The sequence below is a fragment of the Mirounga angustirostris genome, unplaced genomic scaffold, assembly GCF_029215605.1.
Source record: "Mirounga angustirostris isolate CCGP_5_RB_7025 unplaced genomic scaffold, mMirAng1.0.hap1 SCAF_13, whole genome shotgun sequence".
In the NCBI taxonomy this organism is placed as follows: Eukaryota; Metazoa; Chordata; class Mammalia; order Carnivora; family Phocidae; genus Mirounga; species Mirounga angustirostris.
Window position 1 is genome coordinate 27773821 of NW_026991721.1, and position 72089 is coordinate 27845909.

The window sequence follows — 72089 nt, forward strand, 5'->3', positions numbered from 1 at the left end:
AAGCTCAAGGGCTGAGATCACACAGAAATAAACATGAAGCTTTGTAAAAACAGTCTTATAGAATTCAAACTACGTTTGTAGTTCCAATGAACAAAACCTAAAACAATGCAGATTTTTAACTGCCCTAGCACCTTGTCTATTATACTCCCAAGGAGAATAGTAATCATTATTTTTAATTCAAAGGACCTGGTTAGGCAGGATGAGAAGTATTAACTTTAATGAGATGAAAAATGTGTCATTGTTTTCAGCCTTTCTGATGCGTAAGGGTAAAAATCTGGTCAACACAGAGGTGAGGAAAACAATGCAGAGCTGATGAAGTCAGAGATATGGCTATTTATCTCCAGTTACAACAAAGCTTAAATCTTAGGTGTTCTGTAAATATAGTTGCTGGTCAAAGAAAATCTTTCACCCAGACAAGAGTTTATAGCCAATAGGTGAGGAAACTGAGATATATGACAAGATCGTGACTTTGTCTTCTTTCCTCTGAGCTTCGGCATTTAGCTTCTCAATATGTCTTCAATGGGAATTAATAGAAGGAGCAAAAAAAGCATCCTGTACAGCAGCTGGACAAGAAAAGGCCACAAATGTACCCGCATCCCTGCCGAGATTACAGAGTAACAAGAAATTGAGAGACACAAGAACTGACAAGGGAGAGAGGACAGAAGCCTGGGGGGGGGGGTGCGGGGGGGAGAACAGAGTGATGGATAGTGTGGGGTGCCGAGCAGGAAAGAGCAGAGGCCTAAACATTCAAACAAAGTTGATGGATAAGGAAAAATGTCCTCTAAAATTCCATATGCAACACAGTTCAGGGGGATTTACTTTCATTTAAAATGTGCGTGAAATTAGGAAGATCTTGATGGTTTAGCAGGCCTAAATGTACGATAGAAGCAAACACTGACAATGCTAGTATTTAAAATATCAAATGAGAGCACTTCATACTTCACATTTCAATGATGGCTAACTCACAACGTGAAAACATTGATTATTGAAGCAGCTCACAAGCTTTTGCAAGGCTCTTAATTGAACTACATTTGAAAAGAGTTATTCTAAGTGAACCAACATCGGCTGAAAATCATGTTTATTTTTGCAGTCCTGTAAGTGGTGAGTTGTTCTATCATTGGTTATCTGCGGTTAGTTGGGGACGGGGAGTTTGCCGATTCTAAAATTTGAACGTGCTCCGGAAGGATCCTAACAAAATGTGTGGCTCGGACAAGAAAAGCATAACCTTTATCAAAGAGGACTGTTACCGTGTGTAGAAGCTAAATGCTCTTTCTGTAAGGCTGTCACATCTGCTTTCAGTCCCCGTGCCAAAGGGTCAGAGCTCAATCACAAGCCTGTGGCACCCCCTGCTGGTTAAAAGCCCATGCTCATTTTGTTACTTTACACTGAGCTAAACATTGCCATCATTTCACACTTCTTTTAACATTCTATATGAATTTAATTATCATTTGTTTGGATTCATTTGTTACAGAGTAGAGACAGTTTGTTATAGATGTTCACATTTTACATTATTATTTCTTTTTCTCCTTCTTCTTCTTCTTCTTCTTCTTCTTCTTCTTCTTCTTCTTCTTCTTCTTCTTCTTCTTCTCCTTCTTCTTCTTCTTCCCCATCACAAGTTACTTCTCAGGATTCATCAAAGGCTTCAAGGATCTCCCATCAACCCACCAGGCCTCAATTTTTCTTCAATACGGCTTTTTGATGAGCACGGTCAAGAAATTAGGAATCCACTTTTGCTGAAGAATGAGCAAAAAATTTGGGTCTCTTATGGTAAAGCATACAGGTAGGAGCAAGGTGTTTATTCTCTGTCTGTCCTCAATCTTTCCAGGGGCAAGCTAATTTAAAAGGAGAGTTGAGAAGCCAAGTAGCACCCTTTATGAATTTTTTTTTAAATTTTGAATTCCAATAAAATTTCAGGGGCGTTTTTTTGTGAGGCAGTATTGTTTGTGAGATATGACATCTCTCTCTCTCTCTCTCTGACTTTCTGTCTTAATGCCTTGTCATAGTTCTTGAAGTCCGCCTGTCAGCACAGCAAGTGGGATTTGTTCATGTCTGAGTAGTCACCTTAATGATAGCAGATGGAAACGCCACAGGGGGCCCAAACCCATCACACTGTCATTGCCGCGCACTGCCCTGACCTGCTTCCACTCCTCTATTTTTTTGTCCCTTTTTAAAGGAGAAATGGATGGTAATTGAAAAGGATCTTAAGCAAGATTTATGAAGCTGTAGACAACATGATTCCCCACTATCTCTCTATGTTTTCACAAATAAAGTCTTAACCTCTTAAGCACCGATGACAGGACAGCTAAAGATAAATTGGTAAAGCTTGTAAGCCCTATCCTATCAAAGTTATATTCCTCAAAAGCGCCTTACATTATCCCACAATAATTACTGGTTATTGCTGAGCATTGTGTAAATTTTTGTAGATTGGTAAATTCCTGCATAAAATTATCTGTGTTTCTGGGAAAAGAGAAAGGCTGCAGTCTACAGGCACTGATGAGCTGGGCTGTTGTGTGGAATATCTTAGAAATGTATGCATATTTTGACAGGACACATCCAGATGAACTCTGAAACTGCTTGTCAGGAAACTTAAACACGCTTTTCTGCCGACTTCAAAATTTTTTAAGCCTTTATTTATCTGAATAAGGGAAATAGGGGAAAATAACTTGGCTTATCGAGTATAATTGATCATATATTAATTATAACGAAAATAGCATAGACAGACAAGGAGCTGATTGGATTTGCTATGTAATCTAAGAGTCAAAATTTCAAATACTGAAATAAATCTACTCACAAAGTCATGAAGGTTTTGGAAGAAGTTGGTAGGAATAGTTGTGGGTAGTATATGATAAAATTCTATTTTTTCTCTCCCAGGAGAGGGAAATTAAAATGTTTAATAATTTCTTATGCTGTGTAATTTATAGAATTAAAAATATATGCAAGGAATGATGTTTTCTTCCATAGATAGATTCCAAAATATAAATTAGTTACATTGTGAGAATTGTTTTTATAATGGTAGAACAGTGGTGAATTTTACAGTGGCAAGGATTCTTGAATAATTTAGCAAGCTCTTCCAATTACAAGGAAAGGCTTTAATAAAATGTGTGTCTAATAATTTCTTCTTAAATATCATTATTAAATTGAAAGCAATGACTAATTTTGATGTTTTTAAGGATGTTTGTGATAATACAGTATTTTTAATAAGATGAAACACTTGTTCCTGGTTTATTGGATCATATTTGTGGAATAACTTAGTAAAATGCTAAGTATCTGGAATACTCTAAAATCAACTGAGGATTGTAGCCAGAAGAACTCATAAGTGTATATTTGTTTATATGTCATTGTTATTTTAATAGAATTTTTTTTTTCTGGTTTTGAACCCAGTAATCCAAAGCACTAGGAAACCATTATAGTATTTTCCTACTATTGGAATTTCTGAAATTTATGTCTAAAAGTTATTTTCTAGATCTAGTTTAAAACATATTGGGAGAATGTGCAATATGTACTAAGTAAATGATACTCATTTTTAGACAGTAATTTTAATGTGTTGGTTGATATGGGGAGTTAGGTTACTCATTTATAAAAGTTGATTTTGCCAATATCTGCTTTTATTTTGAGTCCTGTAATTATTTGTCTCCCAATTTTTATTTTGGAAAATATCCAATCTACAGAAAACTTGAAAGAATAGTATAATGAACACCTATGTATCCTTCACCTAGGTTCACCCGTTTAGAGTCTGGCTCGTTAGTTTTACCTCTTATATCTCCCTTTCTCTCTTTTGAGAGGTTTTAGATTATTTCCAGACAATCATTAAAGTTTCACTCATAAATGCTTCAGGTCATGTAACTGAAGAATAGGATGTTCTTCTGTGTCACCACATTGTAAGATCTAGCACAGTTAACAATAATGTAGCATCATCTAATATACAATCTATGTTTAAACTATCCAAAATGTGCTTTAGAATTTTTTGTAGTGTAGGATCCAAGTAAGATTCATGTATTGCATTTAGTTATCTTCTTTAGTTCTCTTTAATTTAGAATATTCTCTCACCTTTTGTTTTGCTTTTCATGACATTGAATTTTTTTTAAGAGTTCAGGCACTTTTCTTATAGAACGTCCCACAGTCTGGATTTGTCTGCATGTTTTCTTATGATTAGAATCAGTTTAAAAATTTTTGACAATCCTACACAGGTGATGTGATTGAGTCCTATAATTATGAAGTTAAATAGCAAGGCTTTGTCACCAATTTAGAAAAAAAAAATGGCTCATAGTTGAGATAGTACCAATTGCTATTATTTTTATTTAAGATCTGTTTCCTATTTGATTTTAATTCTCAAATAATTAAATATAAAACAAAGTACCTAACAGTATGTAATATGAAAAGTCAAATCAGCATAACATTTAGTGAGCTCAAAAAAAAGTAATTTATAGCCAAATATTAAGAATTCATTTAATTATCAGCTCCAGAGAATATTAATGGTGTATTGCATTGTAGTTATACATTTAAAAATGAAAATTGCATGGATGACAATTGGTTGTTTTTCTCAACTAAATACTTTGCTTTTATTATTGAAATTATTTTAAAAATTTACATGTGTTACAACTATCTTTGACATTATAAATCAGCCAAATAAACTAAAATGTGCATTTCAGGTGCCAGTACAAGATATCAACAATAGTGCTATATAATAAGAAATTCACTTATTGCTGGACTTTGTTACTCACTGATATTACAGGTTTTATTGTTTATTTGTGCTCAAGTTTCAGTGCTTGTATGATTTTGCATATAGCTTTGATGTTTTTTTCATTTTTCAGATCTCCACTTACCCCTGTTTTGAGTCTCACCTTTGACCAGGTGACTGCATTTGACAGAGGTGGCATTACAGTTGCACATAAAACCTTCTTGGATCCTAATGCTGTTCTGCTACCTGGATGTGACAAGTAAATTAACATGTGCTCGATTAAAGTAATCTGAATTACCCAATTCAGATTGTAACACTAAAAGATGTTCTAAAGCAATTATTTATTTTATTGACTTATTTCATGATATAATGAGCTAGTGTCTAAAAGACTTATCAGTAACTTTTCTTGAATTAAAAAAAAAACACATTAAGCAATGAGCAGACTCTAGTTTCTGCTTTGCAGATGTAACAATTTTATTTGAAATGTAAAAACTGTTTTTAGTGGATGTTTCTAAATTAAGAGTTTTGAGTGGAATCATTAAAATATTAAATATGTTTTTCGTATGAATGTTCATATGTAAGCATCTCCTTTGATGATGATAAATTGAAAACAAAAGCAATATGCTAGAGAATTGGTGGAGTGGTGGGAAGAAGAAGTCAGAAGATTTGAGCATCTAGACCCATCTCTGCTGCTCATGATTGCCCATGAGCAGATGGGTGTCTGCTTCTTATCTGTAAATAATAAAACCCAGTATTTACTAAGTGTTGACCACAGTTCTAAATGAATTGGGTAAGGATTTATTTAATCCTCAAAACAATGATCTTAATGCCATCATTACATTGTCTTATTATTACTCCATTTTATAGAGCCAGAACTGAGGCACAGAGGGGCAGAATAATTTGCCCAGTCACACAACTAGTATATGACAGAGCCAGGGTTCTAACCCAGATTGCCTTTCTTAAGAACTGAGGGCTTAACCACTATCTAGCACTCTCTAATAGAACTTTCTGTGATGATGGAAGCATATGTTTTGACTATAGAGAACTTAAAATATGACTAATGTGACTGAGGAACTGAATTTTTAATTTTGTTTAAATTACGTTAATTTTAATTTAAATAGGTATATGTGACTTAGTGGCTATTGTATTTCTGATAGTATGTTGGTGATAGGTGAACTATCTATAAGGTCCCATCTATCTTTAATATTTTGTAATTTAACAAATTATAGCTTTCCTTAATATACAGGTGAAAAGGCTAGATGTAGAGGGAAAAACCAGAGAACCAGAAGTGGTGGTGTCTGATGAGGTCACTCAGTCTAGCTAGACATTGCTAAACATGTCTACAAAGATGAATTCTTTGGTCTTCCTTGGTTGTTTAAACAACTCTACCCCCAATGACTGCCTTTACTATACGGGCAAGATTTGAATGTTTTGTCTTGTTCTTTATAGATAGAAAATAACTTAGCATTCTTTTTTTTTTTTTTTTTAAGATTTTATTTATTTGAGAGAGAGCACACATGAATGGGGAGGAGAGGGGCAAAGGGAGAGGGAGAAGCAGACACCCCACTGAGCAGGGAGTCCAACACCAGGTTTGATCCCAGAGATCATGGGGAGATCATGACCTGAGCCAGAGGCAGAAGTTTTAACTGGCTGCACCACCCAGGCCCCTCCTCAGCACTTTTTTTTTTATAGACATATCCATTTATAAGAAGATTCATTTCATGTGCCACAATCTTTCCCCAAACTGCTAAATTTGCCCAGACCCTTTCCCTTCAAGTTTTAGCTAGGAGTTTAATTTTTAATTCATGTATTCCTTCTTAATTTCCCTCCCCTGGGTGCAATGAAGACTGTTTTATTGAGTGGTTTTAAGTTAGATCTAGGTCACTAAGCATAACAATATGAGACTACCCTTACTGAAAACAAACTTATTTGAAGATAATTTATATAATTTTTGGATTCCATTTGAAATTCTTTCTATACTCTAGTGTGCATTATTTGAAATCTTAATAATCATACTCTAATTTATATCTCTCAGGGTATTGAAAAAAATACTATTACCAGTAGTCCCAGAACTAGTTTTTGTTGAATAACATGCCATATGATATATCTTAATATGTCAATGTTGAGATACATAAATTATTATACTAGTGGATTAAAGAGAGTTATAATGAAATGCATTTTATTTTATTTTGACAAAAATAATGAAATATTTTACTTTTCTTAGTTGGGAAGTTTGTGAGAGATTTCCAATTAATTTCAATGGTACCAGTCAACAGATACCTGATCAATTTGAAAAGGTGGACTTGGAGAACCATTTCCTACAGAACAAGGTCAGAATTATTTCTTGTACTTAATGAAGATATTTTATATATTGGACAGTCATTCAATACTTGGTGACTGAGTGGATTTTTTGAAGGTTTTTGAAAAGTATAAGTTATTTTACAAATGTTGGGACAACTATTATTCTTTACTTCCTGTTAATTAAGCACTTTAAAACAGAACCAATATATAGTATTCCTACTAGAAAAAATTTTCACTCGAATTCTGTTATTTAAGTGCTATTGCTTAGCATATTTTCTTTATATCTACTGTATTAATAAGTTGGAGTTGTTTTAAAAAGTCTTTAAGATAGCTGTTAAATAAGCATTTGATCTATTTGCTCTATGGGTCAATGTATTTAAGGAATAGGAGTTCTTTAGAAAACCCAACTCATTACAACCCAATCCAGAAAGTTTGTTTATTAATTTACACTTAGAAATTTATCATGCCAGTGAAGAATTTTAAACATGTCTCCAAAGAAAGAATAATTTTTTTTCCTTAGTGGCAGGGTTGTTGTCTATTTCAGCGGCCTAAGCTTTAGTGTTTAAACTCATGAAATCAAAACCAAAAGGCACCCACAAAGATGGAGATGCCCAAAGAAAGTAGGACTTCCTGTTAAATGATCTGGGCCCTTTATTTCCAAGACACAATGCAAAAGACACATTGTCCCAACCTGCTCTTTTGTAATTTCTCCATGCCTGCTCAGTTTATTATGTCAAAATGTATACTGAAAATGTTAGTTATTTTAAGGCACATGTGAATCTAAATAACATAATTATAAAAATATAATAAAGTAAAAAATTATAGTTGACCCACGAACAAGGGAGTTAGGGGTACTGATATCTCACAGTTGGAAATCCACATACAGTTTTTTCCCACGTATAACTTTTCACTGCCCCCAAATTTAACTGCTAATAGCCTACTGTTAACCAGAAACCTCACCAATAGCATAAATAGTTGATTAACACCTATTTTGTATTTGTATGTATTATGTACGGTGTTATCGCAATAAAGTAAGCTAGAGAAAAGAAAATGTTATTGAGAAAATTATAAGAAAGAGAAAATACATTTATAGCATTGTACTGTATCAAAGAAAATCCACATGTAAGTGGACCTGTGCAGTTCCAACCTGTGTTATTCCAGGGTCAGCTGTATTTTTAACCCTGTCATATTCTGAGCAAATTTAGAAAATAAATGCAAGTTGAATGGTACGCTAAGAATTAATGTTTATATTTATATTTTATATTCATCTCACATTAAGATTTATTTCCCATAATTCTGATCCTGTTGGCATTCCTTTTTAGGCTTTTGCTGTGACATTGTTTCCTGTTCAAAAAAACTTGTAAGCTTGTCTGTTACCTACTGAAATTCCAAATCTTCATCAGGCCTTCATTGATCTCCATTGTTCTCCTCTAGTATGCCCCTACTCTCAACTTTCCTTTCCAATCTTCTTTTCTTGATCTTCTTTGTACCCTACACTACAGTTAGAGCTAAAAACTTCCGCATAACATGTTCTTCACCTGATACGCTTGTACCATGGTGTGTGTTGTTCTTGGCCTAGGATATACCCCCCTCCATTACCATTCCTTGCCTTTTAAGGCTTTATTCAACTTCTCCTTCCATGGAGCCGTCTCAGACCCTCCAGAAAGAATGAACCTTATATTATTGAACCTCCTTTTCATCCTTTGAAAATGTTCTTAGAGTTTGTGTTTTGGTATAGTCATTTGTTTTTGGGTCTTTCTCTTCCATTAAATTGAGAATTCTTTGGACACAGACATTATGTCTTACTCATCTTTGTATTTTTTAATTCCAGCACAGATCTTGAATGTAGGGCAGGTGCACAATACATTCTTGATGAATGATTTTTTAAAATTTGGCTACAACCTATCTTTCAAGGCTCAATATTCTCTAATATGTTCTTCATGTGTTAGCCAAGCCTGATTGTTCATTTGTTGTTTTCTGACAGTACTTCATGATTTCTGTTATTATGCTCATGTGGATCCCTTTGCCTGGAATTCAACCTCTTTGTCTTTGTTACCACCCACCAGCGTTCTTCGTCACTTTTATGCCATATTCTAACACTATCTGGCATATGGCTAGCATTCATTAAATGCTCACTGAAATTCTGCCCATCATTCTAGCTTTATCTGATTTGTGCCTGTTTCATGAAAGCTTCCTTTACCAACCTTCATCCCCAAACTGGATATGATGTTTCTGGACTCATATCTTCATTGCATCCATTCTATGTCCCTTATGACATTGAACTTGACGTTTCTCTTAAACATTTTTTGCATAATTCAAAGTCAACCAGTGTTCCAAGTGAACACATTTCAGGTCACATTGGGGAAGAAAAGGGAAAACGGTAGATTCCACTGAGAATATTGGGATCAGATCATAAAGGATCTTAACTCAATGTTAGGGATTCTGGATGTTGTTCTGTAGAAAACAAGGAGCCATTGGAAATATTCAAGCAGAGGCAGGATCTGATTTGATGTTTGTACTAGGAAGACAACTCAGGAGTCCTTTTTTTTAAATCCTTCCTGCTGGATTCGACATTGCTCAGGGCCAGAGGGCATCCTGATCATCCTTGTCATTGCTGTAATATCTACATGTTCAGAGTTAGCTAGATAGAATTGAATTCACTAGTTAATTAACTCATTCAATAGAAACCAGCTCAAAACTGAGAACAACAACAAAAAAAAGGATATCAAAGAGTTATCAGAGAAAAAGAATTCAAAGGAGGCTTCTTTTTTGATTTTATGCCAATGTAGGACTTTAAAAGATAACTATATTTTCTAAGGTTGAAAAATAAGAGAATAACAATCCAGTTATTTCACCATTATTAACTGGTTTTAATGATTCAGTGAAAATGAGAAAGCTCTCAACTTAAATAAAGTTTGTACACTATTATATTTTTAGAAAAAAATGGTTTTGAACAAAATTTCAGTCCAACAAAAATAGTAGTATAAGAAAGCAATGATTTGATAAGCTGGCTAGTAAAAAGAAGCTTTCAAAGAAAAATGGCCATCCCTTAGCTATGAAACCTTTACAATCCTTTCAGAAAAGCATCTCCAATTATATACAGAGAGGTGATCAGTGCATTGGAAATAGTAATTTAATAACCTGAAATGGAGCACTTTTCAAGAGAGATTCTAGCAGAGGTGATAGATATCTATAGGGCCTTTTATTGTAGAATCTTGATGCTCATTGTGGTAAAGAAGACACTAAGAGGATTACAACAGGGGTAGAGAGAGGGAGGCAAAAGCCGATATTCTTGATGCATACGTTTTAAAATTGGCTTGAGATAGAGATATCAGTGCCCAACCCCTGACTGTTCTTTTAAATCTCTTATTGACAAGTAAAACCTTTCCTACAGAGAAAAATTTGGAACATATAATCCCTATTAGTAATGTGGGAGATAGATATAACCCTGACAATTACAACCTGTTGGCTCTTTTATCCATTTCAAAAAAAGATTTGGAATCTACTACAAAATGACAAATTGGAAAATACATCTTTCAATAGTTCTTTCTTGTTACTTAAACTGGCAACATTTTTAGATTGCTTCAGTTTACGGGCAATAAAATTAAATATTTCCATGCACTGGATGAGATTTAAACTTCATAGTAGTTAATATAAAAGAAAAAAAACATTTCATGAGAAGAATAGTCTGAGTAATGCCTGGTTATGGGAAAAAAATAGCAGGAAAATGGACTCCAGTGTTTAGCAGGTAATACATTCTGCCAAAATGGAAAGGAAACATTTTGATCCTAGCCTTTTGGTATAATCAGACTTTAGCAGGATATTAGTGACAACTTTTGGTATAGAAACGGTGAGAACAATACCAAATGATGACTTTAGAATTATGGCATACTTGTTTAGAGTTATAAACTTACAACTTGTAAAGTCGGCAGTCATGGATACTCACAGAATAAATTATTCTATATATCACAAAGGAGCCTGGAAAAAAATGAACAATTTTTTACTGTCCTATTTCTTTGGAGGGCAAGTCATTGAAAAATAATGTTTTCTACAAATAATTTATGCTAGGGAAAATATAAAATTTTGATTTTAATTTTGAACCAGTTACCACCAGAATAGGATACAGAACTTTAAATAAAATCCTGAGTCCCTTCCTTATTTTTAGACCAATAGTTGGAAGCTATTTGAGGACTGCATATTTACGTCTTAGATGTTTTGCCTTGTTTGGTTGCATAATTATGTACTCACTGGTATTTTCTGCTTTAGACTTTTCCAGTTCTTGGTCTTTGAGGTGGGTGTATTGATTAGCTATAGATTTAGGGAATGAAAACAATAAGAATGAACATTAGGGACACGAGGAAAGAGATTTTATAATATTTATTATAGTAGCAATTTTATTTTTTTAAAGATTTCATTAGTCATTAGAGAGAGAGAGAGTGAGTGAGAGAGAACGAGCAGGGGAGAGAGTCAGAGGGAGAAGCAGACTACCTGCTGAGCAGGGAGCTGTACATGGGGCTTGACCCGAGGACCTGGAGATCATGACCTGAGCTGAAAGCAGACCATTAACCATCTGAACCACCCAGGTGCCCCTTATAGTTGTGATTTTAATTTGTGTATCAAATTTCTTAACTTGACCTTAAATTCACTATCAGAAGTGAAAAATCTTATAAAATTTCTATGTAGTAAATAAAGTAAATGATTTGTTTAGAATAAAGGGTGTGATCTGTGAGCTTCTCCTTTCAAGAAAAATTTCATTGTCTTGTGTTTTATTCCTCAGATCTGTAAGTAAAGACCATAAGTGGTTCTCTCATTATTTTGAATTTGCACAGGAATAGCGACGGCTTTCATTAGTGATTTGGAAAAAGAAAATTAAACAAGAAGTGCTAAGAGGCCCAGAGTATGCATGCATCATTTTTTGATCACTGGCAGCTTCTGTATTAATACAGTTTATTCAGACAACCAAAATCATAACTGTCATTTAAAGGGATACATATCTATCTATCTATCTATCTATCTATCTATCTATCTATCTATCTATCCATCTATCTATCATCTATCTCCTGTATATATACATATATATATATACATATATATGTATATATATATGTATGTATTCAAAAGAATAAAAGAGGTTTCCTTTTTCCTAATGACCTAATGATATATGTGATGGTATGTATTTAGAGGATAGTCTCAGCATAAATGCTATCATACACATACCTGTGTGTGCATACACACATGCATGGCAGACCATGCTGCAGGTTGTCAAAGAACTTTTCTTTTATGAATTGTAATTTTCACAGTTTTTATCTTACCCACCTTCATAACTGTTTGGTCTAAAGCTAAACTATCTGATTAAACTAAAAAGGGAAAAGAAGGTGAAGTCATGAATTGAAATTTAATGGCCATTGTCAATTTTAAGTGTATCAGAACCCCAGATTTGGCAAGATTTTTTCTTTTAATGACAGGCAATGAAGCTGAGTTGGTGGGCCTGGCTGAGTCTGGTCTATGTAGAGTCACTTGGGAACTGTCCAGCAAAATATCTCTCGAAGAACAGCATGGTGTTAATACTGGGTGCCAACCCAAGACAGACACAAAGGACCCCTTCGCTCTTCACCAATAAGCCAACTGTTAAAAGATTAAACCATGTTGTGGAGATAACAAGAATTTAGGCCCTAGCAGCAGGTGCTGTACAAAGAAGCAGTTGTCAGTGTGGTTCTTCTGTCTGACTAATTCCAGTCAAAACAATCTTCTTCCCTGTTACAGAGGAGAGTTTTGAGTGTGATGGCAACTTGCAGTTAGGAGGTTGAGTAAGAGTGCTACTTTAAATGCTGAGTCCTGTGGCGGGTGGATTAGTAGAATATAGTTTATCATTGTTCAGAAACTGTGGGGGATTCCCCTCCAGAATCCAGCCACTACTGGCTAACTGGGGAATACACAAAAAACTGTAAGTCAAATCTGTTTCCGTCGTGGGGTTGCTCTGTTTTTGAAATTTTATTTTCACATACAGGAGTCATAAGATAGTTTCTTCTCTTGAGAAGTAACTATCTTCCATTGTAGAATAATTACCGAATATACTAGTGATGCCCTTTTGTTATTGCCTGATCACATTTGTAAATATTGCCTTTTAAATTATCATTTAATTTTTGTATTTTTAAGAATCAGTGGCTACTCAGCAAATATCTAGTATTAGCACAGATTTAGAATATACTTTTTAGTATTAAAAATAATTTAAATTGTTATGATGTCATTTATTGGGTTTAAAGTATAAACTGACATATTCCCATAATCCTATGTAAGTAAATATTGATACTTAAAAATTTTCTCAGGAAAAGTGATCATATAAGTTAGTGGAATAGTTTATTAAATATGAAGTAGAATTTCTACAGGTGATGTGAATGCCTATTATTTTTACAATCACAGCTAAGTGAGAAATGCTAGAAGGTGTACAATATCTTTGATGTATGTGTGTAGTCTGATAACAAATATGGGAGGCACAGATACTGTGTCTTACCAGTTAGTCCCCTCCTGTCCATTCCCACAACTATCACTAAATTCTCAACTCATATCCCTTTATTCTTAGAAGATTGTGGGGACCCTTAACTGCTCTCCTTTGATGTCCCTATTCTACAATCCATGGTGTCTGCCCGTGTGTGTGTGTGTGTGTGTATTATTGCCTCTTCTGTTGCAAGTTTCTCTAGGGCAGGAAAAAATATATATTTTTTAAGATATTATTTATTTATTTATTTATTTGAGAGGCGGGGAGAAAGCATAGAGGGAGAGGGAGAGGGAGAAGCAGACTCCCTGCTGAGCAGACAACCTGATGTGGGACTCTATCCCAGGACCCCGGGATCATGACCCGAGCCAAAGGCAGATGCTTAACCGACTAAGCCACCCAAGCACCCCAGGCAGGAAAAATATTTTATAATATCCCATACCACACAGTCTAGGACCTTGCGTATCAGAGCTGATGCTCAACAAATATTAACTGAATTGAATGAAATGGGACTGAGGACTACTACTTCAAAAGAAACCTTTTCAATCAGAAATATAATGTTCTAGGATAACCTGTTTTGGGTAAGTGTGTTGAAGAGGGTGGGTTTTCAGACTGTAAGTTTAAAAATGCATACTTCTTCTCATGGTATAGGTGGATCCAAATATTGTCCTTCATGCCTCTGTTTCCATCAGAAAGTGGAGCTCCTCAAGAGGGGAAGTAAGCAATGGAAGTCAGACTGCGCCGTCGATCCTGTGGCCTGCGGCCAGTGTGTGGCTGATCACGAAGGTACACAGCAGTGTCCGCTGTCCCGGAGGACTGCCCATGCTCCCTGCTCACAGTGCAGCGCCAGCTCCTGGTGTCCTCATGAGTACAAGCCTGCAGATGGAGGCATGAGCGAGTGTTGGCTGTCAGGCATGCTCTTCTCTGGTCCGGGTTTGTCTAGTGCAGAGGGCTTCTGTAGATCCCCATGGGAGCATTCAATTCATTTTCACATGTGCTGGTTAGTTAATACTCAGTATTTAAACCCAGCACAGAACTTCCAAACAGTCCACACACTCACTATTTTCATGAAATTTGTCTGAATGTCATTTGCTTCCACTCCTTAGTCTTCAGTGCTGAGCCTCATTGAGCCTGGTGGGTGCGCACCATATGACAGTGTCCGGTCTTCGTGAGGACAGTTTTAAGAGAAATCCCTGAGTATAAAATGTGAACAATGACTAACACATTTTATACCCATGTATTGACACTATTTAATTTTTTAACTTTACTACTATACTAGTGGATCTGATTTAAATTGAGAACACGTAATTGCCCTCCCCTTCCCTTTTACTATTGAAATTTGTTTTGTAATTGCCACCAAATATTTATGTCTGGAAAGAGATGGTGTAGCTTGTATCTATCCTTCTTTTGTCTTCCTTTGCCCCCTCACTATAGATTATTTTTGCCTCTTCTTAGCACTTCTGTGGGTGCAGAGTCACTCAGGCAAGTTTGCTGCTACTTTGTTGGGGTGGGGGTGTTGCAACTATTTTCTCAAATGAAATTTGGGATTGTCCTTAACTGTTATTTTTTGATTCTCTGAGAGCTAAAAACAAACATAGAGTAATTAAGATACAAAGGCACCGAGAAATATTCATTTCATATATTAAGGCAGAATGAGTTTAGATATTTCTTCAATCTACTTCCAACTTGGAGACTCTATGAACTACAAACCCTTTTTAAGTCATATTTTGTTTCAGGCTTAATAACAATATTTGCCATTTTGTTAAACATCTGTTATATGTTAGGCATCTTCTACATATTTATTATCTCATTTAATCTTATACATTATACAGCTGAAAAAAACTGAGGCTGGTACGTAGCGGAGGAAAGATTCTTGGTCTATCTGACTTCGAAACTTACAGCTTTTCACTGTAATATAAAACGTTGCTCTCTATTTGGCCAATGTCTGAGCATAATCGAAATATTTAGCGTTACCATTGCCACTGAACGCTTGTGTAACCTCAGGTAAGTCACACTCCGTATCTGGGCTTTAGTCTTGTTGGACCAGTTGATATGGAAAGTTCTTTTCTAGATCTCATATTCTGTAGTTCTATGGTATCTGTTTCTAGAATTCCATGATAGCAAAAAACCTGTACTTCTAAGATTTCCTCAAAAATAACTGAAATGCTTACTGAAAAGAAGATGGGTTTTGGAGTTAGATGCATAGGAATTAAAATGCCTTGTGTGACCTTGAGAAATTTACTTAGCTGCACTAAACCAGTGTTTCCTCCTCTCTAAAATGAAGTTAGCCATACCTATCTTGCACAGTTGCTGTGGTGACTAATAAGAAAGCATGTGTGAAGTTCAAGCGTAGTATCTCGTATACAGAAAGTGCTTAATAAATGTTCTTTTATCCTCACCCCAAGCAATTTTCTTCCTATATAGACAAGCATGTTCAAATGAGGATTCCATCCACTACTTATTAGAACCAAAATTAAAAAAAAAAAAACTTTTCCTAAGTTATCGTATATTTCTTTAGCACACAGCAAAAGCATGAGGAATAAAAGTTACATGCTAAAAAGAAGACAATTTTTTTAAATTTTATTTTATTATGTTATGTTAGTCATCAGACATTACATCATTAGTTTTTGATGTAGTGTTCCATGATTCATTGTTTGTATATAACACCCAGTGCTCCATTCAATACATGCCCTCCTTAATACCCACCACCAGGCTAACCCATCCCCCCCCCCAAAACTCTCAGTTTGTTTCTCAGAGTCCATAGTCTCTCATGGTTCGTCTCCCCCTCCAATTTTTCCCCCTTCATTTTTCCCTTTCTACTATCTTCTTCTTTTTTTTAACATATAATGTATTATTTGTTTCAGAGGTACAGGTCTGTCATTCAACAGTCTTACACAATTCGCAGTGCTCACCATAGCACATACCCTCCCCAATGTCCATCATCCAGCCACCCCATCCCTCCCACCCCCCACCACTCCAACAACCCTCAGTTTGTTTCCTGAGATTAAGAATTCCTCGTATCAGTGAGATCATATGATACTTGTCTTTCTCTGATTGACTTATTTCGCTTAGCATAATATCCTCTAGTTCCATCCATGTTGCAAATGGCAAGATTTCATTTTTTGATGGCTGCATAATATTCCATTGTATATATATACACCACATCTTCTTTATCCATTCATCTGTTGATGGACATCTTGGCTCTTTCCATACTTTGGCTATTGTGGACATTGCTGCTATAAACATTAGGGTGCACATACCCGTTCGGATCCGTACATTTGTATCTTTGGGGTAAATACCTAGTAGTGCAATTGCTGGATTGTATGGTAGCTCTATTTTCAACTTTTTGAGGAACCTCCATACTGTTTTCCAGAGTGGCTTCACCAGCTTGCATTCCCACCAACAGTGTAGGAGGGTCCCCATTTCTCTGCATCCTCGCCAATCTCTGTCATTTCCTGACTTGTTAATTTATTCATTCTGGTTGGTGTGAGGTGGTATCTCACTGAAGTTTTGATTTGGATTTCCCTGATGCCAAGTGATGTTGAGCACTTTTTCATGTGTCTGTTGGCCATTTGGATGTCTTCTTTGGAAAAATGTCTGTTCATGTCTTCTGCCCATTTCTTGATTGGATCATTTGTTCTTTGGGTGTTGAGTTTAATAAGTTCTTTATAGATTTTGGATACTAGCCCTTTATCTGATATGTCATTTGCAAATATCTTCTCCCATTAAAAAGAAGACAATTTTGAAAATCTTTTTAGATTGAATGCTCTCTCCCTTTTTTCAAAATAAATATTTTTACCTGTTAGGATAGGCAATTTTGCATGCCATAAATCTTCAGTGTGTGTAAATAACCTCTTCAGTGGTTGTCACTTATTTAAAATATGTTGTTGATTCCCTAAGTAAGAAAATTGTTAATTGGCCATTTACACAATATTCCCAATCAATTTCCTTATCAGAGTATCCTAACATTTAAAACAAAAGCAGTTCACAGACCACCTTAAAATGTTTAACCCATGGTATTTAGACCCAGAGTAAAACTTTAAATTGGTATGAAGGTTAAGGATTTGTTTCAATTGTTTCAGTCCACTGCACTTTTTTTTCCCTGTGCATACATGTTTCAAGTAAGCTCTGTAGTTATAACTATAACAAGTGACACATGACGGACCCCAAATCACTGCACTGTGAAATATGCACAGAAAAAAAGGACAAATGAAGATATCAAGGTCTGTTTTATTTTGCGCTGAACTGTAAAATGCCACCCTTGTTGGACAGAAGATCACTGATTCTGAGCAGGGCTCACTGACTGCTAAGTTGTGGGTAGTGTTTCACTTTCAGCAACTGTTAATATCTGGGGTTATCCAGGCATAATGACCTCACTATTTGTGACACATTGTTGAATTTTCTGGTTCTTTTAACTTATTTAGACCTTTCTCCCCCCTCTCTATTCATTGGAAGACTGGAATGATCCTGAGCCGGGCGATAACACAGGGCTGCCTAGCTATTGGTCATCCAATCAGAGTCAAGGCTGCTGAGGGAACATCACTAGAAGGATATAAATTAATCCTACAGAAAAGGTAATGCTTATGAGCTATTTAGCTCAAAATAGTAAATGTTAATTTCAAGATTTCTGAGCAGTCAGCTTAGATGGAATATTCATTAGGTGTTTAAATTTGTGTTCATAATATCAATATTAATTTTCTAATCTCAAATAAGCTTGAAAATGTAGGTCAGTTTGGTAGTATTTCTTAGGTATTTTTAAAAGTGAAATGTTGGCATTCAACATGTACCTATGTTGTAGACAAGCTGCTGCTTTACTCTATAATTATTGGAACTCATATCTTTATATGCATTTTGATTGTTAATTTAATTATTTAATATTCTGTGTGTATTCTTAACCTTTTCTAAATCTTCTGAATATGAAATGCTGAACTGGGAAAGAAAAACTAAGGAGACAAAAAATTGCTGAAGTGTAGGGCATCAAAAGTCTCCTTCCTATTTGTTTTTGCCTACTTGGTAACTAATCTAGAAAGCAGATTAGTGTTTGCCTGGAGATAGGAGGATGGGGGGGATAGGAGAGCAAGATTACAAAGAGACACAAGGAAACTTTTTTGGGGAGAGATGGATATGGGTATGTTCACTATCTTGATTGTTGTGATGTTTTAACAGGTATATACATGTTTCAAAACTTGTCAAATTTTACACTTTAAATATGTGCCTGTCAGTTGTGCAATATTTTACAGTATTGTATGTCAGTTGTTTCTCCAAAAAGCTGTTTTTAAAAAGTACAAAAAGACAAACTAGGGGAACAAACAAAAAAATCACAACGGGTAAGGAATGACTGAGTGCTTATTTTGGAGGGAAGTGGTGGGGGAAGGGCACTCTCAGTGGAAGTGCTAACCAGTGGTCTAGACAGTCAAAATGGCAAGTGTCTGGAAAGGTTAGACATAGTTTGATGAACACACTCTTCATGCCCAGGGCTGTCCCTGGACTTACTGGATCCTGAAATTAGTGCTGATCTGGCCTTAGCCCACTGAGGTTTGCTTCCTACTCTGGCCAGGATTGTCATGGAACCGAGTGGGACTGAAACCAATAACTTGATGTCCTGGCTGCCTAGAGAGAACAGAGCTTGGGCTAGAAAAGAGATGATAATTAAAAAAAAAAAACTGTAGTAAGTTTAACTTGAAAAAATCTCCATTTACAAGAAAGATTTTGTTTAAATTCAGGAAAGATGGGAAGAAGAGAGAGGGAGAGGAGAGAGGTACGATGGGTGGGTGGGGGGAAAGGGAGGATCCTTATGCAAATTAAGATTATTTGCCTTTATATTAATGCAACTTGATTTTTATCTGAGAAATAAAATCTATTGCAAGGTGGAAGCAAATAGTAGAAAATTTGGAAAACTAGGAGTTCTCACTAACTGTGAAGCTACATTTTGTTTTTTAGAAAGCAGTAGGGACCAAGATTTTTAGAGTTTACCTCATCTCTGGTACTTTTCAAGTATATTTATCTTTTCTAAGAGTTTCTTAAGTGCCTCTTTGTCTTATTTTTTTTATAAGTGCAACCATATTTTATTATAAATAACATAAATATCCTCATGCAACTTCTAGAGACAAAATTTTTTCCTTTTCTCCTAAGTAGTATAATATGATCTTAACAAAAGCTATGAATCAAGACATAGTCTTTTAAATACAAAAAATAATAGAACTAGCACTTAAAGTAGCAACCTGACAACTTACAGAGAATATTGTAAACATATCATGCCTCATTAGTTTGGTTATGTCTCATTTGGTGTCACTCATCTTATTCTTATTCAATAGAGCAAGTGCTTGTACATATTTGTGTATTTAATATTTTTTTCTGTGATGTGCATCGGGCTATGAGTGGATGAAAGGCAAACCAATGATATCATTACCAAGTGATCTGAAAATCATAGAAAATTCTAAAAATTATAAACCTTACAGAACCTTTAGAAAGATGCTTCTTTCTAAAAGATATTTTGGACATCTTAAAGACAAACCAGTTGCATCAAAGTCCTTTAACAAGGCTACCAATTAATCTTGATTTTGCTTCATTTTTAAAGAATGTGGATATGTAGGATTTGGCTTTTAGTGGTAAATTCACAATCAGGGCAGCACATACACATCCCCATTCATCCACACACAGAGATTAGATTATGGAGACTACAAACTTGGGGCCCATGGATTTTGTTCGGCCTGTACATTATTATAATATTTTTAATTGGTTGTGAGCCTATAGATATAGGGAGATTTTACACAAAAAATACATATTTCTATCTTTTCTTGCAAAAAATCAGAAGAATGGGCGGTACTGGACTCTCACCATCTGATTTTACCAGTGAGGCAGGAACAGATTCAGATAAACATATATCCTCCGGTTTGCTATATTCTCCACTGTTCCCAATAATAGCCCTCTCTCTAGCTCTAGACTTCTTCATTCATTTCTATTACCTGTCTGATCATCTTTACTGTCTTCCTTATTTCAGTGTTAATCTTTCAGTTATGGTGTTTTGCATCTCCTTTTTTTTCTCCCCACTTAGGTCTTGCTGGAAATAGTGATAACCGGCCAACATTAATCTAGAGTAGGTTAAACAAACACTGCTCTAAGGACACCACTAACTACAACCAGCAAGTGTAGCTGTGTAGTGCTAGGTGCAGAGACAAAAAGACAGATAGACAGGATAACGGACAGCCCATCACCAGGTAATCAGAGAGATTGAAAATCATCTCTTTAGTCAAGTCTTGAAGTTTAGGAGGCTAAGAGTTAGAATAAAGCGGAATGACAGACTGCACCATTGTAGAAAGGACCGTTTGCCATGCATTGGGAGTTTAAGTAATATTCAAACATATAGATAACACTATTAAAAATATCAACATCAAATAGAAAATTGTCTATGTGTAACTTCACAGTTGGACTGATGGATCAAATTTCTTATCTCTACTCCTACTGTGTTAAGAATCATGGAGGGGAAATCCCTCTCCTCTGTTCTCTATGGATCCTACTTTTGGTCCGTGCAGCATTGGAAGATGCCAGAGCTATCTGAAGCTGTCTGGGAAAATAGATTTGTAACCGTGAAGCATGATGACAGTGGTCCTCCTTATAGTCAACTGGGAAATAATGAGCTTTAACCTATGAAATTTCCCCTAACTGGACTGTGGTTATGGGCTGCCTTCTTGCCTCTACTCTCTGTTAAATGGTATATTTCAAAGAAAAATGTATGTGTCTGTGTGTGTATGTGTGTGTGTGTATACATACATTTTATAGATTCCCAATAGAAATAGTAAAATACATATGCATACTCAATGAGCAAACTTCCCAGGGCAGATAGTTCTCTCCTCACATGTAAAAGGAGAGTATGTGACTAGTCTTGGGAAGTCCTATGCTTTCAGAGAAGGAAGGATTCTAAAGAGCATCTATTCTAAACCCTTCTTTACAAGTAGAAGTAGTAACAGTGGTGATGGTGGTGGTTGTGATAATGATAATATCATTATCTTTATAAAAAATTCCAAGTCCACTAGAGACTAAATGTTCTAGAAAGATCATATATCTGATCTAGTTAATGTCAGATCCAGGACCAGAATTTAGTCCATCACATGTCATGATATTTAACTTTGTTTCTTGGATGGAATACTGCTTCTTCATTTTCCTCTCCTTCTCTCATTATTGATATTGTTATTGCTATTTTTAAATTTTGTTTTTGTTTATCTATAAAAAATCTTTTTAGCTTGCTACTTGTTTACCAAAAAGAGGAACTTTTATGGTATTTTCTAATTCAGTCCCATATGAGCATCATTACATATTGGATCTAAGTTTGATTTCTTTACACATAAAATGTCTTGAAAAATAAACAGATGCACTTGTGTTTGTAGGAATTTTATTTTTTAAAGAAGTTATTATATATTAGAATTATATCTTCTCATCCCACTTAGTGTAGATGCCACATGAGAGACTTGTTTTTTATAGCTTTGGTAATAAAATTTAAAGGCAACATTTATAGATATATACTTAGAGAAACTCCTGATAGGGAAATTACTAGCAAGCTCACAAGGCTTAAATATGATTTGAAACTACATGTTTGCAAAATTTCCTAGGCAATTCCTGAACAGAATTTGAGCTGTGGTAAAATTTGAGAAATGCTAGGAAATTTATATTTCTTTCAGAAGTATTTATTTTCTTAACCAAAATATAGTTTATGTTCTTTAGCTACCCACTAAGAAGATCCCCTAAACCACTGTATGTTAAATTCAAAACATTTTTCATAATGGCCTTATTAATTTTTAGGGTGATAACATTTTGACATTTTATTCACATATCTATTTATGCAAAGATATCTTTAATCTCCTATCATATGCTGGGCCCTGGGATCAGCTCTTAGGACACATGTGGTCTCTGCCCTCACACTGTTGACAATCTGGTGAACATCTCTCCTATTTTATTATCATTTGGGGAAAAGATGCAACAAATTCAGAAAATCAAAACTGAAATTGATGTAGTTTATGTTTTTATAATTACATTCATCCTCAAGTCAACACTATAATTCAATTAAAAGACAAAATTCTGGATTTTACAGCTTTTGACAGTTAGCATCAGTATATTAATTACCAATTGCAGATGTCTTACACTTTGAAAAATTATCATTTCCACTTTATTTATCTTGAAGAAATATGCTCACAATAATTTATGCAACAGGAGGAATTGCCTATAAGCAATAATGTTGTACTGAGTTATAGCTGTTCTGCATTAAAATGATCTAAGTTTTATCAAAACCCAGCACATCTCCATCAAAGCATTACAGCAGTCACTCTATTATTATTTTTAAAAAGAGTGTAGTTATAAGCTTAGGATTGACAACCTTAAAGACCAGCAATAATGTTGTTTTTATTATTTCTTCATTTAGTTGTTGAAACATGAGTTTTTTTAGTACCTCAGGAGAATTTGTATAGTATGAGAATACTTAGTGATTATATGAACACAATTGTATAAAAATATGTATGTTCATACCAAAGTGTTTTAAGTCACTAAGATTATGCCTCAAATTCTAATCAGTGAGCCTAAACTGTTGATTCCATTTTTAATCTTCAAATAACACAAAGTAATTTGTGTTGTACTTTTCCAATCTAATTGAGAAGATGTCAAGCTGAAATTCAGATGCGCTGGGTTCTAGTATCTATTTAATATTATCTAGCTCTGTGATTTTTGACCAGCTCACTTCATCTCTCTGTATCTTACTTTATTCATCTCAGTTCCCTTCAAATTCTCAGTCTATGTGTCATTGTTTTGGATAATGACTATCATTATTAAAATACATTTTAGTTCAGGACCCTAAGTCAAAAAATTTTTTAAAGCTTCTCTTTTCTTTTATTAATTACAACATAAAAAGGTCTCCAGAAGGACTAATTCCCCTAATACTTCTCCCATCCTACCCAGTGCTGAAATAGAACAACAATTATATTTGTCTAAAGCCTGATAACGAGATTCTTAGCTTAGGGATCAGTTAGACCTTGAAAGATGTTTCATAAAAAAAGTTCATCTAAGTATTCATGTTTTCTCACATCCCTGCTTCCTCTTCTCCATTCTAACTTCACTTTCTTTTCATAGTGTCATGTTCTTTTCTTCTTTACCCAAATTTGACATTTGGGACTTATCCTTGCCTTCTGTCTCTAATTCCCACCCCATTTATTCAATCACCAAACCAATTCTCCTTTCATAATAAGTATGTGGTCTTTCCTTCTCCCAGTGCTCTCATCACTGTAGTTCAATGTTTTTAAAAGTCTGATCCATAGACCACAAACATCCAAATTCCCTAGAGTTCTTATGATTGGAATCACTTGCAATACCTGTTAATATAGATTTGGGGGGGTCCAGACCTTCAGGATCAAAATTCTGAGGATAGGGGCTTGGAAACCTACAGTATTATCAAGCATCTATCTCAACATGCCCAAGAATTCTTCACATTTTCTAATATAAATTGGATGTGGGTAAAAGGCTAATGCACACTCAGCCAGTTTTGGACTGCTGCCTTGACATGTTCTACCCAGATCATAAAGCGCCTTGCTTTAGAATAGAGCATTACCTGACACCTCTTATTCCCAACCATTGAAGTTTCTGTCAAAACTCAGAGGCAGTAGGAAAAGTCTTGTTTAACATCCCATTACACTTAATTTAATTCATTTGTCCTATCTTTGTAAGGTTTCTAAATATTAATGAATACATGATTAGTTAATTTAGGCATGATTAAGTTAATCATATTCTAGTTTTTCTTTTTTTTTACTCAGGGTTGTTTAAAAAATCTGATATTCCTTAATAAAATTTTCTGGTCATTTCAGAAACAGGTGCCTGTGGTTCCTAATTTTCCATAGTATCTTTTTCCATCCTATCCTCTTAATCCTTATGCTTAATTAAGCCTCTTTCTGTCTCATAGAAAGAGGATCTTTTGGGGGGATAGAAATTTCTATAATATTTTTATTGATTCCATTTATTCTCTAAAACTCCTAACCAGTGTTGCCATGGGTAATACACACACACCACCACCACTTTGGGTACAAAGGAAATTGATTGTCTTAGGGAAGGAAGGCTTCAGTTGCTGAGGTAGCAGCGATGATGGTAGAATGGTAGAATCCTTGGGAGAACCTGGGCAGTCCTTCTCCTGCCGGGATATGGAAAATGATCCTTTCATTTGAAACCTATAAAATGTTTCAGTGTGGTGAAAAGTTGTCAGTCTCTAAATTACATTTTCATTACAGACATAAAGGAGATAATTCTCAGAAGTGGGTGTTTGGAACTGACAGCTGCATTTATTCTAAGGTAAGGACTTTGTAAGCCACAACTTTTATTCCTAGATTTTTCCATTCCCAGATTCTTATAAATATTCTTATTGTTGAGAGCAAGAAATACTTTTTCTGCACAATGTTTCCCTGTGCCCAGAAGTTTAGAATTTAACTTAACTCAGTACTTTCCTGTGAGGTTTTGTTTGACTTTAAAATACAAGTTTTCCAAGACCAAAAATAATTCTTTCCAATTCATCATTATGATATGACCTAACATTTCAGGGCACCTTTTTTTTTCTATTAATTTTAAATTAAATTAAATTTATTATTTTTATTGAGTATAATTAATATATAACATTGTATAAATTGAAGACATACAACATGTTGATTTGTTACTTTATATATTGCAATATGATATTATCATAGCATTCACTAACACCTCTATCACATCACATAATTATCATGTCTTTTTTTGTGGAGATTAAGATTTAACTCTCTTAAAAACTTTCAAGTATGTAATACATTATCATTGACTATAATCACTATGCTATGCATTAGATCTCTAGGACTTACTGATCTAATAGTTGTGAATTTACACCAGTAAACAATATCTCTATTCCCTCATCCTCTAGCCTCTGGTAACCTCCATACCTTTTTCTGTTTCTATGAGTTCAGCTCTTTTAGATTCCACATATAAGTGATATCATGCAGTGTTTGTCTTTTGTCTGACTAATCTCACTTAGCGTAATGCCCTCAAGGTCCATCCATGTCATAGCAAATGGCAGGATTTCCTTCTCTATCATGGCTGATGAATATTCCATTGTATATATCACATCTTCTTTATCCATTCATCAGTTGGCACTTAGGTCGTTTCCATATCTTGGCTATTGTGAGTAATGCTGCAGTAAATATCAAAAAGATACCTACATAAGTTTTCTTAGTCATTAAAATGAGGAGATTGGCACTTTGGAAAACTGGCAATAGCTACTAAAGTTGAACATGTCTATACAACCCAGCAATTCCCCTACTAGTTTAATGCTAAAGAGAATTAATTACTTATCTTCAGGTAAAGATATTTACTAAAATGTTAATAGCAGCACTAATTGTAGTAGTCTCAGCATGGAGATTATAGAAATGCTTATTAGCAGTAGAATAAATGGATAAATAAATTGTGATGTCTATCTATCTATCTATCTATCTATCTATCTATCTATCTATCTATCTATCTATCTATATACAGGATGGAATACTATATAGCAGAGTTGGAAAATTTCTGTAAAGGACCATGTACTAAAGATTCGGCACTCTGTGAGCCATGCAATTCATGTCCCAATTTCTCAACTCTGCCTTTGTAGCTTGAAAACAGCCATAGATAATATGTAAATAAATGGTATGGCTGTGTTTTAATAAAATTTTATTTACGGAAACAGGTGGTCAGTTAGATTTGGATCATGGGCCTTAGTTTTCTGACTCTGGAGGATAGCAATGCCAATAAACAAACTATAATTACCCATAACAATGTATTTGAATATCACAAATATAATGGTTTACAAAGAAACCAGATGTAGGAGAATATACACTTCATGATTACAGTTATTTAAACTTTAATACCACGCAAAAACAACAAATCCGTTGTGTTAGAAGTCAGGAGAGTGGCTATAGTTGAAGGAAGTTAGTGACTGAAAGGGGCTGTGAGAAGTGCTTCAGCTGTGTTGCTATGTTCCCTTTCCTGACCTGGGTGGTTAATTAAACAGGTATTCACTATGTGAAAATGGATTGAATTGTATACTTATGATTTATGTCCTCTTTTTTTTTTTAAGATTTTATTTATTTGACAGAGTGAGATACACAGCGAGAGAGAGAACACAAGCAGGGGGAGTGGGAGAGGGAGAAGCAGGCCTCCTGCAGAGCAGGAAGCCCGATGCGGGGTTCGATCCCAGGACCCTGGGATCATGACCTGAGCCAAAGGCAGACGCTTAACGACTGAGCCACCCAGGCGCCACCAATTTATGTACTCTTATGTATGTGTATTATATGTACATAAAAATTTGCTTCAGTAAAATGAGGATACTGGCCTTGAGTTCTCAAGATTTTCCCCCAGTTCTATGACTCCAAATCTAAATGGAATGTTAATCAATCATCAATAACTAAGAAAGGCAAAAATTAGATTAACCCACATGGTATCTGTTAGTGTTTGCCTCAGGATCCCACCATTATGATTTTGGAAATGCTGAATTACTCAGATGAATGAAACTGGATATACATATGTATTAATTTTTTCAGGCTGCTGTAACAAAGTACCATAAACTGGGTGGCTTAAACAACAGAAATTTATTCTTTCCAGTTGTGGAGGCCAGAAGTCTGAAATCAAGGTGCTAGCAGTGCTGTGTGCCATCTGAATCCTCCTGGGGAAGATTCTTCCTGGCCCCTTCCATCTTCTGGCAATCCCAGACATTCTCGACCATGGCAGCATAACTCCAATCTCTGCCTCCATCTTCACATGGCCATCTCCCTCTGTGCCTGAATCTTCATATGCCGTTCTCCTCCATGCATGTGTCTGTGTCCAAATTTTTCTCTTCTAAGGACACCAGTCATATTGGATTAGGGCCCACCCTAGGGACCTAATATTAAATTGATTACATCTGCAGAGAACTTATTTCCAAATAAGGTCACATTCCCAGGTACCAAGGGTTAGGACTTCAGTGGACTTCTGGGGGGGACACAATTCAACCTATACCACAGAGCATGATAGTTATCAATGTATTCCCTCTCAGCTCCAGATCTTCAATTTTTACCAGGCACCTGCCTCAGGCAGCTCCATGGCAGAGGATTGCCAGTGGGGCACCCTCATCTGAATGGCTTCCTGGAGCATGTTGCTCGTGGGTGGCTTTATAGTGGAGTGTCACCAGCTAGACACCTCCCTGTGGACAGCTTCTCCTGGTTCTCCAAAGGCAGATTCATGGTAAAGCCTGTGTGTGATCTGCCTCAGGGACTTCTTCAACATGCAGTGAGCTATGGCCGTGCCCTTTTTGATGTGGTTTGGACCTCAGCCTTGGGTCAGGCCTCTTCTGTGAGCCTTCCCTCTCAGACCTCGCAGTACTGGCTGCTCCACATGCCTGCAGTCACATATTCTTCAGTGTTCTCTTTAACGCTTACTTGCCAATTTCCTGACACAAATCCTCTGTTACTAATTGTTTATACTAAACTTCCTATTCAAATTACTGTGTGGTTTATATCTCCTGATTGGACCCTGGCTGATAAAAATAATGGCTTTATTTCTCTAGTGCTCTAGAATGATACTGTTGGGCCGTTATTTCATGACCTGCATCGTTTTAGAAATTTAGAGATTTTGATACAATTTAAATTTTAAAATTAACATAATAGCATTTCCTTGAGTAGTTATTTGTTGGCACACTGGCTAAAATTACAACCTACTCACTAACTCAGCCTGGACTGTACACTTTCAGCTCTGCTCCTAAGCTGGGAATTTGACATAGGCATCAAATGTCAAAACATTTTAAAAAATAACCTTTATACAACTTCATTCTGAGGTTCACCCTAGCTTTCCCCTTGTCCTGTTTCTGACTCTACTACATTCCTGAGCCAGAAGCTCTAGGTTAGTGGAGAGGAAGTCACAGAAAGACCAAGACTACTTATACGTTTGGTAAAAATAAAAAGTAGAATTTCTCTTTTTAGAGAGAGAGAGGGACAGAGAGAGCGAGAGCAGGGGGAAGGGCAGAGAGGAGAGAGAGAATCTTAAGCAGGCTCTATACTCAGTGTGGAGCTCGACATGGGGCTCAATCTCATGACTCTGAGACCATGATCTGAGCCAAAATCAAGAGTCAGATGCTTAACTGACTGAGCTACCCAGGCATCCCATAAAAAGTAGAATTTTGAGACTGGGCTAAAATATTCTTCTAGCTCTTTGGCCTGTACCTGCATACAAAGACTTCCTTCTGAGATATACCTAAACAGAGCTGACTCGTAGGACCCAAGAACATAATTCTGTCCTATATAAGTATTGTCCTTCCCACCAACAGACACAGAAGAGCGGGACCAAGGTGTAAGTGTATTTTCTTTTCTCTCCCCAAATTCAGGTCCTAAACATCCACTTTTACTCTTTTTTTTACCTCCGTTTCTTGCAATTTATAATTTCCTAATTATTCCCAATAGTACATTCCCAATAGTAGCTAGCAAATAATTCATACTTTTGTGTTTCAAACACAATAATTTTTAAAAGGATTTTGATTCTAAAAATTTTAATATTCCATTCCCAAACACAATTGCTGTTCTTTTTTTATTACAATTCACAGAGCAAAACTATTAATGAGGAATTTTATTCTTTTAGAGGTTTAGAAATTTTGACTAGACCTAAATTTAGTCACATCCAAAATTATATCCATCTAGTTAAGGCTAAAATGGAGAATAATTCAATAATTATTTGAGGCTGGATCATAAATGGAGCTCATTTCATTTATTAAAAAAAGAAGACAGAATTACTTTAGGATATTAATAACTAATCTTGGTTCCACCACTTATTAGTTGTGTGGCATTATACAAATCATTTAGCCTTTTGCAAGAGTCACATTATTTGTCTGCAAAAGGGGGATATTAATACTAACATTTTGGTTATTTAACACAGATTCTGGCCTATCAATAGATTCTGGAATATTGATTCTAGCTAATTGATAATTTGTAGCTATTAATGATAACAATAATGAACAAATTTAAATATAATATTGCATTTTGTTATATTGTTTTTACTTGGATAAGTTTTCTTTTATTTGGCTTGTTTTTAAAGTTAACCATTTCTCTATTCATTTGTAAAAAGACAAAGTTAGATTACTTCTTTTATGCAATCCACTAGTTCCAACTAAATTAAAGATTTAAACGTTAGGGTACCTGGGTGGCTTAGTTGGTTAGGCTTCTGCATTCAGCTCAGGTCATGATCCCAGGGTCCTGGATAGAGTCCCACATCAGGCTCCCTGCTCAGTGGGGAGTCTGCTTCTCCTTCTGCCCTCCCCACCTCCATTCCTGCTCTCTCTCTCTCAAATAAATAAATAAATAAAATCTTAAAAAAAAATCAAGGAAGACAAGGAAATGGAAAAACGTTCCATGCTTATGTATTGGAAGAACAAATACTGTTAAAATGTCTACGCTACCTAGAACAATCTATACATTCAATGAAATCCCTATCAAATTACCATCAACTTTTTTCACAGAGCTGGAACAAATAATCCTAAAATTGGTATGGAACCAGAAAAGACCCCGAATAGCCAAAGGAATGTCAAAAAAGAAAACCAAAGCTGGTGGCATCACAATTCTAGACTTTAAGCTATGTTACAGAGCTGTAATCATCAAGACAGTATGGTACTGGCACAGAAACAAATACATAGATCAATGGAACAGAGCAGAAAACCCAGAAATCAACCCTCAACTCTGTGGTCAACTAATCTTCGACAAAGCAGGAAAGAATGTCCAATGGAAAAAAGACAGTCTCTTCAACAAGTGGTGTTGGGAATATTGGACAGCCACATGCTGAAGAATGAAACTGGATCATTTTTTTACACCATACACAAAAATAGACTCAAAATGGATGAAAGACCTAAATGTGAGACAGTAATCCATCAAAATCCTAGAGGAGAACTCAGGCAGCAACTTCTGCAACCTTGGCCGCAGCAACTTCTTGCTAGACACATGGCCAAAGGCAAGGGAAACAAAGGCAAAAATGAACTATTGGGACTTCATCAAGAAAAAAAGCTTTTGGGGCGCCTGGGTGGCTCAGTCGTTAAGCATCTGGCTTTGGCTCAGGTCATGATCCCAGGTCCTGTGATCGAGCCCCACATCCATCGGGCTCCCTGCTCCACGGGAAGCCTGCTTCTCCCTCTCCCACTCCCCCTGCTTGTGTTCCCTCTCTCACTGTGTCTCTCTCTGTCAAATAAATAAATAAAATCTTAAAAAAGAAAAAAGAAAAAAACTTTTGCATAGCAAAGGAAACAGTCGACAAAACCAAAAGACAACAGACAGAATGGAAGAAGATATTTGCAAATGTCTTATCAGATAAAGGACTAGTATTCAAAATCTATAAAGAACATATCAAACTCAACACCCAAAGAACAAATAATCCAATCAAGGAAGTGGGCAGAAGACATGAACAGACATTTCTGCAAAGAAGACATACAAATGGCAACAGACACATGAAAAAAAATGCTCAACATCCCTAGGCATCAGGGAAATCCAAATCCAAACTTCAGTGAGATACCACCTCACACCGGTCAGAATGGCTAAAATTACTAAGTCAGGAAATGACAGAGGTTGGCGAGGATGCAGAGAAAGGGGGACCCTCCTACACTGTTGGTGGGAATGCAAGCTGGTGCAGCCACTCTGGAAAACAGTATGGAGTTTCCTCAAAAAGTTGAAAATAGAGTGAACCTACAACCCAGCAATTGCACTACTAGGTATTTACCCCAAAGGTACAACTGTAGTGACCCAAAGGGGCACCTGCACCCCAATGTTTATATTAGCAATGTCCACAATAGCCAAACTATAGAAAGAGCCCAGATGTCCATCAACAGATGAAAACATAAAGAAGATGTGGAAAACACACACACACACACACACAATGGAATACTACTCAGCCATCAAAAAATGAAATATTGCCATTTCCAACAACATGGATGGAACTAAAGGGTATTTTACTAAGTGAAATAAGTCAATTAGAGAAAGACAATTATCATATGTTCTCACTCATACGTGGAATTTAAGAAACAAAACAGAGGATCATAGGGGAAGGGAGGGAAAAATAAAACAGGATGAAATCAGAGGGAGACAAATCATAAGAGACTCTGAATCATAGGAAACAAACTGAGGGTTGCTAGAGGGGAGAGGGGTAGAGGGATGGGGTGATAGACATTAAGGAGGGCACATAATGTAATGAGCACTGGGTATTATATAAGACTGATTAATCACTGAACTCTACCTCTGAAATTAATAATACACTATATGTTAATTCATTTTATTTAAAGAAAGAAAGCAAAAACAAACAAACAAACAAACAAACCCAAAGCATCTAACCCAGACTAGTGGTGAGTAGACATCTTTATGAGCATGTTAACATAGAATCCACAAAGAAAATGACTAATGACTTTGAGTATATAAAATTTTAAAAACTCCTAAATCTTAAATAGCATAAGGAAGAGTAAATAGAGAAATATGACAAACGGGAAATCTTTAAAATATAAATGTCAGAGATAGATAGTACCCTTAATATATAATAAGCTTGATAAAGCAAGTAGAAAAGGATAAACATTTCAATAGAAATATAGGTAAAGAACGTGAAAAGGAAATACGTGAGAGAAGAAAAATTAGAAGAGCCAAACCAAATAAAAAAGTTCAGCCTCCTTAGAAATTAAAGAAATGTAAAACAATGAGACATTATTTTCTCCCTGTTAAATATCAGTAGATGTAAAACTAGGAATATCCAATGTTGATGAAAATGTGAGAAAACAAACATATACATTTCCTTTTTTTTTTTTTTTGGTTTTTTTTTTTTTTGTATTAGTTATCTATTGCTGTGTAAGAAATTACCTTCAAACATAGTGACTTAAAACAACAGATATTTATTATCTCAATTTCTGTGGTCCAGGGACCTGGGAATGGATTAGCTGGATAGTTCTAACTCAGTCTTTCATGAGGCTGCAGTCAGTCACCTGACTGCAGTGCAGTCAGTCATCTGAGACTTGACTAAAATCAAAGATATGCTTTTTTTTTTCCCAAATTAAATTCAATTAGCCAACATATAGTACATCATTAGTTTCAGATGTAGAGTTTCAGATGTAGTTTCAGATGTAGAGTTCCATAATTTATCAGTTGCGTATAACACCCGGTGCTCATCACATCACATGCCCTCCCTAATGCCCATCACCCAAATACCCCTTCCCCTCCACCCACCTCCCCTCCAGCAACCTTCAGTTTGTTTCCTATAGTTGAGTCTCTCATGGTTTGTCTGTCTCTGATTACTTCCCATTCAGTTTTCCCTCCCTTCCCCTATGATCCTCTGTGCTCTTTCTTATATTCCACATATGAGTGAAACCATAAGATAATTGTCTTTCTCTGATTGACTTATTTCGCTCAGCATTATACCCTCCAATTCCATCCACGTCTATGTAAATGATAAGTATTCATCCTTTCTGATGACTGGGTAACATTCCATTATATATATTGATATATATATATAAATATACCCATATACCAAGGAACTGAAGCTTCTTGTCAATAGCAATTTAAGTATGCTTAGAAGCAGATCTCCCATGTAACAGGAGAACAAAATGGAAACTACAGTGTCTATCATAACCAAATCTCATTAGACATTAACAACACTTTTGGCATCACATTGGGCCACATATACAATCCTGATATAATGTAGGAGGGACCACACAAGAGTATGAATACTAAGAGGCAGGGAACATTGGGTGCTACCTAGGAGACTGGGATAATATTTCTGAGGGTCAGTTTAGCAATATTTATCAAAATCTATAAAAAAACATATTCCTTTTGACTCAGAAGTTCCACTTACAACAAGTTACCCCAAGGAATTAATTAATAGTATATACCATAATATATCTTTAAGGATATTTATTAGAGCTTTGTTTATAATAGTGAAAATTGAAAATAGATAATCAACAGTGAGATTGTATAAATATATTAAAGTATGTCTTTATTATGGATACTATATGTTGGTATTACAAATAATGTAGAATAATTGATGATGACAGAGGAAAATGCTAATGTGATTTGAGAAAAATCAGATAAAACATTTATTTTTACTGTATCAAAGATTGTGTGTGTGTGTGTGTGTAGAAGCAAAACTGGAAGTTTCTACATAAAACAGGTGGTAGGAGGATGAATAATTATTTTCTTTAAGTTTCTCTGTATTTTCTAAGTTTTCTATAAAAAGCATTTATAATCAGAAAAAAAAAGAATCACTTTTTAAAAATATGACTGATCATGTACTGACCAGGAGGAGATAGAGCATCTAGAGTATAAAACATTCCAGGAGAGATTCTGTAGACCTGCTGGCTGTATTTTTCATGAGGACATGAGTGTTCCTGTGGAGCCCCAAGTTTGGTCAAATATGTGGACTTTCTAATGTACATAGGGTTGGAAAAAATATCACAAATGGATGGGACCCGATTTAGCAACCAGAGAGTTATCACTGTATCCTGAGGGTGATATTGGTCAGCATGAGATTTCAAGAAGATTCTTAGTTTTCATAGAAAACTTCCCCCTCAATGGAATAGAACTTACGGCCCCAAAGCTGGTAAATGGCACAGTTGGAATTTGAAACCAGAATAATAGAGTGTGTACTGGGGGTATTAGTTAAAGCTTTTAAAGTGGGAATGATGTGATCAAAGATGTTTTAGTAAATACATTATTATTATCCAATTATTTTTATACAAATTATTAAAATTTATCATCTGGTCATAAAAGTGGATTCAAATGAGAAGAATACAATGAAGCCCAAAGGGCTGATGGACTTGGGAAATAATGAGGATTAAGACATTAGACTTCAATTTGGAGTGATGAGCAGATGCACTGGAAGAGAAAAAGTCCAAAGATCAGGCTGCTGATTCCCTAGAAGAGAAGATTAGCATTCCATATTTTGGAGGAAGGGGTTGTTTATATTGGTGGTCTGAGTATTGAACTGGTAGTTGCCTGGTTAGAGATCAAGATAACTTGGTCTTTGAGTAGAGAATACTAAAGAACTATGGTATCAAAATGTTAGAATAGTCATTACCTGGGGTGGAAATGGTTTAGAATGATTCTAAAGGGAAAATGCCAGGACAATTTATAAATCTCTCCAAACAGGGGTGCCTGGGTGGCTCAGTCATTAAGCATCTGCCTTCGGCTCAGGTCATGATCTCAGGGTCCTGGGATCAAGCCCCACATCAGGCTCCCTGCTTGGCAGGAAGCCTGCTTCTCCCTCTCCCACTCCCCCTGCTTGTGTTCCCTCTCTCGCTGTGCCTCTCTCTGTCAAATAAATAAATAAAATCTTTAAAAAAAAATCTCTCCAAATACATGGTGGGAGGATGAATAATAGAATTCGTCACTCTGTGTTACTTGTGTATGTCTGCCACCTTAGCTAGACTGTCTACTCCAGGAAGCAAAGCCCATGACATTTTTTTTTCTTTTTTTCGTCTTTGCTTCTGCTATGCGTAGCAGAATATTCAGATACATCATGGCTCTACCTTTTGGGCATGGCCTCATCCATCTCATTGAGTATATATTGAAGTTTCCCATGTTCCAGGTATGCCTTTTTCCAATAAGAGGGAAATATACCTCCGAAGTAAACTTAGATGAAATATCTTTATTATTGTCTGTTAGAGGATGCAAAACATGAAACTACTATCAGAATACAAGGGATTTACAACGGTCAGAATCAGAGCCATGGCATTTACGTGTGTTTGTTGGCCATTTGTATACCCTCTTTGGAGAACTACCTTCTACCCAGATTCTTTGCTAATTTTTTAATTGGGTTATTTATCTTTCTATTATTGAGTTGTAAGAGTTCTTTATATATTCAGTATACACATCCCTTATCAGACATGATTTGCAAATATTTTCTCCCATTTTGTAGGTTGCCTTTTAATTTTTTGATGACATTGTAGCACAAAAGTTTTAAACTTTGATGTAGTATAATTTAACTATTTTTCTTTTGTCATTGTACTTTGGTGGAGTCGCTTACATTTTTTAATAGACTTTATTTTTTAGAGCAGCTCTAAGTTCACAGCAAAATTGAATGGAAAATACAAAGAGTTCTCATATACCCTATTTCCCCACACATGTACAACCTCCCCCGCTATTGACATGCCCCATAGAGTGGTCATTTGTTAGAGTTGATGAATCTACATTGACACATTATGACCCCAAATCCATAGTTTACATTAGGGTTCACGCATAGCGTTGTATATTTGGGTTTGGATAAATGTATAATGACATTCATCCACCATTATAGTATCATGCAGAATTGTTTCACTGCCCTAAAAATTCTCTGTTCTCTGCCCATTCATCTTTCCCTTCCTTCTAACCTCTGGCAGTTGCTGATTTTTTTTTTTTTTTTTTTTTACTATGTCCACAGTTTTGCCTTTTACAGAATGTCATGTAGTTGGAATCATACAATATGTAGCCTTTTCAGGTTGGCTTCTTTCACTTAGTAATATGCATTTAAGGTTCTGGAGCCCCTTACATTTTTAATATGCATATTTAGTTATATAGCTTTTTTAAAAAGTTTAAGGCTATTCCATACCTCTTTTTCCAGAGCAATATAAGGATTTTAGTGCCCTTTAATTACCCCCTGAACACCTCTTCATATTTTTGTCAGAACTTTAGTTCTATACTTTAAAAAAGAAATTTATATCATACTTGAGGCAGGATGTCTAGGTTTTATGGGCTAGTAAACAAGCTGGATGACACTGAGCAAGTTGCTTAACCTCCCTTTGTCTGTTTCCTTATCTTTAAAATGGGCAAAATAATAGTATCCATTTCAAAGGGCTGTAGCAAGGATTAAAATGTAAATATATTATCTTGTGGAAATTACTTTGATGAAATAGTAGTCTCTAAGTATGCTCCTAGATAGACTATCATAGACTTCATGGAACAGAAAGGTGCACAGACCAAATAAAATGTTCAGATCACAGTTTATTCAATCAATTTCAAATATGAAGCAAAATGTATGGGAAGAGAGGTGGGCTAGGTAAACACACTTAAAGTGTAAGTGTGTTAAAGAGTCATAATACCTGAATCTCGGCAAAGTTGACATATCCCCTCTGTTGCATCACCCTTCCCTGTTGATGATGTGGTTACAAGGACCAGAGTGGAAATTTGAACATGGGAGCCCAACATACTAAAGGTGTCTGAGGAAACGACGCACACTTGCTCCACAAGAGAGCTTGTTGGCAAGTACACTTGACCAATACCTATGCTCCCCCTTTAACCTGACGGGCAGATATGCATTTGATTTGGCTGAAAATCCAAAATCAGAGTCGGCAATAGGTGGTCAATTAAAGATCTCACAATTATCGTGTGTCTCAGGTGCTTCATTTATACTTAATGTGTCATAAGTATTTCTTGCTTCATTTGTTATTTAGCAAATCATGACTATTAAATGCCTGTTTTTGCCCCTCTACCCCTTTCTATCTGTGTTCATAAATTTATGCTCACCTTACTCTCTGTCTGATACTCCTCAGTTTATTAATTTACTTATCTATGGTTAATGCAGCTAATGCATTTTATCCATCCCATTTGTTTTCTTGTCTTCTAGAGCAGAACTGAATATTTCCAGACAATACAGCAATTGCACATTGTATGTAGAAATAACTCTATAAATGTTAGCTATTATTATATTATATAAGATGGCTTTAATATTTTAATACTATCATCTAAGAGTAAGGATTAGCAATCTAGTTAAACTTGATCAGATTAAACAACTAACTGAAAATCCTAATATTAAAGTTATTTGGCTTGATTTTGATCTGAAATAGATAATAGGGTGCATTTTATTAGACCTTTTTGCTATGAATTTAATTTATCCTCCCATCATTCCAGTTGTATAGATTATTGGCTGTTACTTACAAGGCTAGTACTACTTTTAATTTTTTTTCCTTTCCTACAGGCTTATCCTCAGTTTGTTCTGACCTACCTAGAGGAGCTAACTGCACAAGTGGATGTGACCCAGAGAGAGTATCACATTCATCATGGTGCCCGGACTACAACTCATCAGGAACATGGTAGCAGCTTAGCAGAAGAGGTCAGTGTAGTGAGCCAGAGGCAAGACAGAAATAGATCACTAAAATGTATTTTGAAAAGAGAAAATGTTCAAGTTATTTTCAGGAGACAAGCACAAATTCACATCTTAATGATACCAATTGTTTAAAATCATACACATAATATAAATATATGCACATTTGTATTTATATAAACATCTATATGTACTCATATAAACATTATTTTATTAAATAGTGGATGACCTTGTAGCTTTTGTTAGGACTGCTGCCTTTGCTTCTGGGGCTGCATACAAATGATTTCTGTGCTGAATGAGGAAGACTGGAGGAACCCTGAAAAGTATAATTTAAATTTGGGGCATATGTAGCTTAGATGTTTCCACTTAATGAAAATTAGCTACATTATTGTTCTATTTCATTTCTTAGGTCCTGCAAGAAAGTGCCAGCATCCCGGGTCTGAAGCAACTGCCAGAGCCTTCAGACACCCATTTAATGCCAGAAGGTTCTCTTGGGGAGACAAGGCAGCTGACAGTGGCACTGGTGAGGAAACTGGAAGAGAAACATCCTAAGGCTTCTGCTCAGAGGTAGGGCACTGACAGAACGGAGCTTTATTGCTCAATGACATTCGATGTTTTCCTTCAGTTTCATGTAAGATTGATTTCTTAAAGACTATTGAAATATCTCAAAAGCCCTTTGGCTTGCAAGCACTGTCGTTTTCGGGTCACATTTGATGAAGAGAGGTGACATTTATGTGTATTTCATTAAAGTTTGATGTATGGTGTTGTTTATATTTAGGAAGGGTTGCTGTCCTGAGATCTCACTAAAATACTCTGAAATAACATAATTAACATGATACTAAGCATATATCCAATTGTGAAAATACCAAGAGGTCTTTAAGAACATCAGACCCATATAGGCAATCCTTTTTGTGTTCCATGAAAATATTATTATATTTAGACCTGAGGATAAATGCACTTTGGATGGTCTTAAGGAGTGGTAATTTAAAAATTGACATAATTTCTATAGAATAAAACTAACCAATGATTTTGCTAACCAATTGAAAGTCGTCCTTGGTTGGAAAATAGAAACTATTTCTCTGATCCTCTATTTAATTGGAAAATTAAGTTTATGTTCATTATTAGTAGTAGTGTTATTATTTTGTTCAGTTTGATGTTATAAATCACAAATGACATTACAAATTGCAATTTTAATATAATAATTGCTGACAATTAACTATTGATTGAAGTACTCTTAAAGGAGTAATATAATTCTTACTGTACTTTCTTTTTTCTATTATGTTATGTTAATCACCATACATTACATCATTAGTTTTTGATTCCATGATTCATTGTTTGCATATAACACCCAGTGCTCCATTCAGTACGTGCCCTCTTTAATATCCATCACCAGGCTAACCCATCCCCCCACCCCCCTCCCCTCTAGAACTCTCAGTTTGTTTCTCAGAGTCCATAGTCTCTCATGTTTCATCTCCCCTCTGATTTCCCCCCCTTCATTTTTCCCTTCCTGCTATCTTCTTCTTTTTTTTTTTTTTAACATATAATGTCTTATTTGTTTCAGAGGTACAGGTCTGTGATTCATCAGTCTTACACAATTCACAGTGCTCACCATAGCACATAGCCTCCCCAATGTCTATCACCCAGCCACCCCATCCCTCCCACCCCCCACCACTCCAGCAACCCTCAGTTTGTTTCCTGAGATTATGAATTCCTCATATCAGTGAGGTCATATGATACATGTCTTTCTCTGTTTGACTTATTTCGCTCAACATAATACCCTCCAGTTCCATCCACGTCGTTGCAAATGGCAAGATCTCATTCCTTTTGATGGCTGCATAATATTCCATTGTATATATATACCACATCTTCTTTATCCATTCATCTGTTGATGGACATCTTGGCTCTTTCCATAGTTTGGCTATTGTGGACATTGCTGCTATAAACATCGGGGTGCACATACCCCTTCGCATCCCTATATTTGTATCTTTGGGGTAAATACCCAGTAGTGCAATTGCTGGGTCATACGGTAGCTCTATTTTCAACTTTTTGAGGAACCTCCATACTGTTTTCCAGAGTGGCTGCCCAAGCTTGCATTCCCCACCAACAGTGTAGGAGGGTTCCCCTTTCTCCACATCCCCGCCAACATCTGTCGTTTCCTGACTTGTTAATTTTAGCCATTCTGACTGGTGTGAGGTGGTATCTCATTGAGGTTTTGATTTGGATTTCCCTGATGCTGAGCGATATTGAGCACTTTTTCATGTGTCTGTTGGCCATTTGGATGTCTTCTTTGGAAAAATGTCTGTTCATGTCTTCTGCCCATTTCTTGATTGGATTATTTGTTCTTTGGGTGTTGAGTTTGACAAGTTCTTTATAGATTTTGGATACTAGCCCTTTATCTGATATGTCATTTGCAAATATCTTCTCCCATTCTGTTGGTTGTCTTTTGGTTTTGTTGACTGTTTCCTTTGCTTTGCAAAAGCTTTTTATCTTGATGAAGTCCCAGTAGTTCATTTTTGCCCTTGCTTCCCCTTGCCTTTGGCGATGTTTCTAGGAAGAAATTGCTGCGGCTGAGGTCGAAGAGGTTGATGCCTGTGTTCTCCTCAAGGATTTTGATGGACTCCTGTCTCACATTTAGGTCTTTCAACCATTTTGAGTCTATTTTTGTGTGTGGTGTAAGGAAATGGTCCAGTTTCATTCTTCTGCATGTGGCTGTCCAATATTCCCAACACCATCTGTTGAAGAGACTTTTTCCCACTGGACATTTTTTCCTGCTTTGTCAAAGATTAGTTGATCATAGAGTTGAGGGTCCATTTCTGTGCTCTCTATTCTGTTCCATTGATCTATGTGTCTGTTTTTGTGCCAGTACCATACTGTCTTGATGATGACAGCTTTGTAATAGAGGTTAAAGTCCGGAATTGTGATGCCACCAGCTTTGCTTTTCTTTTTCAACATTCCTTTGGCTATTCGGGGTCTTTTCTGGTTCCATACAAATTTTAGGATTATTTTTTCCATTTCTTTGAAAAAAGTAGATGGTATTTTGATAGAGATTGCATTAAATGTGTAGATTGCTCTAGGTAGCATTAACATCTTCCCAATATTTGGTCTTATAATACATGAGCATGGAACATTTTTCCATTTCTTTGTGTCTTCCTCAATTTCTTTCATGAGTATTTTATAGTTTTCTGAGTACAGATTCTTTGCCTCTTTGGTTAGATTTATTCCTAGGTACCTTATGGTTTTGGGTGCAATTGTAAATGGGATCAACTCCTTAATTTCTCTTTCTTCTGTCTTGTTGTTGGTGCATAGGAATGCCACTGATTTCTGTGCATTGATTTTATATCCTGCCACTTTACTGAATTCTTGCTGTACTTTTTAACGTTTGAGAGAATTCCTAACTTGAAATATTCTAACTGTAGATAGAAATGTCAGTTGCATGAATAAAGAAAAAAAATGACAACTTTTAATTTCTTTTTAAAGAACCTTTCCAGCTTTATAGAGATAGAATTGACATATAACATTGTATAAGTTTGAGGTATACAGTATGACAGCTTTTTTTTCAATTAAAAGCTATCTTATATTCTGAAATTATATATTCCTGCCTCAGATTTTAGCAGGAGGGGAGCATTTTTTTTTCCTGATAACAAAAGTGACTTTTCAATTTATTGTCTCTTTGTTATCTAAACCTCACTTTGGTTTTGTCGTTTTGGGTAGGATGGGCACAGATAAACAAAAGAACAATTTAGTACCTTGCTGTTTCATAGTCTGGGACTATCCTGGACCTGTACAAAAACTTAAGTTCTAGTTTCTTTTCCTGCTACTTGCTTTTTAATCGTGTATAAGATTCTCAATTCTCTGACACCCCACAACACGAACACAAAGCCAGAGCTCTTCAGCCAGGCCCCTCTGTTCAGGTCACTAGAATGGCAGGCCCTAGGGAGCAATCTTTGAAGTTTTCATGTAAAACAGGAACTCAGGGAAAACTGGGCCACTGGGTAACTTAAATACAGTTTTATGAGACCGCTGTTGGCCTTTCTAGACTCACTAGGCAGCCATTTCTACTCTACGCTTTTCACTAGGCAGCCATTTCTACTCTGTGCTTTTTGAGAGCATGAGGGGGCTTGTCATTATCCTGGGTTCTATTCAAGGAGGCACAGGTTCCTGCTGCTCCCAGATTTCTGAAACCTGTACGGGATTTCCGTGTTTGTCTCCTGCTGGCCCTGGTCCTGATGGGTCAGTGTGTGGGGACTCCAGTGATAACTCACCTAATTCCCTATGACTCCCTCTTTCCCCAGCCTGGAAATATTTTCTGAGGGTCAAGGGCATTGGGTGGTTGAGGGATTTGTCTTCTGTATTTTGTGGTTGTATCTCTTCTGAAGCAGTACAGTCTAATGATGGAACATTGGGAGAAAGGCATATAGTATTAGGGAATGTGAGGCAAAAAATCCCCACAATACAAACAAAAAAACAAACAACAAAGCAGTTACCGTCAGTTAACATAACATAATACTTGTTTGAGTTGTTAGAATTACGTGTCTTTAAATTTCCAGGAATGTAGTAAGCACTCAATTAGTAGTCTGTGAAAATGTGCTGAAAACAAGTGGAGTCAAAAGCAGTTTTTAATAGGGGTTGTAGTTAGATTTGTGATTTTTAGTCAATAGAGATTGACTAAACACGTTTGGGATTTTATTTCATAAGAAAATTCCCAGGGCCCTTATCTTAGTGAGCATCCCTCAGGATTTGTGTCTCAGGCTACAGCAACTCTTCTAGTCCTCTTTTTTTTTTTTTCTTAAAGCCATGGGGATTTATCCTCATTCTCCTCTCCACCCCCACAATTTACCATAATAGATGTAATTTCAGTTTCTCTCCTTCTTTCTGTTCCTTAACAAAGTTATTTTGAGTAAAGAGTAAGTACTTAGAGCAATTACTTTCCTCCCATTTTGGAAGGAATTATTGGGCAAAATTAGAACATGGTACTGAATTTGGCATATTGATTACTTTGAACCTTAGGTTGTCTTGTTAGGTTTACATGCAGTCCAAATATAAGAGAATCAGTGCATTATATTATCACAGCTTTAAGAGAGGACTTTACATTTTCTTGCTTTTATCCATGGTAATTTTACAAAATATGGAATAAAATCATTATAAAAATAAAGGAATACTGTGAAATGATCTGAGTTGTGGAAATTGGAGAAAGAGAGTTTTAAAGCAAAAACCATTAATGAGCAAATAATCTGGAGAAAGAATATATGATTGAAAAGAATAAAAAGATACAGATACATAAATCCTTAGAAGTAGCCAAAGAAAGAGAGAACCACAAGTAGCCGAATTTGGGGAAAGACAGAGAGATTGGTAGTTAGTGGCAGGTTATATGTGAAAATGAAAGATCACATTCAATTTTTTTTTTTAAAGATTTTATTTATTTATTTGACAGAGAGAGACACAGCGAGAAAGGGAACACAAGCAGTGGGAGTGGGAGAGGGAGAAGCAGGCTTCCTGCGGAGCGGGGAGCCCGATGCGGGGCTCGATCCCAGGACTCTGGGATCATGACCTGAGCCGAAGGCAGACGCTTAACGACTGAGCCACCCAGGCACCCCAAGATCACATTCAATTTTTAATGACATATACTGACTTTGCTTAAGTGCTTTATGTGCATTATTGCCTAATAACCTATGTGCTTTGTAAAATAGAGGTATTCATCTCTCTTTTAGTGGTAAGGAAATTGAGGCACAGAGAGATTAAGTTACTTTGCTAAAGGCCTTCCGGGTAGTAATTTAAGGCAGGCCTATCTGAGCCCAAAGTCTTTTTCTTAGCCTCTATATTATTCTGCCTAACCATTCATGTTCTAGTCTTAGTGATTATTCCAAATCTTTAGACTTTCAGATGGGGCCTATCATTTTGGCTGGGTATCTTGGAAAGGGACCTTGAAATAAAGTAGAACAGGTTAGAAGGGGAATAATAAAAGATATGTCAATATATGCAGCTTTCAGTGACGACTAAATAAGAGGTAGAAAATATAAAGGGAGACTGTGAACCCCTGATTTCTTGTGGAATCCAACAGCTTAGATTTACTGATTTACAAAGCTTGCACTTGAATGGATTAGAAATTTTTAAAAATTTCTTTCTAATAAGGTGACTATAACTTGTCATGATTAGCCAAGGCATTTCCCACCTTGAATGGTGGTTCAGTTCAGCTTTGTGTATACTAAACTTGGTGATAGGTAACTAATAGCTGTCATTTGTTGAATACTTACCATGTGTCAACTGCTACAGAAAGTACTTATTCTTATGACAATGTGATAAATTTATTTAATTATTGTCAATGATAATCTGAAAGTGGAGGGACTCTTAAAATTCACAAATGTACATCAACTGAGGCTCAGAGTGATTTCATAGTGTGTGCAGTTATACAGCTGGAGATGGGAGAGGTGGGATTCAAACCCACCACCATTTGGATCTATAGGTCATGCTCTTAAGCACGGTTTTACTATTCATTCCTAGGCGTATTCATTCCAGTGACTTTACAACAGGATGTTGTCATGTTGGATAGTCATTTTAAGTTATTACTAAAATTTGATGTGTATTACATCATAAAAATTTGCTTAGACTATTGCCATCTTGATGGGTGCATTATTTTGAATTATATCTTAAAAAGAAACCAAACTGTAACAATCACCACAAACCCACAGACCAGGCTTTCCAATCTATGGAATCATTTCATTTAATATACATTTCAAACATTTGTGGAAAGCAGTCTGATTATTGATCTTTATTATTATTTCCCCCCTCCCAAAATTTATTTTTCCTGTTGAAGAAAAAGGATAATCTCTTACTGTGTGAGGCCTTTAATCTAAAGTTCTTAAGTTCATGATAGGTTATACTTTCTTATTTGCTTTAGCAACACGTAAAATGTTTTTTCTGCCTCTATCAGTGAGATATAGAAATGTGCTTATCTTCTTGCTCGGATAAACTGAGTTGTGTGTACATTTAATTCCAAGTTTGGTCCAAAATAAAATAAATGCCATATTCTGGCATCTTCAAGTGTCTGGAATGTGTTTGTTTACATTAGTTTATCCGATGGAGCCCTTTACCTTATTCAAATTGAATAGGGGGTGGGGAAGGACTGGGACAGCCGACAAAGCACGCTGACCCATCTTGTCACCCAGTGACCTGTGAGAAGGAAATAATGAACTGTGAGTAGCTGTCATCCTAACTGTTTCTGACAGTTTGCCTTTGGGCACATCTGTGTTAGTTGCATTGGAAAGGCCTTTGTTCTCTTCCCACTAGTGACTTTGTGGCGCGCTGAGGGGTTTGCTAGCTCCTGGACTCTTCAGCGGCCCCTTCCTTCCCAGGGAAGCAGGCAGCTGCCGTGGATCACACTGGCATTTCTCTTCATGACTCAACTTGGCATGTACTTCACTCTTTCAAAAAAGAACATACATTTAGAAGTCCTTTGAATTTTCTCATTTAAAATGTACTTTAATGTCTCCAGAGTTTTGATACTAACAACAAAGGAAGTTATAAAACATGTTTAGTATTATCCTAATTTTATATGGATAAAGGTAGAGATAAATTGATAGCTAACCAGATGGGCATGACTTGAAGGAAAATACATCCAAATATTGACAGCTGTTATTGAGTTTTAAATTTTTCTTTATTATTTTCCAAATTTAAATAATTGATTGTTATATTTGCAATAGGATACAAATCAACATATGTTATGAAAAACATTTTTAATGTAGATGCTTTTGATACATCCTTTATTAGTAGGAATATTTGTACTAAAATAGGTAAGGATATGCTCTATTTTGTTTCACATTTTCCACTGCTACTTTTTAAATAGATTTCTATATAATAATTTAAACTTTTAAATATTGTAGTATTTATGTTTTAAAGTTAATCTAGTGCATAAAATTGTTATAATCATTAGGAGATATAATTCGATAAGAAACAGGTGTTCTGTCTCCTGGTTTCCTGAAATAACACTACTATTTCAACGGCAACAAAAGCAGAACATTCTGAATAATACATATCATACCCTAAGAGAATTGTTTAAATTAAAATCAAAGCTTCATTTATAAAATATAATTTCTGAATCAGTTTTAAAGGCTTATTTACATTTTTACAATTGCTATAAAATCAGTTCTTCTAGTATAATTAAGTCTGGCTACAATTGGTGTGTAATAAACACTGAGTGTATGGTATTCACTTAGTTGTATTTACATTTCCAAGAGAATATAATACTTTTCGAGGAGAATATAAACTATACTGCAATGGTCAGTTTTTATAAGGCCCCCTTTTTAAAAAAACATCCATTATAGAATAAAAGAAATGAAGCTTGAAGGAAATTACATGCTTTTTTCTGCATTCAAGGTTTTTCTCTCAGTGACAATTTTGAGATGCACTAGCTAATGGAACTATATTATAGTCTCCTGCTTTTCAAAGAAAGGTAAATTAATAATAATGAGAAGTTCTTTAAGCAGACAAATGATGATCATATCTATGTAATTATAAATTGTAAAAAACCACATATTAAAAATTGAAAGTCATATTCTGATTTTCTTGAGTATTCAATAGCATGTGATTTATTATTCTGTTAAATAATTTATGTAGCTTTGCATATAGTTGATGGTAATCTGTAACCATCTTCTGCTTAGAACACTCTTCTCATTTTGTTCATCATATATCCACACAGTTTTTGTAGAGAGAGTGAATGTATAGGTCAGTTTTTTGTTTTGGGGTTTTTTTTAGAGGGAGGGACAGGTGAGGGAGGGGCAGAGGGAGAAGGAGAGAGACAATCTTTTTATTTATTTATTTTATTTATTTTTAAAATTTTATTATGTTGTGTTAGTCACATACAATACATCATTAGTTTTTGATGTAGTGATCCACGATTCATTGTTTTCGTATAACACCCAGTGCTCCATGCAGAACGTGCCCTCCTTAATACCCATCACCGGGCTAACCAATCCCACCCCCCCACCTCTAAAACCCTGTTTGTTTCTCAGGTCCATAGTCTCTCATGGTTCATCTCTCCCTCCAGTTCCCCCCACCCCTTCATTTTTCCCTTCCTTCTCCTAATGTCCTCCATGCTATTCCTTATGTTCCACAAATAAGTGAAACCATATGATAATTGACTTTCTCTGCTTGACTTATTTCACTTAGCATAATCTCCTCCAGTCCCACCCATGTTGATGTAAACGTTGGGTATTCATCTTTTCTGATGGCTGAGTAATATTCCATTGTATATATGGACCACATCTTCTTTATCCATTCATCTGTTGAAGGGCATCTCGGCTCTTTCCACAGTTTGGCTATTGCAGACATTGCTGCTATGAACACTGGGGTGCAGATGGCCCTTCTTTTCACTACATCTGTGTCTTTGGGGTAAATACCCAGGGTGCAATTGCTGGGTCATAGGGTAGCTCTATTTTTTAATTTTTGAGGAACCTCCACACTGTTTTCCGAAGTGGCTGTACCAAATTGCATTCCCACCAACAGTGTAAGAGGGTTCCCCTTTCTCCACAACCTCTCCAACATTTGTTGTTTCTTTCCCTGTCCATTTTTGCCATTCTAACTGGTGTAAGGTGGTATCTCAGTGAGGTTTTGATTTGGATTTCCCTGATGGCTAATGATGATGAACATTTTTTCATGGTCTGTTAGCCATTTGTATGTCTTCTTCAGAGAAGTGTCTGTTCATCTCTTCTGCCCACTTTTTGACTCGATTATTTGTGTTTTGGGTGTTGAGTTTGAGAAGTTCTTTATAGATTTTGGATACCAGCCCTTTATCTGTAGTGTCATTTGCAAATATCTTCTCCCATTCTGTGGGTTGCCTCTTTGTTTTGTTGACTGTTTCCTTTGCTGTGCAGAAGCTTTTTATCTTGATGAAGTCCCCAAAGTTCATTTTTGCTTTTAGCTTTTGGAGATGTATCTTGAAAGAAGTTGCTGTGGCCGATGTCAAAGAGGTGACTGCCTATGTTCTCCTCTAGGATTTTGATGGATTCCTGTCTCACATTGAGGTCTTTCATCCACTTTGAGTTTATCTTTGTGTATGGTGTTAGAGAATGGTCTAGTTTCATTCTCCTGCATGTGGCTGTCCAATTTTCCCAGCACCATTTATTGAATAGACTGTCATTTTTCCATTGCATATTTTTTCCTGCTTTGTCAAAGATTATTTGACCATAGAGTTGAGGGTCCATATCTGGGTTCTCTATTCTGTTCCATTGGTGTATATGTCTGTTTTTGTGCCAGTACCATGCTGTCTTGGCGATCACAGCTTTGTAATATAGCTTGAAATTGGTCAACGTGATGCCCCCAGCTTTGTTTTTCTTTTTCAACATCTCCTTGGCGATTCGGGGTCTTTTCTGATTCCATACAAATTTTAGGATGTTTGTTCCAGCACTTTGAAAAATGTCATTGGAATTTTGATTGGGATGGCATTGAAGATATAGATTGCTCTGGGTAGCATAGACATTTTAACAATGTTTATTCTTCTGATCCATGATCATGGAATATTTTTCCATCTTATTGTGCCTTCTTCAATTTCTTTCATGAGTGTTCTGTAGTTCCTAGAGTATAGATCCTTTACCTCTTTGGTTAGGTTTATTCCGAGGTATCTTATGGTTTTGGGTGCTATTGTAAATGGAATTGTTTCTTTAATTTCTCTTTCTACAGTTGCGTTGTTAGTGTATAGGAAAGCAACTGATTTCTGTGCATTGATTTTGTATGCTGCCACATTACTGAATTGCTGGATGAGTTCTAGTAATTTGGGGGTGGAGTCTTTTGGGTTTTCCACATAAAGTATCATGTCATCTGCAAAAGAGAGAGTTTGACTTCTTCTTTGCCAATTTGAATACCTTTTATTTCTTTTTGTTGTCTGACTGCTGTTGCTAGGACTTCTAGTACTATGTTGAACAACAGTGGTGAGAGTGGGCACCCTTGACGTGTTCCTGATCTTAAGGGAAAGGCTCTCAGCTTGTCTCCATTGAGGATGATATTCGCTGTGGGTTTTTCATAGATGGATTTTATGAGCTTGAGGAATGTTCCCTCTATCCCTATACTCTGAAGAGTTTTAATCAGGAAAGGATGTTGTATTTTGTCAAATGCTTTTTCTGCATCAATTGAGAGGACCATATGGTTCTTCTCCCTCCTCTTATTAATGTGTTCTATCACATGGATTGATTTGCGAATGTTGAACCACCCTTGCATCCCGGGGATAAATCCCACTTGGTCATGGTGGATGATCCTTTTAACGTATTGTTGGATCCTATTAGCTAGGATTTTGTTGAGGATTTTGGAATCCATATTCGTCAGGGATATCGGTCTGAAATTCTCCTTTTTGATGGGGTCTTTGCCTGGTTTGGGGATTAAGGTGATGCTGGCCTCATAGAATGAGTTTGGAAGTTTTCCTTCTGTTTCTCTTTTTTGAAACAGCTTCAGTAGAATAGGTATTATTTCTTCTTTGAATGTTTGGTAGAATTCCCCAGGGAATCCATCAGGCCCTGGACTCTTGTTTTTTGGGAGGTTTTTGATCACTGCTTCAATCTCGTTACTGGTTATTGGCCTATTCAGGTTGTCAATTTCTTCCTGTTCCAGTCTTGGCAGCTTATGGGTTTCCAGGAAGGCCAAGGAGAGAGAGAATCTTAAGCAGGCTCCAAGCCCACTGGGGAGCCCAACACAGGGCTCAATTTCAAAACCCTGGGATCATGACCTGAGCCGAAATCAAGAGTCGGACGCTTAACCGACTGCGCCACACAGGCACCCTGGGTCAGTTTTGATAACTCTGTCTTTTTAGGAAAAGCAAACTGTTTAAATTGCTACACTCAAATTCTTATTTCTAGAACTCTTACCAATTAAGGAAAATGTTAATATAATAATTGCTTTTGATATTCACTAAATCTAATTATACTTCCTAGGATTAAAATCTCATATTAGGTTAAATTTCTGTTCCTAGCTATTGAAATGCTCAGCTTTAAGCATTGGTCTTTAACTCTTTTCTTTTTTTTTTATGTTCTGTTAATCACCATACATTACATCTACTAGTTTTTGATGTGGTGTTCCATGATTCATTGTTTGCGTGTAACACCCAGTGCTCCATTCAGTACATGCCCTCTATAATACCCATCACCAGGCTAACCAATCCCCCAAACCCCCTCCCCTCTAGAACTCTCAGTTTGTTTCTCAGAGTCCATAGTCTCTCATGGTTTGTCTCCCCCTCCGATTCCCCCCCTTCATTTTTCCCTTCCATCTTCTTTTTTTTTGACATATAATGTATTATTTGTTTCAGAGGTACAGGGTCTGTGATTCAACAGTCTTATAGAATTCAGTGGCCTTTAACTCTTTTGTAGTATATACAAGATTGTGGTGTTGTATTTAAGAACACAGAACTATTGTGTATTCCAGAGAGGCAGAGATATGCTTATAATTCTTTTTTTTTTTTTTTGATTAGAAAAGTCAAATATCCTGATATTGGGATACTGTCACCTGTTTGTGTTTTGGTATATTTTTAAATGAATTCCCATATGTTCCTGGTGAATTAAAATAAAGCAAACAAATAATCTAATTGCACCTGCTTCTTTGAAACAACGTCCAAGTCAAACATTCCAAAAGATTAGGTTTATATCCATAAATGTGCATTAATTCAGAAATTATCAGAGGCTTTCAAATAAGCATTTTATAATTAATTTTTATTCTCACTTACTGCCCAAACCTTCAATTATGCTGTTTAATTTCTATATTTTAAAATGTACTATTTATCTTTCTGTTTTATTCAGTATTGTCTATAAAGCTATTCAAGGTAGGAGCAGGAAACTCTACTACCACATTCTTCACACTTGTAGCCCCCAAACTAGAATGTCTATATAGTATCGTAATAGTGAAAGTAGTAAGTAACAAGGTTCTAGTTTTGAATAATGTGGATGGACAAGGAGGAGACTGGTGGAGGGCAATATATGGAATTGGACGAAAGCAGAGTTCAAGCAGTCAAGGTACCTGTAGGTTAGCTTCCTAACTTGTCTACCTCCTTTGACTCTTGTTCCCTGACAATCCATTCTCCACTTAATGGCCAGAGTGATCCTTTTGTATTCATAAGTCAGATCTTGGGAGTCCTCAGCTTCAGATCATCCAATGACTTTTTATTCCTTTAGAATGAAACCCACGCCTTTACTATATGCTACATGGTCCTACTTTACCAGGCCCATGGTATTTCTCTGAACACCATTCTCCCCTCCCTTCCTCTGCTCCAGCCAGCCTGGCTTCCTGGCAATGCCTCAGGTTTGCCATGCATGCTCACAACCCGTCACTCTCTCCCTGCCTTATTTTTCTTCAAGGTACTTTGCCTATCATATACATAATTATTTACTGTCTGAGTTGCCCCATTAGAATGTAAACTCCATTTTAGCAGGAACTTTCATTTTATTCACATCTGTACCTCCAGGACCATAACATAACCTAGTGGATACTCAATACAAGATTGTTGGATGAATGAATGAATGAATGAATGAATGTAGTACAATTCATGGAAATAAGAAAATAGAAAAGGAACTAATCTGATCATTCATATGTGTATTCAAGATCCTCACTGTTGGATAACTGTAACTTTATGTCCTACTTATGTGTCAGTCCGAAACTGTACCCATAACAATGGTTTTCTGATTTCCATATTTCTCCTTTCTTTCATCCTTTATTAAAGTGTGAATATTTATTGAACGTTGTCTATTCCAAACACCATCCTAGGCACTGGGGATACAATACTGAAAAGACAGATATACTTTCTTGCCTCACAGAACTGCCCCATAGAATCTAGTAGGGAAGAGAATCAGATCACTACAGTAGAGAGAGAGTGATGAGTGTACTGTAGGGAGAAGGCAGTTCATCCTGAACACTCCTCCCTGGTGATATACTTGTGAAGTGTAACTCTGAACATCTCACTTACTGACTCAGTTCTTCAGTGTTTACCCATTTCCTACTAAGTTAAATGAAACATCAACTGGCAGACCCATCACACTGTATTCTTGTGGCAGATCCTCCCTGTTCTTATCCAGGCCCAGGCTGACTGTACTTGGGTTATGCTGGGTTTCTTGACCAAAATGCCCTTACCTTCTTTTTCCTACCTAAAATCCTGCCTTCTGCAAGGCCCATTTTCACTGACTGTTTTCAACCTTTGTTTTTTTTTATATATGCATCCAAGGATATAAATATTCCTCTAAGTATGGCTTTAGCTTCATTCCACCAATTTTAATGTCATATGTTGATTATCATTTCCATTTTGTTATAATCTTTGATCCATGGATTATTCAGAAGTATATTTCTTAATTTTCCAAATATATAAAACATTTCTGGTTTGTATGTATGTTATTGACTTCTAGATTTATTTCACTGTGGCTGAAGAACATTTTTGGTATGATCTCAACTCTGCCATTTATTGAGATTTGCTTTATGGCCCACTCAATATCTGGACAATTTCTATAAATGACCCACCAGTACTTGAAAAGAATATGTATTCTGTAGTGTGGATGTCCAGGTCCAGTGTTCTATATATGTCAATTAAATCAAGCTTGATAAATGTGTTTTCAGTATATACTTACTGATATTTTGTCTGCCTGTTAGATTGTTTACAGAGAGAAATATGGTTAAAATCTCCCACTATAATTGTGGATTTGTCATTTCTCCTTTTATCAATTTTATGAATACTTCTTTTCTATAATTTGAGACTATTTATTGAGTGTATATAATTTTAGAATTTTACTATCTTTCTGATGAATTAAACCTTATGCTACTATGTAATGTTCCTCTTTGTCTCTAGTAATTTTTTTGACTATAGTTTATTTTCTCTCATATTAAATATGGTGACCTTAGCTTTTTTTGTCAGTGTTTGCATGATGTATTTTTGTATCCTTTTATTTTCAAATTTAATCTTTATATTGAAGGAGTGCTTTGTTTGAAAGCTTATAGTTTTTTTAATGCAGTATGATAACCTATGTTTTTTAATTGAAGTATTTAGTCCATTTACCTATAACATAATCACTGATTTTGGGGTTAGATATTAAATCTAACATGCTACTATTGATTTTTATGTGTTCAATATATTCTGTGCCCCATTTTCTTCCTCTGTCTCTCTTTTTGCCTTCTCTTGGATTCATTGCGCATTTTATATTATTTTACTCCCTCCTTCCCAACTATCTTGGTAGTTATACATTCTTTTACTATTCTTTTAGTGATTATTCTACAGATTATACATACTTCCTTGATGTATCAACATCTAATATAAATTAATATTTTACCACTTCTCAGAAAATTCAAGGACCTTGAAACTCCTATTCTCTGTATATATACTTTCTGATGAAAGGCTGATGTATGTTTTAATTCTATGTGTATTTCAAACCCCACAAAACATCATAATTATTATTTTTTAGACAGTATTCATTTAGTTTTAGCCACATTTTTAAACTTCCTGTTGATCTTTCTTTCTGAATCTCTGGACTTCCATCAGGAATTACTTTCCTTCTGTTTCAGGAACATCCTTTAATATTTAATATTTTCTTAGGTGCGGGTCTGCTGCTCATGAATTCTTGTATTGTCTTAAAATACATATATATATATCACTTCCAAATCCTCATTTTCATATTTTTACTGAGTGTGAAATTCTAGGTTGTCAGCTATTTTTTTTTTTTTCAGAACACATTGAGAATATCATTCCATTGTCTTTGGCTTACATTTTGTTTATTTTAATTGAGAAGTCAAGTCTTATTGCTCCTTTGAAGGCAATGTTGTTTTTCTCTGCTGACTTTAAGGTTTTTCTCTTTGTATTTGGTTTTTACTATGATTTTTCTTAGTGGGTTTTTTGTTTGTTTTGGTGTTATTGTTGTTTTGGTGTTTTGTATTTATAATACTTGGGGGTTTTAGGGCTTGAATCAGTGGCTTACTGTGTTTTATCAGTTTTGGAAAATTCTCTGCAATTGTTTCTTCAAATACTGTTTCAGCTGCATTTCCTGTTTCTTCTCTGAAGGAACATTAATGAAATGTATATTAAAAATTCCTTTTTTACTCTAAACTCTATGTTTCTTATGCTTTATTTTGTATTTTCCACCCTTTTCCTTAAGCTTTAGTGTGGATATTTTCTTTTGACCTGTCTCTCAGATCATGAACTCTCCAACTTTTTCTAATTTGCTGCTAAATCCATATGTTGAATTCCTCATGTGTATTATGGTATTTTTCAGATAAAAAATTTCCACTTGGTTTTTATGGCTAATAATATTACTGCAATTTAATCATTCTTCTGTTGAACAATTTAGCTAGTTTTCAATATTTCAAGTTTATAAATTGCACTGAAACAAACATCTTTGATTTTGTCCAGAATGCATTTGTTCAATCTATGAATATTTATTAAGCACCTTATTTTCTCTGTCCAAAACTTTGTTGGACACTAAGAATTAAAAATATATACAAAAGTCCCTGATTTTCCTGAGTTCATAGTGTCATATAGCATTTTCCCTACTACATTACTAGTGAAAAATCTGACTATGGTTTTAAATATTGTGTTGATTATGAGTTACTGTTTTTATTTTCTATTTTTTAAATATTTTCTATCTTATAACTTAGGTGATCAAAGAAGGAGCCTAAATCTGACTTTCTAATAGCATTTTATTTTCTCTCTGAAAACATAAGCCATCCTTTATATTTTTCATGCTTTCAAATTGGACTATAGAGTTAACCAAACTATACACTATACGTACACTATCTTAGAATTATTCTTACTTTTTAAAAACAGAAATACTAAGAATCAACCCTTAATCATGAATAGTCTTTACAAATATTTATGAAAAATAAGTTGTTTTTATCTTCAGTTAAGTTACTTAAGAATAATTATGTTGTGGTACATCTGATCATTTCAGTTGCCCATCAATTTATCGACTTGAATACAGCTAACTGAGTCTTTTTGATTGACTTGTTATCATTTGTATGTTTGTCATGAGTCTATTCTTTTTTGACAAAAAGTCTCCAGTTGGGCCATTCTGTGAATTAGAGGCAAGGCGATCAGCTGAGCAGACAAAACAATATTCTAATATTCATATGCTCTGAATACATAGATTTTGATTTGGTGATTTTATTCCCATTGCTAAACTTTGTTCACTGTATTCTCTCCTGTTCAGTTACTCCCTAATACCTGAGAGTCAATTCATTTATATATGATACATAATAAGCATCAATTTCTCACTCTTATATTCATTCATTCATTTGATAAATGCTTTTGAGTGCCTGTTCTATTAAGAGATATGGTATAGCTTATTAACTGACATCTCAGAATCTGGACTGAGATTAGCCTAGCTTCCAGTCCTAGTTGTAATACTCACGTTTGATTTTGGACAAGCTAGTTAATATCACTGATGCTAATTTCCTCATATATAAAGGGGGATAGTAATTATTATGAAGTTTAAGTGATATCATGAATATTAGCATTTATCTCAATTCCTGGCACATAGTAAATACTCAGTAAATGGTAGCTTTTATGATGATAATGATGTCCTATTATTAGTATGGATATTAGCATTAAATGCAAAATATTATAAAGATGCAAACCAATTCCTGCCTTAAAAATTCTGAAATCTCATTGAGGAGAAGTTCTGTACTGCTACATTTTTAATGTTACCCAAAAAGTAATTTTTGAGTTCTCCTTGGATATAGAGAATTATACTACATAGTATTTGAGTATGTCTTTTAAAAAGTATCTCTCATTTGTATGTTTGGGGTAAACACCCAGTAGTGCAATTGCTGGGTTGTAGGGTAGCTCTATTTTCAACTTTCTGAGGAACCTCCATACTGTTTTCCAGAGTGGCTGCACCAGCTTGCATTCCCACCAACAGTATAGGAGGGTTCCCCTTTCTCCGCATCCTCGCCAACATCTGTCGTTTCCTGACTTGTTAATTTTAGCTGTTTAAAAAAAAAAAGTATCTCTCAGATTTTAAGGAATATACGCATACTAAATATGTATATTCACAAAGAAATAACTTAATGGTGACAAACTACAGTCATGCTATAAAAATGTGCTCTTAGCTTTTGTGAACAAAAGAAATTGGATATATCAAATCACTTATATCACCAAGTTAGGGGATATAAATAAGTATGGTAGTCTGTTCTCAAGTAAGTTTAAATATAGTTGGAGAGACAAAGCAAAGAGATTAAAACTTTAATGACTGTTATTGTTTTTTATTACTCATGTTTACCATTACATTTTTGGGGAAACAAAATAAAAGGAAGAGGGAAAATACATAATTCTGGATTATTAATTTTTTATTTCTCTCCTTCTTTATGTTTTGTTATTGTCATAATTTCAAAAATGGGGACATGCTAATTTTTTGTGTTTGATAATGACAATACCAGACACTAACATGTTCTGTATACATTTTTCCACAGCATTAAATATATGCCTATATTATTGTTGTTTAGTGTGAATCTTAATTTGCATAACCAGGGCCACATCATAGGACTCCAAGGTGTTTCCACGTTTTTTGCTCTTATAAACAAGATGGCAATAAACAACAGATAGAAACCTGGAACATAATGTAGGCGTTCGATAATAATCTCAGAATTTTCACACAGCAGCACACACACACACACACACACACAGGTGCATGCACAACTAACCAGAGACATCTGAATAAGACCTGTGGATTGCCGCCATGTCAGTTGCTTGGTTTTGATACTGAACCATAGTTGTTAAGATATTATTGAGAGAAACTGGAGGAAGAGTTTATGGTACTTCTTTACACATTTCTTTGAGACTTCATGTGAATTTATAATTACTTCAAAATGAAATGCTTAAAAAAGAAAAACAAACCTTTCCCAAGTAGAAATAGGCAGGACTAAGAACAGAATACATGTGGAAGTAGAGCTCCTCAGAAAGATAATTACTTGACTGCACTCCTGATCTTGCAGACTCAATACTCCTAAGAAGGTTTTTGTTAGTTTGTTTTAACATAGAAAAAGTTATCTGGAGCCTCTGAAAAAAAGGGACCATTAGCACCGGACACCAAGTATTTCTCTAAATTAATGGCAGTCCATAGTATTTAGCATATTTTTAATAGAGAATTCTGGACGAAGATATTTAGAGACTTATATTGGAAGTCTGTTTCTCCATAAGAATAATAAAATAGGGTCAAATTCAATGAAGTCTGGGAGAGGTGACGTCTTTGGCTTACGTCACTTGTAAGAAGTGGGTCAGACAAGCAGAAAATTCTCTGACTAGGAAGAGTGAAAATTACATTCCTAAATTTGAGATTCTTTTGTCTTTTGCTTTACTCTTGGAAACGCATGTAGACAAAAGTGTATGTGAGTGTGTGCATTTGTGTGTGCACTGTGTATAGGTTGAAATTGATTCTTCATATTGAAGTGTACCCACACATACATACATATGAATATACTTGTGAGACTACAGATAACATATATGAGCATATTAATATGAGACATAGAATCTCATATTATTATGCTTACAAGTCTTGTAAAATACTTACTATGATTTACTAGAATGTCATACTTCATTATTCCAAGGCTTAAAAAAAGTATTTCTAATATCTCTCTTACTTTGTCATGACTGTATAATCAGGTTATCATTATCCTAAACTATCAGCATCACATGCTACTATAGTAATAACTTCCTGCATTAGTTACCTATTGTTGTGTAACAAAAGTACTACAAATTAGCATCTTAAAACTCCCAGTTTTATTATCTCCCAGTTCTCTAGGTCAGAAGTTTAAGTGGGCTTTCTGGGTTAGGGCTTCACAAGGCTGAAATTGTGTTGGCTAGGCTGGACTCTTACCTGAAGGCACTAGGGCAGAATCTGCTTCTAGACTATTTCAGGTTGTTGGTCAAAGTCATTTCCGTGTGGTTGCAGGACTGAGTCTCCCTTTCCTTGTTGGCTGTCATCTCAGCTCCTAGAGGATGCCCGCATAACTTGGCACATAGCCACTTCCATCTTCAAAGCTAGCAACGGTGTGTCAAATCCTCCTTGTGCTTTGAATTGGACTTTTCCTTCAGCTACCAGCTGGAGAAAACTCTGCTTTTAAAGGGATTTGTGAGTAGATTATGCTGACCCAGCAAATCTCCCTACCTGAAGGTCAGCTGTACTGTATTACATATATGATCATGAGAGTGATAGCTCATATTCACAGATTCCAGAGATTAGGGCAGGACATCTCTGGGGGCCATTTTTAGAATTACCTCCTATACTGCTGCTTCCAGGTAAAGGACTAGTTTAAATAATTTCTTCATTTATTATATTCAAACTGTAGAATTCTTCATGGTCAACACTAGCATAGAAAGGAAAAATATAGAAGATAGCATTTAAAGAGTGTTAAAAAAAATTCCATGCGGGGCACCTGGGTGGCTCAGTCGGTTAAGCGGCTGCCTTTGGCTCAGGTCATGATCCCAGGGTCCTGGGATTGAGCCCCACGTCGGGCTCCCTGCTCGGTGGAGAGTCTGCTTCTCCCTCTCCCTCTGCCTGCCTCTCTGCCTACTTGTGCTCTCTATCTCTCTGTCAAATAAATAAATAAAAAATCTAAAAAAAAAAAAAAATTCCATGCCTCCCTAACAACCTAAAAGTTTAAGCTAAACAGCCACAATAAGTAAATATCACATACAGTACTTAGAGGAGGGCTTCAGTTGTGACAGAGGAGAGCAAGAGAAGATTTGCAGGTAATGTAATGACAGAAACTGTAATGGAGCTTTCCATTTTGCTGGCCAACAAGAGTTTGAGAACTTAACAGTATGACTGATACCGATACATTCAATACCAGTGGGTTATATACAAATATCTCATTTGCTCACTAGAGTGAAGCAGCAATAACGGGCTGAAAGGAAAGCTGGAGAGTTACTTTGGTGGTATTCAAACTATGCTATGGGGAACTTCAGTGTTCCTCTGCTGCTATAAATGAAAAAAATGGAAAGCTTGGTCCAATTTACAGAAGAAACTGTAGAAATGTTCCTTCTTTATTTTCCCAGAAACTTTTTAAAAATAACTTTGGTACTTGATAGCATTTGCTTATTCTAGGACCAAGTATAAAATGTTAAGGTGGTCTCTGATTTAGCACAGATTATATATGTGGTTATTAAAATTTATATATATTAATATTTTACTACATTCTCTTAAAAAGCATAAAAAATTCAATGTGTTTTGTTACATGAACAAGTTTGAGGACCACTGATATAGTCCTGTCTTCTCAATTGCAGGTGAATAAGTTGAGGCCCAAAGAAGTTAAAGATGTGTCCAAAGTCATCCAGGTAGTTAGTCAAGAATCCTGGTTTTATGTCTCATTCTAAAACTTTCCCATCCTTCATGCTTAATATTTTAATATTGTCTTAATTTTATCTTACATTGTTGGAGAACTTGATTGTTAATGGAAAGGACGGTAAATGTGTAGAGATAGGAAGACAAGCATGTCGTTATAATAATAATAATTGAATTTTATTAGAGTGTAAATTGTATTTGTGGGCTTTGCTTAAAATAACAAATGTTAACGGGGTATTTGATGAGAAAATTTAGAAATGAGGCTTAGTTGTTTAGTCTGACTTTTTGTATGAACATATAAACCCCAAATTACCTAGTTTCTTCTAGTGTTTTTACTTATTTTAGTTTCTACACCATGATGATTCCTCACAGAAGTCATCTAGAGGCAATAACATGAAGTGGTCAAGAAGAGACAGGACTTAGACTAGTGGGGTAAAAACTCTAACTTTGGCAAAGCTCCTTTTTCTCTTTGTGTTTTAGTTGCCAATTCTACAAGTTAAGGTGTAATTCCTCAACTGGTGGTTGTGAGGATTAAATGAGACAATACATGAAATCAAGCTGCAACATAAGATAGTAGGTAAGAGCAAAGACTTAGGAGCCAGATCCTTGGTCCAAATTCTTACAAGCTGTGTGACTTTGGTCTAGTTACTTAACCTCTCTGCTGTTGTTTTTTTCATTTGTAAATTAGAAGTAATGATAACATCAACCTTATAGGATTGCTGAGGTTTAGGAGAGTCAATATTTGTAAAACATTTAGAAAAATGCAGGTCCGTTTATATAATACAGGCACTCATATACAAATGAGTAAGTGCTGAGAAACAGTGCTTGGGACATACCAAATGCTCCATGTGAGAGTTATTTGAAGGAGTCCCTAATCACACCCTATCACCTTGTTTTATTTCCTTCATAGCACTTAACACTAAGATTGTTTTGTTTACTCATTTGTAATGTCTTACTGTCTGTCTTTCCCCTGAAAATACAAACTGCATGAGGACAGGGACTGTCCCATCTCTTTCACTGCTGTATACTCAGAGCCTGGAACATTGCTCTACACAGACATGACAAACTCAAGAAATATTATTGAATGAATTAATGATTAAACTAACAACATAAGCATAAATCCCTTAAGTACTTTAAATGTAATACTGTTAACATGATAATGCCTCTGAATGAGAAGTCTTAATTATTTTTCAGGTCTTATCTGTATTTCTAAATGAATGTGTACAAATTTCCTTGATTAGCTATGCTAATTTGACATTTATGACATGCATCAGAATGCACAGTTTCATTTAGGATCTTTAACATACTATAAATACCTTGAGCAAAGCGTAATTGAGATCTTTTCTCCTATTCACATGAATGCATACAATGCCTTGGTGTTTTACCACATTAACCCCAGAGGACTTGCAATTTCTTAATGCTATTGACCTAGCTTTTCTAGCTCACAGCTGTTTCCTGATATCGTGTCTGACCTCTGGGACAAAACAGGGTTTAGGATGCTTTCGCATTTGCTCCATGTTTTTATTTTTTTCTCCCAAAGTACGGCTAACTGATAAAGTCAATTGTCATATTACCTTGTATTTTGGCACCAAGACCTCCCAACTCGAGGCCTTAAAGGGCTAAACCCTTAATTATTGATGATTTCACAAATAGGAATTTATTGGTACAAATTCCTTTTTGTGTTTTCCTAGAAAATACATGGACTTTTTATTGTCATCAGTTAAAATTATGGTTGAAATTAGTAGCACCTATAAATTCAGCAAATTTATGAGTTCCTTCTGTGTGCCAGCTCAGTCCCACACACTTTCCATATATTGTTATTTAGTCTCATGAAAATTCTTTGAGGGAACTATTATTTCTACCACTTTTTTCTTATGAGAAGAATGATGCCCAAAGAATTTGCCTGATGTTCTAGGGTCAACCAATAACTGGCAATGCTGTGATTTGAACTTCAAGCTCCAGAGGCTAAATCCACTCTTTTTTCTACTGTAGCAGTGATTCCCAGATCAGCAGCAGCAGCATCTCCTGGGAACTTGCTAGAAATGAGTTTTCAAGGCCTGGTCCAGAGCTGGGGTGAGAGTCAGGGCAGCAATCTGTGTATCTTCCAGATAATACTAGCTAAAGTCTGAGAACTGTTGCACAAACTCACAAGCCTACACAATTTGGCCTAGCCAGGTAGATGACTGGGTGAGTTAAATGACTTTCATTTTGGGGAAAGATGTATTTATAATAAAATTTTCAATTGCACTTTTTTCTCAAGACATAACGCTATCTTAGGTCTATTTTTAAAGTCCTTTATTTTAATTTTTTCATTAAATTCAGTTTGACCATTTTTTTTTACACAACTATATCTCCATCTCCATGGCCAATATTATTTTCAATGTGTATCTGAAATTCATAATGGCTTGACCTATCTTTGCTTCATATTGATGATATTAGAATTTTTTCTTTATTAGTTTATTAGTCTTCATGCTTTGGGTTTAGGTTTTTAACGATTGTAGCCCTGTTTGAAATGCAATTAATTGTATTCTTTTTGTCACCTGAGTAAACACAAATGAGTATATCGATTTGTTCTTCTTCCCTTGGAATCATGGGACTAAATCACCTTATTTTATTAACAAACAAATTTGAAACAGGTTGTAACATAAAGTATGACCTCTTAAAATACCATTCCTCCTGTTATATTTTAAAACCCTGCTTATATCATTCTTTTTTTTTTTTAATTTATTTATCTATTTGAGAGAGAGAGAAAGGGGAGAGGGAGGGAGAAAATCCTAGGCAGACTCTCCACTGAGCATGGGGCCTGATGAAGGGTTTGATCCCATGACCCTGAGATCATGACCTGAGCTGAAACCAAGAGTTGGACGCTCAACCTACTGAGCCACCCAGGCACCCCTGCTTATATCATTTTTTTCATATATCCCATTAAAAGAAAATTTTGATATGTTTTCCTTTTTCATTTCAAATCCTAAACTTAAAGAAGAAAAAAATCCCCTAATGTGTAAAGTTGTATAAACCAAGGACTATAGCCTATAACCGTATAGTACACACTGCCTGGCATAGAGTAGTTTAATAAGAGATGAATAGATTAAAATGATAATTTTGTACACAAGTTTTTATTTATTTTGTTACCATATTTATATGAATCACCACATAACTAAATAACCACAGTAAGCACTTAATGATAATGCTGATAAGATGTCAGCATTTGACAGTTACTTTTTCAAATTAATAAATTTGAAGTTAAGAAAAAAATTGATATTATGACAGAAAAAAACCTATTTCTTTTGTAACTCCCACTTTTTTCACTTTTAGCTTTTAATCCTGCTTGCTCTGTTAAAAAAAGATACCTCTTTATAGGTGTATCCAAAGAAAAGCACTTTCAACAATAGAATCGTTCCCCAGGAGAACTGTCTTGTTGTGAGGACATAGGATTTGAGTCAAATTCACTATTTGGGTCTTCAACCGTGCTCCACGCCTAGAGCACTATTAACTACAGAGACACATTGACACAAAAGGTGGTGAGCCTGCCGAGAGGCCAGGAAGTGAAACAGGTCAAATAAAATAATTTCTGGATACTTTCCTCTTCCAAAAATCTGTTATGAAATCTAGCATTGACCTCTAGTGTATTTTACTTGTTAATTGACCCAGAGAATCAAGTCTTCATCTTTTTAACATTCACAGCCCAAACAAATCATTATAATTCCAGATTCTCCTCCAGTCTCGTTCTGTTTTTCAAAGATTTGGCAGACATTACAAACATGGAAGCATGCACAAAATGTTAAAATTTCTCCCAACAAATCATATGTTTTTCAACTGATTTTAAAAATACAGTAAGTAATCAAGACAATAAAATAAGTATGATGCAAAAAGAATAAAGAAATTAACAAATACACTTCACATACCTAAATGCTTATTAATTCTGCATTTACATTCATTAACTATTCACATTTCTATTTTTGTTCTCTGTTGTTCTAAAAAACACAAATAAAAGACTAATGCTTGCTTGAATCACCTTTAGAGCCATGACAAATGGTAGGAAAGGATTAGCATTTAGGAAGATAAAAATTGTAATTAAAGATAATCCTGATAAGAGGAAGAAATATTCAGATGCAAGCCAATTCCATTCCTTAGAAAGATGTGGTAGTTCACTGAGGAAAAACAAATGTTAAGTTGTTCATGAGCACGTCTGGCAAGGTAAGTTCTGGGACATTACAGAGATAAAAGACTTTCAGGATTCTCTTGGAAACACCAATTTTTAAAAAGCAAGTTGGCTCCTATGTCTTTTCAACGTGTCCCCACACATGTACAATTATAGACCTACCAATTTGCCTTAACACTGGCTCCACTCTGACCAGAATCCATTTCTGTACTCAGAGTGTCAAAACCTGAGGACTAGGAGGAATGGCTTAGAATTTGGGTTTTGAGCCTGAGTGGCTAAAAAAAAAAAAAGAATGTTAAAAACTGTGAGAAACTGAGTATGATGGAAAAATGTAACCATTTTTCAATAATAAATGTTTGCTGACTGAATAGACATGAAACTAAAAAAAAAAAAAAGAATTTGGGTTTTGAGAGCCTCTGGATTCAGGGAAACTGGGGATGATCCTGGAGGGGAGGCTACACTTCAACAAGAGTACCTCTGCTTTATATGTTGAGTTCCTGCAAAGGCAGTACAGTGTTATGGTTAAGAATATAGATATTCTGGTCAGGCTGCTTCAGTCCAGATACTGACTTAGCACTTACTAGTTACATGACCTTGGATAAGTACCTTACTTCTGTCTCTTGTTTTTCATTTCTGTATGGTGGTACCTAACTCTAATGGTTAGATTAGTGCCTGGCACATAGTAAACACTCAGTAAATAGCTACATGAACAAAGAGATTTGCTAAAATAAAACAAAGCAAAACAACAACAAAAAAGGAAATCTTTGAAGCCATTAATTTTAAGATAGTTATAAAAACTAAGGGTTAAGGAGTATGAGGGTCCCTGTCCTACTTCTGCTGCTTCTTTACTAAAGTATTCCCCACCTTGTTCTTTTAAATCACATGTTCTGATTTTGTTTTATATTCTCTGTTTTACTAAAGATTCACAAAACATGTATATTATCTTTATGTATTATATTTTTGAATGGTTAGGTCAAGGGCCAGGTGGGGAAGACAGTCATGTAATTTGCTTTTTACAGTATCTGTTACCGAGACATAGGTAAATCCAGGTTTGTTGATGGATTTTTAAGAATGATAATGACAATAATATTGATCACAATCTCTACATAATGGTCAGAGGAAGTAGGATTATTCTATATGATATGAGAAAAGAGAGCAGTGTTTTAATAGTGATGTTCACAATAGTGATGTTATTTAAGGACATACGTAGAATATGGTGAATAGTTTTTATCTTTCTCAAGTTCAGAATAAATCAGGGGGATAAACAAGGATTTCGTTGAATGAAGCACATTCAACAAATGCCTATCGCTTGCCAGCTACTCTGCTAGTGTGGAGGGAATAGATCAGTCTCAAAGGAATAAGCAGTTTGTCTGATGAAGTATTCCGTTTCTATAGAATAGAGCAACTTCAGGATGATTACCTAAAATAGAGTTGATAAGTGCCAGAAAGTAAGAAAGAACTTCAGTTATAAATGTAGAAGGAGTGAAGGAAATAGAAAATCGTCGTTAGAACAGCATAGCAATAATTGCTGCAGGCAAGATCCATCAACAGAGGCTAAAATTAGTGGGTGAAAGTTTAAGGTAAAACAGCATATTTCCAGATAGGGTTTAGGAGCATAAATATTCAAGTATATCTATTAGTCACCAGGGACAGTATAGTAATTTTACAGTGAAGTAACTTGGTAGATAGCATCTTAACCAAATGATCAAAGTTAACATCACCAGTAATAAGACAAATGGACGGGGCGCCTGGGTGGCTCAGTCGTTAAGCGTCTGCCTTCGGCTCAGGTCATGATCCCAGAATCCTGGGATCGAGCCCCTCATCGGGCTCCCTGCTCGGCGGGAAGCCTTCTTCTCCCTCTCCCACTCCCCCTGCTTGTGTTCCTGCTCTCACTCTCTCTCTCTCTGTCAAATAAATAAATAAAATCTTTAGAAAAAAAATAAGGCAAATGGACATATGTACCTTCTGAAATGATCTGATGATATAGACCTCTGTGATATTCTTCCCCCCAAATTCATTACCTCAGTCTAATAATGAGAAGACATTAAAGATCCAAATTGAGGGATATTGTACTGATGACTTTTCTTCAAAAGTTTCAAGGTCTTGAAAGGAAATACTGATCAACTATCACAGATTAGAGAAGACAAAGGAGACACGGTAACTAAATGTAGTATGGTATCCTGGATTAGATCCTGGAAGAGAAAAATGACATTAGTGGAAAACCTGATGAAATCCGAATAAAGCCCAAGTATAGCTAATAGTATTGCACCAATGTTAAATTCTTAGTTTTGATAATCATACGATGGTTATGTAAGATGTTAACATAAAGGGTAACTCGATGAAGCTCTCTAGTATTTTCACAGCTCTTCTATAAATCTAAAATTGTCTCAAAATAGAGCCGAATCTTTTGAAATTCTGAGATTTCTTACATATGATTCCAAAAAACAGCAAGGGCAGAAACTAGAGATCTACAAAAATAGCTCTAACTTTGCACTTTTGTAGAATTTTTCTGGATGTTTTCTCATTTTTCAGAAATGTATTTTTCCTATCACTCCCTTCACTAACTAAACAATGCCATGTTGTTCCAAGTCAGTTAATGTGTATATAAAATGTATATAGAATGTATATATGAAAGCTGGACAAGGAGACTTTTGTAGTATAGAATTGTCATTAACAGATACTCCAGGCACAGTATATTTCACAATGACAAGGTAACTTTCTACCTTCATTTGATGTATTAGTTAGGCTACTGAAATCTTCAAAATCCTCAAATAATAAATGGCCATTCCCATTTGGAAGATAAATTCCACAGAACTTGAATTTGAAATGGATGCTAAATGACATGAAAACAGAAACAAAACTAAACACTTATAAAACAGAGTGTGTATATATATATATGTACATATATACATACATACACATATATATATAATTTTTTTCCAATAAATTGTCTAGAATATCCTTTGACAAAGGTTTAAGTTCTACCTCTCTATACTTAAAAGAGATCTCTTTGGGCCAGCTTTGTAGGGTGGGCAATTTCTGTGCCTGCAATTATCAGACAACATACAATCTTGTGCATAAATCATTGCTGCCGCAGTTAGCTCATTTACCACTCCTGCCCTGGAGACAGAAGAAGCCGCCCCTCCGTAAACAGCTGGGATGGAATTGCTAGAAGGGCCGTCTGTCCCTTTTGATAAACAGTCATGGCCTCCCACCTCTGCCAGGTGTGTCTTCTTTCACAAGGATTAGGGGAGGGGCCGGGGTTGCTTCTTTTAAAATAAAAGATCCACTAAATTAGGAGAATTGATTATGTCGGATCTAAAAAAGAGTAATAAGATAATTGTCCTGAGGTACTTACAAACAGTCTGGAGTTTATTTTATCCTCTGATAAGCTCTTTAAACTCCATTTGGCTAAACTAACTAAAATAAGAAAAAGCAAACTGACCTCACACTTCAAACAACTTTTCTTTTGTGGGAACAAGAAAGTCACCTCTAATTATAGCAAAGGAATGATAAACAAATCTGTCCAATCCATTTGTTGCTTGTGTTCCTGTTGTTTATATGGTTGCCCCAATTACACTTTCGGTTTTTATTTTTGTTTACCCTGTCTCATTAGTATTTCTATCTCATTAGTATTTTTCCTTACAGAATTTTTTACTCCTCTCTCTGAGGCGTAATTGTATTATAGCAGTTTGAAGAGTCATTTGTTTTTTCCCCTTGGTTATAAAATGTCTTCCGTCCATAGCACTCTGACTTCTTAAAGGGAATCGCAAAGAAAAACATTAGGGAATACAACAGACAAGACGTGAGCTGGTAAATTAAAATTAAAATATACGCTATCACGTAATATTTGTGCTTAAAATGTTAATGGAAACTAATTGTTCACTTGTTATGACCTATATCCTTTTGAAATATATAGTTTCTGAGTCATTAATCTGAAGCAATATTTCTTGGAAATTCATTCAGGTTTCTGCTCTATCTGAACTTTGTGGACCTCTCATTTATTTGATGGGCATATAAAATGTAGGTGATGGACTCAGCAAGCCAAATTTCATATGGATTCAACCTCAGAGGCCAGATTCCTGACACAAAGGAGGTTGACTAAGAGAAGTCTATTCCATTATAATATTATTTTCTACGGAACTGAGTTTATGTGCAGTGGTTTCATTGTGTTAATTTATTTAACCAGATATGTCCTACTTAGAAAAATACCACTTACAGAATTTCAAACATATTAAAAGTCCCAGTATATTTGTTGATAAGATCCACAATTTATTTTGTCCATGATGACATAAAAGAAAAATATAATAGTGGTTTTAAAATTTGAGGTCCTACAGTATGAATTTCATTGTCTTTCTAGATTTAGTTTATTATTCCAACAGGCATCTGGGTTCAATGCTTGTGTAAGAGAAACTTTCTTTTAAATTTTATGTAATAATGCAATGGTGAGTGAAATTAATTTCACAATATTTCTTGCTTTCTTTATAGTAATCAAATATTATATATGGATTAATTATGACATCTGGGGATATAGTATATAAGACATGGAGGTTTGTGCTCTAAAATTTTCACTTTCCACAAAAAGTGGTAAAAGAGACTTTTGCAGGACAAATTTCTGGCATTTTGCTTTTTAAAATCTTGTAAGATAATGTTATGAAAATTTTTTTCAAAAATTGGAGTCATTATAAGAAACATTTTATATAAAAGTATAATAATATCTAGAATTAGATTCCACTAAGTGCTTCAGTGAATTATATACACAGCTCTTTGATCTTGGATATTTAACATTACCAAGTTAGGAGATTAAAAAAAAAAGAGCCTAATGATATGGATTTGAGAAGTCATTAATGGGAAAAAAGTTTTAAGTATTTGTCCTTTTGAAGGCAAATATATTTCTAGTATTTGCCAATTCATCAGAGGTTCAGAAACGGCAACCTGTTAGTTTCTACCACTATACTATACGTGTTCTAAAGCTTTTATGTAACCCTTGCATTCATGATTCAAAATTCCTTAACGAACTATCCACATGTCTCTTGTATTTTTAAGATTGCCTAAAAGATAAATGATTCTGAAAATAATTCATCAAAAATTGTAATTTGTAATCCTAACACCTTTTAAAAGGTACATAACTTTCACTCACACCCCAAGGGTCAATCTGTTATAATTTTGTTTTACTTAAGCTTATAAGAACTCAGATAAAAATAACTGGGTTTAAGTGTGGTCTCCTCTGTTTTTTAGTCTCAGAGGGGGGAATTTCTAGATTAGTTTTTTTTTTTTTTTCCCCTGGGAAATATACAATTCTCTATGTTATGGCCATTAATGTTCAGTAATAAGTTAGTCCTCAAATACCAATAAGATGATGTGGGCTTGATGGAAGTTAAATGTCCCTAAATCCTATGAATTGATCTGCAGGAGCTGTTTTCCGCATGAGTGGTGGCTTCAGCCAGGCAGACATCCGCAGAGCTGCGGAGGTCAGGGTGATGGAGGAGGAGTGGGTTTGGCGGCACATATGCACTCTATTCCTGACAGTGTCTTGCTTCAGCAAAGGGAAGTGAAGCGCGTATACCATGCTCAGTGGCATTTCCAAATGCAGCTCAGCTGGGGGCCCAGGCTTATTGCATCAGTGGCACATACCGGGCAAAAAAGGAAATACATAATTTTGTCAAAGTAGTAGATCACAATCTACCAATCCTTCCCTCCCCCTTCAAAATCATCACCCCCACACACTAATAGCTCTAATAGATACAGACTTTATGCATATTTCAGTCACAGCAGTATTTCTAATGCATATGTGAAAGGGCCCTTAATTTATGTCTACCAACTGTGTGGTGCCCTTCTTTTGGGTAATGTCATCATCCTAATGGTGTTTCTATTATACTCAAAGGTAGCAAATGAGGCTTATTGCAAGAAGGTAATTGATTTTCACTGAGTGAAAATGTAAATAGCCATAAGAAATCCTATGAAAGATAAGCAGTTCAAAATTGCCAGAAAAAAAAATGATTTGTATACATGACTTATTGGTCCAAGTATATAAAATGTTTCTTTTTTCAAGTCGATACCACAATAACTGTATTTCAGATCATTTTATTTTAAATTGAAATAAAAATTGAAGAATTTTGATGATCTTGCTTTTACCAGTTTGACTGTGTATATTATGAAAATTATCATCTTATATGGAAGAGGGCTTCTTTTTGTCAGTGTGTCCTTGTAAGAGAAACCATGTAAGTGAAATTCCTCTTATGGATGTGTAAAGAGAAATAATTCTTTTGATTTTCTGTAGTAAGAAAAGTATGCCATCAGTATCAATAATGTATTCTTTAAAAGAATACAAGCCAAAATCTCATTAAAAATCAGCATAAATGTCATCAATTCAAGAAAAAAGCAAAGCTCAAAATGTGCTTCATTATTACAAAGAAAGATTAGATAGAATCACAGGGGCTTAAGAATTTGATTTGATGTGAATACAGTTATGACTGATATTTTCTCAGCAAGTAAATATAATTCTTAAAATTTATATTACCAAAAGAAAAAGTGGAGCAAAATAGAATATCCGAGACAATGCATCTACTAAATAATGCCATTATTGCTAAAATAATGTCATTTTTAAATGTACAGTAAAGAGCTCATAAAACTATTTTTGTTCCCTCCACAACTAAAATACAGACCTTTGCACATTGCTGTTATAACTACTACTACTTACATCACCACTACGGTTTTCTGATTTTAGAAGATACCTTTTCTCTGAAGAGTCACTTCTATCAGAAAAGCAACATTTTAATCACAAAAGTCTCCCTTTTCTCCTTAAGTTTGTTGTAATGGTAATTAAGCAATAGACCATTCATTTTTTTCCATTCCCCTGCCCTATCTTGCTTATGATCTGAAAAGGACTTTTATTTCAGAAATTATAAAATATTTAATGAGAATGTTTTAAGTTCTTGCCTTAGAAGAAGGTCACTTGGATTGACAAGAACATATCATTTGTGTTGACCTTCGAGTTGGCAGATAGATTTGATCAATTTTATTTCTGCAGTCGAATAGGAAATGGGACAGGAAAAGCGTCCAAATTCCTTCCCGCTGAGGGAAGTTTAGAGAAGTGATTCTTTCCTTTTACTTTCAGCATCGGCAGATGCAAAATCTTTAACATCTGTTTTATTCTTCATAACGTGTGTGGCTAGAGGCAGGCCTGACGTAGCCATCAGCTCAAACAGCCGGTAGACTGAAAGCATGGTGACTTATTACACAGTGCCATGAACAAAATCTACTCTTTAATATTAATTAGTCCCCAGCCAAGCCCTTCGGTTTGTTACAGTTTAGGAGTCAGACACGCAGGAATCCCTAGTGATACAGAGATTTCATGAATCACTTCCAGACCATGTACAAAAATTCCATTTAGTAGAAAACATGAGCTCTAAGCAAGAAATTCAACTTTATGGGGAAAACAAGACCGTGTGTGTTTATTTCATTAAGAAGAAAACATCAAATAGGTTTATCATGGTGTGACTTTGCAGTTTCCACATTCCAAATTCGCCATTTCATTAAAAAACCCAGGCCTTTTATTTTGTTCCCTCTGAATTTAAGTACCTCAGATTTATCATGCTGTGTGTAAATAATGAAAACAGGAATGGTTTAAAGACTACTAAACAATTAGTACATTCAGATATGAAATTGCAGTAAAGATGTTGGGCCAGGCATCCATCACTCTATTTAGTGTATTTGATAGGGAGTATATAGCAAGGAGAGTTCTACACGGTACTGACGAATGTGGATCTGAACATTTTGAGAGGATGTTTGTCTGTTTCTAATGACCTTAAAACTTTTTAGAACTTAGGACACATGTAAATTGAAACAATAAAAAAAGTGTTTGGATAACATAAGACAGTATCTCTATCATTAAAACAATCTAGTAGTTTTATGCATTTGTATTTTAAAATGCTTATTTTATTTTATTTTGAAAAACTGTTAAGCACTAAAGGCTCAACAATTTTTATTTGTGCTGGAAAAGAAAGCTTTATTATATGCCATTTTAGTGTCCAGAATCTAAGATAATACTCTATTTTATAGAAATATCATTTTTATTAGTTTTTATACTAATTCCCTGCTTTGTATTATAAGAGAATAAACAATGGTGTCTCCTAGGTATGCCATTCCAAATCTCGGGTGTAGTCATGGGTGCAATTTTCTCTAAGACTGAGATGAGAATACTGTTGGCAATATGTAACTGTAGTTCAGTCCTGAATCCTGGAAACTTTAATTCAGGTGCATTGTGGGCACATAAATTTTGAGTTCAAATGCTTTTAAGAAGTCATGCCATTTTGTCGTTTGACACTAATTTTCAACCCAGCATGTTTTAGCAATGACTGAAATTAGTTCCAAGTGAATTACAGCTAAGCTATTTTCTACCATCTAGAAGAAATTTTTTATACCAACTGAGTCAAGAGAGGTTTTTGAAATTTCGTTTAGTATGTATTATGGTATGGATCTCATCAGTGTAGACAAGTGTCCTGATTGTACACACTGTTGAGATGTCACTGAATTGCTTTTTTACTAATACTGTTCAACCCTAAATTTATTCTTATCGGTCAGAAGACATATTACTTACAATTCTCTGCTTTCTTTTCAAGTCATCAACAAGTGTTATTTCTGTGAAGTCGGTGAGACAGATACTGACCCATTGGAAGCTGGACTAAAACCAGCAACTGATTTTCCTCATGACAGTAATCACCATAAAATATGTCTTCTACCTTCCAAATTTGAAAAAGTGTTCTGTAGGGGTGTATATCATAATTCAGCCTCTGTGTCCTGAACACATAGTGGAGACTCAAATTTTTATGAAAGTTGGAGGCAGAGTATTTAGGCAACATGACTATCATGAGGAGATGACATTTGACCATAAGGAAAAGAAGTTTCTAGGCCTTAAATAAAATTGAAACCTAAAAATGAAAAGGAATTTCTGTGGATCTCTTTGAGTATTTTGAATTTTCAGGTCATTTCTTTTAGTCTCAAAAACAAAAGGGATCCATGGTAGATAAAGATTTGATGTGACCTCCACATTTTACAAAGGGTACAAATGATGTTGGTTTAGTTAGTCTTCAGGTAAAT

General features: G+C 35.4%; 1 protein-coding gene and 1 long non-coding RNA gene across 2 annotated transcripts in view; both read left to right on the top strand.

Annotated features, from left to right (window-relative positions):
* Positions 1-1817, top strand: part of LOC123857273 (uncharacterized) — a 19747-nt gene extending 17930 nt beyond the window's left edge. The window contains exon 3 of the long non-coding RNA XR_010406917.1: positions 1617-1817. This is a non-coding gene — a long non-coding RNA (uncharacterized LOC123857273). The remainder of the gene's footprint in view (positions 1-1616) is intronic.
* A 2130-nt stretch (positions 1818-3947) lies between these two features.
* Positions 3948-38162, top strand: LOC123857271 (doublecortin domain-containing protein 1-like). Its single transcript, XM_045893980.2, has 8 exons — positions 3948-3982; positions 4812-4937; positions 6903-7008; positions 14124-14258; positions 17928-18046; positions 24731-24791; positions 37425-37559; positions 37960-38162. The coding sequence occupies exons 1-8, from the start codon at positions 3948-3950 to the stop codon at positions 38119-38121; spliced, it is 879 nt and encodes a 292-aa protein (XP_045749936.2). The 3' UTR covers positions 38122-38162.
* The last annotated feature ends 33927 nt before the right edge of the window (positions 38163-72089 follow it).

Bases quoted from the DNA above. Each gene is read 5' to 3' on its own strand.
- LOC123857271 (XM_045893980.2), top strand. From the start codon at position 3,948: ATGTGCTTTAGAATTTTTTGTAGTGTAGGATCCAA. The intron at 3,983-4,811 runs GTAAGATTCATG...TTCATTTTTCAG, and splicing joins TTTTGTAGTGTAGGATCCAA to ATCTCCACTTACCCCTGTTT. The intron at 24,792-37,424 runs GTAAGGACTTTG...CCTTTCCTACAG, and splicing joins ACAGCTGCATTTATTCTAAG to GCTTATCCTCAGTTTGTTCT.